General features: G+C 55.7%; 7 protein-coding genes across 7 annotated transcripts; 4 read left to right on the forward strand and 3 right to left on the reverse strand.

The window, feature by feature from the left end:
- Positions 1–5,043: 5,043 nt before the first annotated feature.
- On the forward strand, positions 5,044–8,370 carry VOLCADRAFT_74960 (uncharacterized protein). The gene is made up of 7 exons (XM_002951251.1): positions 5,044–5,309; positions 5,523–5,700; positions 6,105–6,290; positions 6,509–6,598; positions 6,954–7,178; positions 7,427–7,497; positions 7,872–8,370. Exons 1-7 carry the CDS (start codon positions 5,149–5,151, stop codon positions 8,050–8,052), a joined length of 1,092 nt encoding a protein of 363 aa, XP_002951297.1. The 5' UTR covers positions 5,044–5,148; the 3' UTR covers positions 8,053–8,370.
- Positions 8,371–9,307: 937 nt separating this feature from the next.
- VOLCADRAFT_105049 (uncharacterized protein) lies at positions 9,308–13,064 on the reverse strand. Its single transcript, XM_002951345.1, has 6 exons — positions 12,771–13,064; positions 12,631–12,696; positions 12,176–12,257; positions 11,127–11,609; positions 10,570–10,800; positions 9,308–10,174 (listed from the first exon to the last, which is right to left on the reverse strand). The coding sequence occupies exons 1-6, from the start codon at positions 12,803–12,805 to the stop codon at positions 10,025–10,027; spliced, it is 1,047 nt and encodes a 348-aa protein (XP_002951391.1). The 5' UTR covers positions 12,806–13,064; the 3' UTR covers positions 9,308–10,024.
- Positions 13,065–13,297: 233 nt separating this feature from the next.
- On the forward strand, positions 13,298–23,959 carry VOLCADRAFT_105050 (uncharacterized protein; the record flags this gene model as incomplete). The annotated part of the gene is made up of 21 exons (XM_002951252.1): positions 13,298–13,459; positions 13,596–13,913; positions 14,214–14,381; positions 14,737–14,906; positions 15,219–15,376; positions 15,572–15,627; positions 16,142–16,501; positions 16,811–16,877; positions 17,206–17,264; positions 17,407–17,414; positions 17,828–18,045; positions 18,481–18,712; positions 19,231–19,645; positions 20,217–20,333; positions 20,779–20,892; positions 21,017–21,230; positions 21,585–21,808; positions 21,947–22,114; positions 22,567–22,647; positions 23,010–23,215; positions 23,572–23,959. 21 exons carry the CDS (start codon positions 13,298–13,300, stop codon positions 23,957–23,959), a joined length of 3,903 nt encoding a protein of 1,300 aa, XP_002951298.1.
- Positions 23,960–26,766: 2,807 nt separating this feature from the next.
- On the forward strand, positions 26,767–29,003 carry VOLCADRAFT_81431 (uncharacterized protein; the record flags this gene model as incomplete). The annotated part of the gene is made up of 6 exons (XM_002951253.1): positions 26,767–26,980; positions 27,053–27,166; positions 27,396–27,602; positions 28,059–28,101; positions 28,626–28,712; positions 28,943–29,003. Coding segments are annotated over exons 1-6 (657 nt in total), but the record flags the coding sequence as incomplete, so codon positions are not given.
- An 11,127-nt stretch (positions 29,004–40,130) lies between these two features.
- Positions 40,131–41,105, reverse strand: rps29 (component of cytosolic 80S ribosome and 40S small subunit). The gene is made up of 4 exons (XM_002951346.1): positions 41,071–41,105; positions 40,904–40,989; positions 40,704–40,803; positions 40,131–40,543 (listed from the first exon to the last, which is right to left on the reverse strand). Exons 2-4 carry the CDS (start codon positions 40,963–40,965, stop codon positions 40,535–40,537), a joined length of 171 nt encoding a protein of 56 aa, XP_002951392.1. The 5' UTR covers positions 40,966–40,989; positions 41,071–41,105; the 3' UTR covers positions 40,131–40,534.
- Positions 41,106–41,770: 665 nt separating this feature from the next.
- On the reverse strand, positions 41,771–51,426 carry VOLCADRAFT_91828 (uncharacterized protein; the record flags this gene model as incomplete). Its single annotated transcript, XM_002951347.1, has 15 exons — positions 41,771–42,040; positions 43,155–43,199; positions 43,893–43,980; positions 44,526–44,608; positions 44,950–45,047; positions 46,136–46,236; positions 46,334–46,361; positions 46,625–46,626; positions 47,116–47,174; positions 47,460–47,522; positions 47,769–47,829; positions 48,421–48,590; positions 49,727–49,846; positions 49,881–49,943; positions 51,160–51,426. 15 exons carry the CDS (start codon positions 51,424–51,426, stop codon positions 41,771–41,773), a joined length of 1,518 nt encoding a protein of 505 aa, XP_002951393.1.
- A 461-nt stretch (positions 51,427–51,887) lies between these two features.
- VOLCADRAFT_74968 (uncharacterized protein) lies at positions 51,888–53,494 on the forward strand (the record flags this gene model as incomplete). The annotated part of the gene is made up of 4 exons (XM_002951254.1): positions 51,888–52,245; positions 52,373–52,511; positions 52,811–53,032; positions 53,460–53,494. Coding segments are annotated over exons 1-4 (513 nt in total), but the record flags the coding sequence as incomplete, so codon positions are not given.
- Between the last annotated feature and the right edge of the window lie 6,025 nt (positions 53,495–59,519).

Below are 59,519 nucleotides of genomic sequence, written 5' to 3' on the forward strand. Positions count from 1 at the left end.
AAGGAGCTGTGCGTACTGCCGTGATGTGTAAATATGCGTAGTGCCCACCCGGTAGACACTTTGGCCATGCAAATGAATGAATCCTGTTAGTGTGGATCCGAAACCATTCCAAGGTACCATCTGTGCATCCTTGCATTCTTCAATGCATGCGGCAGTTTTCAGGTCGAGGTGTAAGGGCGGCCCGTGGCCTTATGGGTGGTTATAGCCGGATGATTGTGGCAGGCCCGTATGTAGGGTACGCCGGTAGGTAGCTTAGGAATTCATCGGTAGAGCTGTTAGGCGCAGGATTCTGGAACAGAGCGAGTTTGGATTAACGCAGCCCCATATGGGCTCCTTTACTGGTGGATGGCTGGACTCCGGAGAGTGAAAGCCCCGGGTGTTATGGATTGCTGCTTGGCAAGGCAGATGGGTGGTCTGCAAATGGCGTCATGGTCCATCCTTAAGCAGTACTCCTGAGGGTATTACTTTGGAACTTGGCCGTTCCACGCATGATTGTGTGACCCTTTTCTGCAGACGAAGCTCTTCAGCAGGATGAACAGGTGGCGTGTGTTGTATGCGCGTGCGGGATCCATGAACGCAGAGTTTAGAGTTTCGGGTTAGGGCCCAGGCGAGGCGCGTCGCTACCAACTCGGTTAATATATTTTTGGTGGTTTGGGACTTGGACGAAACAGTCAAAAGGTGGTTGGGGGGCTAAGACGTAAGGTATAGCGAGGGAAATGCTCTCCCGCTGCACGCATCCGAATGCACTGCCGTGCTGCCTATTGTACCCATCGCGACTGTCGAAAATTGTTTTGCAGGATTTTCGGTATCGGCTTGGAACCTAGGACTGTCTGGGTCTGTGGCTATACCCGCGTTGGTGTGGTTATAAACGCGTCCGGTTGCTGCTTAACAAGGTCAAACGTGGTCAAACCTTGCCTCAAGAGCATCGACCGCGATGGGAACTCTCACCATGCTATTGCAAAGGAAAGTCAGCATATAAGAGCGAAGCATATCAGAGGCAAGGAACCAGAGTACAAGAAATAGGAGGCAACAAGGAACGCCGAATCTTAAGCGCATCAGCGGAGTTCAGGGCACTGTTGGTAGATCTTTATGTAACCCCACGAAAGTTGGTCAAACAGTTTGTCCCAGAGCCCGCAAGTCGTCGGTAAACACCAGTGAACATTTTGGCTGAGCCGACACAGTGCCTTCCGCTAATGAAATGCTAGACACGCGTCATATTGTCTTCAAGCCGCTTCAAGCTGCAGAAAAAATCCGGAAGTCATTCATCCATTGCTCAAGTGTCGGAAATTGCCGGTAACTCAGCAAAGAGAGGTCACGTGGTGTAAAGACCATGTTTTAAACTCTTTGGTGATATCTTTCTGCAAAGGTAATGAAAGCCCCCTTGCTCAACATGCACCAAACGTCGGACTCGCAACCCTAGTTCACGAAGCATCCAACGGACTCGCCATTGGGTATGCACTGTCCAGATAAGCAATTCAGCAAGAGTGATCCCCAAGAATGTAATAACATCGTATGTGAGCCGAATTGAAGCGTAACTAACGGAAAACGGGCGGACAGGAAATACGGCAATCGCTCCATGCAAAAAGTTGGCCGCCAGCAGGCTTTGTAAGGCACGTGGATCCCTTAAATGTCTGTATATTGCGCCAAGGGAATAGGTGGAAACGCATGTGTGGCATAAGAGGACCTGTTGCGGCGAGCTACGATCCGACACCAGTTGGTCGGCACGGAAGCCTGTAATCCAGCTAGCCTGCCATCACGCACGTATATTTTAAGGAGAGGCGAGGGGGCTAGCCCGAACAGGTGGGGTAAAGGACCTCACGTATCGGCAATTCAAGGCGGCTGAAGCTCCGGATGCGTTTCCTTAAAATGTGCTCTACGTGACTCTTTTTTACTTGCCGTCCCTTTGTCTCCAAGCGGGTTGAGGTTTGCTAGATTATGGGGGTACAGGCTGTTGGTGGACTTCGCCATGTCACCAATTTTGCAGAGGTCACGCTGCTGTTCAGATCAGCGTTGTATGGACAGCGGGCAAGGATGATGCGTAGAATTATGAAATTTTTATGATCTAGGGACGAATCGAGGCTATCATCACCTGTCCAGCGGTCCCCATGCCTTCGCAGGCATCGACGCCCCTCCTCGCCACACGAGCGCACTAACCAAGTGCGCCAGGACGCTGGGCTAAGATGGACAGATCTTTACTCTCAAGGACCTCTCCGCGCATGCAGCTCGGCCGTTCGCAGCAGTTGCCGCAAAGTTGCTTGCCTCCCGCGCAAGTCCGTCCCCTCCCGAGGCGTTGCGCCGGCAGCCGACCCTGCCAACCAGCGGCCGCCGTTCGGCAAGAGCGGCTTTCCAGCGGCCGCGGTGGGCTGCTCGTGGTGGGTGCCGCAATTCGACTCCACGCTTTCAACCGAAACCGCCTGCCATACCATAGTTAGGCATGGCAGCCCGTGACCTTCCCACCTCCGTTTACTACGCAACTTGAGTCGTTCTTAAGTACATGTTGGCACCGCACTTTGCCGCGTTGTCCTTTCATTATTCACCCGCTCATGCCCCTGCCAGGACTTTAGCATTAATTGCCACGGTGACCTGTACAGGCTTCGGCCGTTGACATGTCTACATCGCCCATCTCGTCCATCGATGCGGGAGAAGGCCTCGACATCCTGTTCGACAACAGCAGCGATAGCGAGTGCACGGTTGTGACGGTGGAGGGCAAGGACAAGGCCCACCTGCTGATTAGCCTGACAGGTGGCTTTTCGAGCTGCGGCTTGTCCGTCATCTCCGCTTCCATCACCAGCGACGATGGCCGCGTGCTGGACGTTTTCCGCGTGCAGACTGCAGATGGCAAGAAGGTGAGACGGAAGATGCCGTACCAGGCGGTTTGTGTTTTTACGTGGATTGCGACATAGCCACGAGCGCACGGTGTAGCCATCATGATGCTATAGCCGGTTGCGATTCGGCCATGCCGGTTGCGCTGAAGCTGCTGACTCGCCCATTCCATGTGTAGCCCCGGCTGCCCGCCAGTCTGCTGTGACATGTGCACGCGCCGCAATATACACTACATGTGCCGTCGGGCACGTGCGGGGCTACCAGTCCAGTACCAGTCTCGGCTTTCCAAGAAACATACAGTCGCCATGCTTCCATCATGCCGCGGGACCAGATCTACTTGTACCGTGATGGTTCAAGCCGAATAACAAGAACCCAAATCGAAATTGTCCTGTTCATTATGCTCACCGCACCCACAATTCATCCCACTGCGCGATGGCAGCAATTTTAGAAATGCACGTAATTCGCCGGAAAGCCGGAATCTCGGTCCAGATGAATGTCCAGTTTCCCGATCAGTGCGAAGCCAATGCATTAGCAGCCAGCTGAAGTAACCTAGGAAGTTCACCGCAGCCTAAGCCTTAAGGCTAGCAACCTGCCTACAGCCTTAGGCCAGGATTGCAGCCGCAATTGTTGTTTCATGCTTTATAGAAGTCTGTCAATGCAGGGCGGGGAAGTGAGGTGTTCAGCCAGCACGCATGGTGTTCAAAAATGGAACCGCAACCGAAGCGCCGTCTCCTCAACGTTCAGGTGCCCGAGGACCAGTTTTCCTTGGTCAAGGATCACATCTTGTCCGTCACCTCGTCGACCAGCCGGTCTTCAATGCCTGCCATTTACGGCATTGTGGCGGCGGCGGAGGTGGAGCGACTGAAGCCGCTCAAGGGGCAGGCCGCCCAGAACGAGGTCGACTCCTTGGAGTTGGCGGCTGCAGAGATGGCAGCAGCTGCGGCGGAGCTCGTGGCAACGGAGCGTGAGATTATCGAGCTCCGGTAAGTCCCCGGATTGACGGTGATTGACGGTGATTGACGGCTCCGAAAACCCAGAAGGCATGTTCTAAGGGGTATCCAGGTATCACAAATGTAAGTACGGGATGGAACACCGCCGCGACGCAGCTGACTGCTTTTTAAAAGTCGGAAGTGAGCGATTTGAAAGAGTGACGGAGTCTTCAGCAGCACGAATGGAAGCTGCTGCAGCAATTGGAGCAGCAGCAACGTTGTTGGCAGATCGTCGACAGCATAGCCTGAGAGCAGTTTCGTAGAATTACACATGAGCAGTTTGATTGTGGTTGCAGCCGCACTGTCTGTGGACGGCAAGCCCAATTCCAGCTACAGTATCATACCGCCGTCCGGGGCATGGTCACCTTGTGCTTAAACGCCGCTGAGAAACGCAGCAGCCATTGCGGCGGTGTACGCGAACTCTTCGTGTCGAACATCATGAGAGCTCTGCGTACTAACATTGACCATGAGGACGCTGCCCGACCCTAGGCACTATTTACGCCCTATTGCTTTGCCGTTATATCCTCCATTCCGCAGGGCCTCCAACGCGGAGCTCCGGTTGGTGCAGGCCAAGGAGGCACAGAGGACGGAGGCGGCGGCGGGGCTGGAGCGTAAGATGGCTGCTATGCAGGTGCGAATCGGTGGGAAGGTTAACGGGGGTAGTCAGGGATCGACTGTAGATAGGGTGGCCATCGGTAGGCAGGCTTAACTCGAAACACTCGCATACGAGCGACGAAGGTCCGGAATCGTATTGAATATGGCTCGGTGGCCCTCTTCGCGTAAACACCTCGTCCGCCTCGCCTTCCTCCGCAGGCTGTGCTGGCCGCCCGTCGCAACCTGGCGGCAGTGCCCGAGAAGCAGAAGAGCCAGGCGGAGAAGCTGTTGGATACGCTCAAGCCTCCGGCACCTACACGTGCTGCGGCGGGTGCAGGCAGTGGTTCGGGTTACGAGATCCTCCTGCAGGTAGGCAGGCGGTTTGTTGGTATACTATGGAGTGGAGGCAGAGCGTGCAGGAACGCAGGATGCGCCAATGGAGGTTTAGGGTGGGCAGGAGACTTGCGAGTCGAGGCGTTGGACCTGAGGCGATGGACCGGACCTGAGGCGACGGGTGGGCAAGGGCTCCTCTACTGCAAACTGCAGTGCAGTGCATACTGCGGTGCCAGTTGCCGCAACCTGCAACTACCGCCTGATGCCTTTCGCATGTCCGTAAGATGGCCTTGCGCCTTATGGTTTGTCCCGTCAGGCCTTCAATTGGGAGTCGCACCGCCAGCGACTGTACAGGCAACTCTCGGGTCGGGTGAAGGACATTTCGGACGCAGGCTTCACCGCCGTTTGGATGCCGCCGCCGTCGGATAGCGTCAGCCCACAGGGTTACCTGCCCCGTGACCTTTACAGCCTGGACTCCGCGTACGGCAGCGAAGGGGAGCTGCGCGACCTCATTGCCTCGTTCCACCAGCACAACATCAAGGTTATTGCCGACATTGTCGTTAACCACCGGTGCGTCGGGAGGAGATTAAGTGCCAGGAGAGCAGAAGTTGGCTTTCAAAGATGAGGGGAGAAAAGAGAATGAGTAGCAGATTGACTGCGTCAGTGCAGGGATGCCGATCTGCAATCCACGATGTGTGCGTCAACTGTCATGCACCTCGTTGCTCTCGGCATCGCCTGCTCCATTGTTATCGCCATCCTTTCCCCGAAAATTTACCTTCACAGGTGTGCCAACAGCCAAGGCAGCGACGGGAAGTGGAACAAGTTCGGAGGGCGCCTGGCCTGGGACGCCTCCGCGATTTGCTCCAACAATCCTGCGTTCGGAGGCCGGGGTAACCCTAAGCAAGGCGACGATTATGCTGCCGCACCTAACATTGACCACTCGCAGGAGCGGATCCGCAATGTGAGCCGTGAGCCAAGCAGGAATAACGTTTTATATAAAATAGTAATAGGGGGTCATATTACTGGTCCCGGACGGGACTGAACCGTATCGAGTTTTCGTTGTCTTGTCCAGGGTAGTGGTGGGGGTTACAGGGTAGTGATGGGGGTACAGCACGAAGAGGAAGGCTAGACGTAACCTGGGTACGCATGGATTCACAGGCAATATGGCATCACCTCCTCGGACGGGTGATGACATGCGGCGCGCGTTGGAACAAGCTAACCCTAAGAAGCTAGCTTTCATTCTTGCTGATACTGGGTCGAAGCGCACAGCACTGAATTTATTTTTACCCTATTTTTGTCGATTTTCCTTCAGCTCGTTTAGATCCCACGTAACCCTTGCTAATATTTTCACGCCGCCAAATACAGGACATCATCAACTGGATGAAGTACCTGCGCAACTCCATTGGCTTTGATGGCTGGCGCTTCGACTTCGTGCGTGGCTACCTGGGCTCGTACTGTAAAACATACATTGACGAGACCGTGCCCGCCATGGCGTTTGGCGAGTACTGGGACAGCTGCGAGTATACGGACGGCGTGCTCAACTATAACCAGGTTTGCGCGTCGCAACTGTGCATCTGTGGAAATGTCGTTAAGTGGCATTGCCCGTTGTATACACCTGTTCATGTAGTCAACGGCGGGTGGCTGTGTTTCATGCGCGTGATGAGCAGGATTGGCATTGCTGTTGGAGCTGCCAATGCAGGAAAATAGATGGCACTGTCTAACTTTGACCTGCAATGGGCTGCCCTGATCCTCATTTTCGCCGGCCATAGGACGCCCACCGCCAGCGGACTGTCAACTGGTGTGACTCCACCGGCGGCACTTCGGCCGCGTTCGACTTCACCACAAAGGGTATTCTACAGGTGTGGAGTGCGGCGCAATAATATGTTATAATAACAGGCGAATGTCACTGTCTCCTTTCTTCCACATAACCTGACCATCTCGAGGCGTTGCCTATTGGCCGTATATGGTTCTCTTCATATCCTTCTCTACCCCACAGCTCCTCTGCAGTCTTGTCCTCCGGTACAGTACATTCCTCTTGTCTGACTGGCAACGCGCGTTGTATAGCACCTCTTCCGCCCGAGGCCCAGTATCGGCACTCTCCTCCACCGAACCGCTGCACCATCGGGCTTTGCCAAATGCCCGTGGCTGATCCACACTTGCTAAACCTCACATCGACGAAAAAACTACTGTCCAAAATGTATTCCACTTCTGCAGGAGGCGGTTGGTCGACGAGAGTACTGGCGACTGGTGGACAGTCAAGGTCGTCCTCCGGGTGTGATGGGCATGTGGCCCTCGCGTGCAATCACTTTTATCGACAACCACGACACCGGCTCCACCCTTAACCATTGGCCCTTCCCCTCTCGCAACCTGCCGGAGGGCTATGCCTACATCCTGACTCACCCGGGTACACCCTGCGTTTTCTACGACCATTTTTACCAGGTGTGCAGGCATTTATCCAGCACGCGCACGCGTGTGTATGCGGGTGATTTAGTGTATGATGTGCGGCTTCGCTTTGCTGTACATGGGGTGGCGTCCTTTCTGCTTCGAGGTGCAGCTGAAAATTTGGTCAAGTGAGGTTGCTGTGCCACCTCAAGTTTGTTCCATGGCCGGTTCCATGACCCCACTCGCCCGCACCTAAAACCATGTTAACTTTAATCCCATCTTTCCTCGGGACATCCTTTCACCAGGAGGACGGCGGCCTGCGCAAGTGCATTCTGGAGTTGTTGGGGGTCCGGAAGCGGAACGGTGTTAATGCCAGGTGCGTGGCGCAAGGCGTGGTGTGGGATTGGGGGCGCGCCTGAAGGCCCATGTGCGTGAATTTCGTGGTAAAGCCCTTGGCAAGGGGCCCGATGGAGGAACCGTGAAACCAATTTCCTCCAAACCTCACGGTGGCTCTCATCCTAAGAGTTCGGGCACCTTTCCGGCCTGCCAGCTTGCTATGCTGCTCCATATCATTTGCTGAATGCCTAACATTCTGGTAACAATGACTCTTGCCTCCGATGCCATCGAACCGCTCAACGTTCGTTCCTCATACCTTCGCTTCCATATACATCCCTCCCGCGGGACTGGAGTCCTACCATCGACGCGCTCCATGTCGTTAATTGTGCATCATTACCTTTCGGCACCAAACAGGTCTAAGGTGGTGGTGAAGAAGTCCGCTGCGGACGTGTACGCTGCCGTTATCGACGACAAGGTGGCCGTGAAGATAGGGCCCGGGGACTGGTCCCCCAACCACGCGGGCGTACGGACCAATGGCAAAGATATGAAGATGGCAAGCAGCGGCTACCAGTTTGCGGTGTGGGAAGCGCAATGAGCGTTGTGCAAGGAGACACGGCAGAAACTGCAGGAGGTCAAGTCTGCCTGTAAGGCGCTGTGGGGTGGAATGGGCCCAATGCGATCTGTTGCACGTCGAGCGGTATGCATGTTCGCCGGTTAACTGGATGCTGCATTGGCTGTCCGCTTTCATACGGATTGCTGGAACATGTGCTAGAGGTTGGAGCATGGATCGCTGCGGCAGCAGACTGGAGGTTCGCATGAATTCCGTCTGATGCGACGACAGTTGCAGCACAGGTGCGCTCACTTTCTTGTAATGCGGCATTTTCGTTTGTCGGCATGTGCGAATGTGCAAAGGAGAAGGTATCGGTTCGCGGGGCGGTATCGTATGCAGCATGATGTGTCCTTCACAATAAAGTGATGAAAGGTTAACGATGTGGGATTGATGATGGCTTGCGCTTTATATTCGAGGTATGCCGCGAGGCTTTGCATGCACAGTCCAGGTTGATCGCGACTAGGGCATGGACAGCCTGGACAGGCCCCGAAACGCGGCGTAGAATACGTTTCCTTTGGCGGTGCAGAAGATTTCTGTCTCTCGATGGGGCGTGCGTGTAGTTGGAGTCCAGTTATGCGATGTTGTACGGTGTGCAGTATGGTGCGGGCCAGATGACGAACACGGCGCGGGATGGTTGGTGACGTGCAGCGACCTCCGCCAGTTTTACGCGGTCGCGGCTGCATGGACAGCCTGGCTCATGGCGGTCATTACGCCATGGGTCAAGTTAATCCTATCCCAGTAGCTCGGTCAACCCGGCGATGAGGCGCCAGGGCGTGCAAGGGGACAACTCGAACCGTGTGACGAATCTTTGCTTTCCTCGACTTGTATGGTGCGACGTCCATTTTTTCGCATTGGCGTGCTATTGGCATCCAACGTATTTTGGCTGACCGCCAATGCTCAAGATCGGCAGTGGACTCCCGGCAAGCCGGCTATGGCCCGCAATGCTGCGCCCTGTGCGTGGCTTGGTGGCATGGCCAGTCATTCCATCATACATACAGGCCACGTAACCATGTGCCGAGGAATTCGCATCGGACTAAAATCGACTCCTATTGTGTGTGTGCCCGTGAAACATAGCTGTAAATTCCTTTGCCGGCAATGCGCTTGAGGGAATTTGGTCTTTTTGTTCAATGTTTGACAAACGTTTGGGAACTGTGTCTGGTTGTTGGTTAGATGCTCAAGAAGTGACGACGAGTGCATACGGTCAAGCTGTACCGGTTAGGTTGCGACTGCCAGGGTAAAGAGACAAGGACGAGTTTGCAACTGTGATGGAGCCCAAACGACTCATGGACCCTGTCCAACTCTACCAACTTGAGGCACAGCTGTCGCCAAATGCAACATCTTGCTCATCCTGCAACGGTGATGATGTACATGTTTTTTGAGTAGCAAATGCAAGGAATATCTGCTGGGAATGATCGCGTTGCGACTGCAAAAACACAGCAAATGGGTGCAGGCGCTACACCCCATTTTGCACAGGTGACTGATTGTTGCGAACTACTGCGTCTTCAGGCCAAACCTTTCTGCAATGCAAGCGTTGCAAATGCTAAGGTGCCCTGGCCAGCATCCGCACAACGCGTGGCACCGCTGCAGTACCCGCCCAATACAGAAGTGACGCCTCCAGGCCCACATCACCGCAGCTGGAGGCCCGACATACTCCTACAACTCCTACACCGTCAAGCTCCACTCCCGCAGATCGCCGCTTGCATTCCCACAACAGGGCCTGGATAAAGACGTTCCTCAGATTGCGGCCCCAGCACACAGTGCGCCGCCGCAGCGGGACAAGTCCATACGTACTCCACACAGCAGCCCACCGGCCTCCGCCAACAAGCGGGCCTGCCTTCCCGACTGTTCCAGTGTCCGTCATAGGCAATCGCTGGTCCGTTCCGGTCCCAGACAGCAAGAGGAAGACCGGGCCCCACATAGACCTGCTGCAGCACGTTTACGCCAGCCCAATCGAACCTCAATGTAGCATGCTATGCTCCGCTGCCTGGCGCTTGAGGTCGGTGATGTGAAAGGCCTCCCGTGCCGCCACGTACTGCTCTACAAATGCCTCTATGGGCAAGCTGCCTTCTTGGAAGCGTTCCAGCAGCTCGTCGGCAGCCGCATCGGACTGAGGGAGGAGAACGAGGAGGACGGGGCAAGGTAGGTTCGAGCCGTGGGAAATGAGATATACCTGGTTCCTTACTGCATCAGGGCACGACGGTCACGTTGAACCTGCCATTGGTATTTGCCTCAATCATTTCATTCTCTAGCGGGAATAATTGCTGAGTCCATCCTTTCGCTCAGTGCCTTGCCACTTCATTCCACTTCATTCGCCATATACCACCCGCCCCTGACTCTCCCCACCAGCCTCTCCCAATCCCACACAGACAGCCCAGCACCTCAACCCCTTCCTCCATACAACCACACAACCAACAGAAGAAACAAAGGACCGTCCAACAACAGATTCCGCACGTAAACCAGTACCTTGGTCCCTTGCCTCTCCTGAAAAAGCCACCATCCTACCTTGTCTGCCTCTTCCCGCAGCCGAGCCAGGAGCTTGGCCGTGCCCATCTTGGCCACCACCGCTTCCTGCCTGCTGTAGAGCCCTTCAAAGAGTGCACGCATGGCCGCGTACTCGCCCGACCGCACGATGGCCACATGTCCTCTCGCCTCCTCAATGGAGCGAGCCAGGGCCAGATTATCCTCGGCAGCGGTGCAATTCTGCCGCCGAACGTCCTCGAGTGCTCGTGCCGCCTGACAGAAAACGGGGAGCGATAGGACAAAGACAGAGAGCAAAGCAGTGGATAAGCCCGTTGGGCTATCGCCAATCCTATGCCGTCAGCCTTATCCTGGTAAGATCCTACCTCCCTCTTTCAGAACCCCAACACAGGGATATTTCCACACTGCGTAACCCATATAGTGGCCGTTACGCGCTTGGGCGTAAGGAATGGCTCCCTAATAACAGGTACCCACACATACATATCGATGCACATCCACGCACGTCATTCCGAATTATAAGCCCCATCCTGTTGTCCATGCATTCGGTGTAAGTCAGCTTCGCCCTCACACTCCATACGCACCGGCGTGTCCTTGAGCCAGGAGCCAGCTACCTTCTTCAGCTCCTCCTCATCCTCCAGAAGCTGCAGTAACTTTGCCGCCGGCATCCCCTCCAGTAACGCCGCCGGGTCAGTCGGCCCGCTGCTTCCACCGCCGTACACCACCTGTCCGCCACCCATACCCCCTGCCAATGAAATGACGTGCCCGTCCCGGCCCTTCCTCCCTACACTTCCGTCGGCGCTGTCAACGCCGCCGCTGCCGGTCGCTGCCGACTCTCCTAGGAGCCCCTGCTTGGCAGCGGCCTCTCCGAGCAGGACCTCGAAGGCCTCCCGCACCACGCCGACTAAATCCCTGGGGGTTACGCCTGCAGGGATGCCCCCTCGCTGTGGGAGCAAGTGGTCGGAGCTCCGGGCGCCCCACTGGTCTACTCCCCGCACGTGCAAGCGGCCGGTCGGGTCAACCGCGCGGTGCTGTAGCGGCACTAGTACACACAGCACGGGACGTTCCTAGTGGGGTGGATGGATGGGTGAGAGGGGTGGTGTGTGCGGTGTGAAGGGGGAAAGGGGAAGGGATAATTTGGTCCATAAATTGTGAGGAAGGACTTGTCCAAAAAATATTCACACAAGCCACATTCAAAGGTATTGTATCCATTATCCTTAACAATAGATCATTCGCGAGACGACGCCATTATTTATACAAATTTTTTGTATTTTAGAATTAACAAACTCTTAGTGCAAAATTGCATTTAAAGCCTGGGCTGAGGTTTTCGGTCGGTGGAAAAGACAGTGGGCAGTCCTTGCAACTAGAGGGAAAAACGGGCGACAGCCAAGTCCACTGCTAAGATCTCCAGCCCATTCAATAGGTCGATTTGGTCGTGCAATGCACAGTGCTAAACTTCAAGTGCAGGGAAGGGGAAACCATGTGGCGCGGCGGGGTTGGTGCCAGCGGCGTCGACAGTGTGAAACAGCGAGAGGAATATGGGGAGGTCCTTGAAGGGATTGAGCACGAGCCGGCGGCGGCGCTGTCAGAGGCTTCTGCCAATTGGACTGCGAGCCTGGATGTGCTAACTTACGTGCGGGAAATGTGCTGGAAGGCTGATCCGTAGTGCTGTTACCCGGCCGCTAGGCAGCTGGAACGGAATGTCCACAACCGAGCTGCATGAAGGGGCAGGGCATGCAAAGAGAATGTACATGAAAAGAGAATATAAGCGTTGTAAGGAAAGGAGGCACGTAGAGGGGACTCTACATGGTTCACCGGAGGGTGGGACGTAATGGGGAAGCAATGGTGCAGAGAGGGAGGAAAGCCACTTCGCGGAGGGGCATACAGGCCACGCACCCGTCTTAGGCGGGGCAATAACGCCCAGAGGCTACAGCACAGGAACCCGTTCCTTGCTTCAGCACCAAATGCCCACGGTGACGTGACAGAGAGAGGCGTTCCTACTGGGGTATCCAGCCTTGACGCGGCCTTGCACGTCTGCCCGAGGTTTGACCCAGTCTGTAGGCCCGGTGGTTCAGGGACGGAACTTACCCCTCGGGGTTTACAACCTGCGATCCAGGAAAGGCCTTGAGCAATTCATCTGTGTAGTCTCTTCGCCTGGAACGACCACACGGCAACCAATGTCGCTGATGGCAGGATGGCAGCTGCCCGCAAGTGAGCCTCCTGCATACCTTGGCAACCCTTGCTGCTGTTCAGCGGCCTGCATTGATGATCATGTATCACCGAAAGGAAGCTCGCAGTTTGAGAGGTCGACGGTCTCTCTTCTTTACAATATGTTTCCCGAGTATGTAACTGACGTGTCGCGTTTCAGCTTACAAAGCGCACCATTCCGATCCGTATACACTGCAGCTTGCTATCTTGTTTGGAATACAATGTAGTTCTGCTTGGACCACTTGTTGCTAGGTAGTCGTGCAGTACTAAATCCCAAAGGCTTGGTAGCTTGCGAGCTTGGGCATGTATATTTGTAAAACCACGCAATTCACATACTGACCTGTGCATGCGCATTGGTGTTGTTGCGTGCCGAGCAGGAACGGGCGGATCCTCCTTTCAAACAATAAACCGCTCCCAACAACAGCCTGCTTGCCAACGCTATTCCTTACCGTAGGGCAATAAACAGAACGGCGAACCCTCATAAAATATCAGACGAATTATTTACGCAGCACTCCTTGTAGCCTCTTCATACACAAATAGCGTAGGAATGGCCGCTGCCGCTGTCATCGATTTCTTTGAGCGCCTGTCGGATGGGGGTTTATTTGACGGCTCACATCTGAGGAAGCTTTGGCTAGCTTTACGCAAGGACACAAATGCTTCTGGCGCCCAGTTTGCCAAATGTCTGCTTGTCTACATTGCTGCACCGGAGGTACGAAACTTGACGCCAGCCGCATGCACCCGGTCCCAAGATGCGATAGGCAATTGATAACCGTGGCGTCCCCCTTCCATGGTTTCCTGCTGTGACACGGCGCCTGGGTGTTATTTCCCTCCCCCCCCCCCAACAGAAGCACGAAACCGACAAGGTTATCCCGAGGTGCATAAAAGAGTGGGCAGGGCAAATGCCCGCAGAACCCTGGGCCGAAGAAGTCATCAGCGTTTTGCTTGGGCAGCTGGCTGCGTGGATCCCACATGCCGCCAAGCACAGTCGTGTGCGGGTCCTAGATCTGATTCTGTCCGTCCTCCGCGGCGTGCGGCGAGAGATGTCCTTGGAAGAAGGTGTCCGGACCGCGGTCGTGAAGAGCCTTCGTGAACACCTGCCTGACAAGGATGACAAGGTCAGGCAGCTAGTGGTCATCGCTCTGACCAAGCTGGGTTTCCCTCAGGTAGGTTTCGTCGCGCTGTGACAGCGCATGGCGCCAACCTATGGTCCCGCCACGAACTGAATGCATAGCCAGCAAGTCGTCGAGCTGGTTCCAGACCAACATACCTGTTTTGCAGGGTTCTGTTGCCGCGGTGGAGAGCAAGCCGTTCCAGTGTAGCACCAACTGCCTCACACGCAGCAGGTCCAACACCGCAAACCTCGGCGGACTCGAACCCGTACTCTTGTGCAGGCCCCCCAACTACCCCCGAATCCAAATCCCTGACGGAGGACACCTACGTATATCCGTTTCGTCGCATTCAAGTGTATTTGCATTGCCTGCGCCGCAGCGGAAACTGTCATGCCCGCGTATCTGGTAGAAACAGGGACCAAATGCAGCATCTGTGGCCCGTCACAGGATGGCGAGGGCGATGCTGAGGTTTCGGAGTTGCTCGCGGAGCTCACGGACGCGCTGCACAGCGACCTTAGCCAGGTGCGCGGAGGGCTCTTGGTTCTTGAACTCATGCCGCTCCCTACACGCACGCATACACAATGCCATCGCCAGAGCCACGCAACGTGTCGCTTCGTGTGCGCATCAGCTCCCCTGGGCTTGAGCATTATGGACCGCCCCGAATAACCCACCTTGCCAGCCCCTGCTTGGCAAATCTGCTTATGTCTACCATCGGCACTTTCGCTGGCTGGCAATCATGCTGAGGCGGCCGGGCTAACAAACCTTGCGTGGGCCCTGCTCCGTTTGTGGGCCCTGCTGTTGTGGGCCCTGCTCCGTTTGATTCCATACATGCACATCGGCGTCCTAAGCACGTGCACACGCTTGATGCCTACTGCAGGATGTGCGGTTGGAGCTCGTGAACCGGCTACCGCTAGACAAACCGACCCTGCTGGAAGTGCTTCGGCACCAGTCAGATCGTTCCGCAAAGGTCGCCGCAGCGGTGTACGACAGGGTCGCGCGTGACGTGGCCATGGCGAAGCCAGCAACACCTGGAGGCCTGGCTACTAGGTACGGCAGAAACCAGGCGCTCAAGCGCCCCACTTACTGACCCTTTTGTCAACGCAGATAGTGAGTAGTATGCGAGGTCATTCCCTTGCCGGGTTGTGCTTGAGGTCTCCACGGATTGCTTCGAGGCACTACACCGCTACCGCAAACTGGCACATGCGCGCATCCTTGCCATAATTGACTCTTTAGCTCCTTCGTAGTGTTCTATCATAAAACGCGCTAAAAACCTCGTTCTTACATTGCTCGCATCCTTGTTTTTTTGCCTCGCACGCTGAACCTGCGTTCCGTGGCGTGATTATTCCGGGATGGCGACAGCGTGGAACAGCGCACGTCCCTGATGTGGTATGGCCTGCATGAGCCGCGCACGGCGGCACGCAAAGCCGCGCAGGGCTTGCTGGCCAAGTGGTTCACGGAGGACGCTGCAGGGGATGTGGTCAAGCTGGTCGAGGTTTTCAACCCCCAGGCGAATGCAGGTGGGGCGTCTACGGTGTCGGGTCACGTCTCGCGACGTGGCAACATGTTGACGGGTGGGATCGGCGCCCGCAAGGGCATTAGAGATCAGAGGTTTGTGTGCGCCGGTTGACAAGCGCCGGTTGACAAGAAGACTCGTAGTGTGTGGCTCCTTCTTTGACATGTTGGCACATGCGCCACGGCCCATGTGCTTGTAGAGCTCTGCCAACTTATCATGGAGCAGCTCGTGGAGCATTCTCAGTGGGACCCGCAGGTGAGAGAGTTGGCTGAGGAACCCAAAACATTTTGACTGTGGCTCGCGATGCAGTCACCGGCCTCACCCATGTTGATGAAGGGAACCAGGATCCGCTGAGTAAGCACCAAGTCTGTGACAGGGAGGCCCTTGGCGACCTATCGCTTGGGTCAACGTGTGTGTAGCGATTGTTTCGAGGTGGTGAGGGTCATCTGTGCATGCGCCTCTGCCTGGTTCCTGCTCTGCGCAACCTTGCCCTAGGCCCCGGATTTGGGGCCGAGGGGCTTGCTGCTCGCGTTGCTAGTATGTATGTTGTTACAGGGTGGTTAACTTCGCCAGCGGCCCCTTTCCCGGGCAGTCCCTGCTCTCCCCTGCTAGAGGGGCACCCTAATCCGTCACCCCATCCGACTTCAGAATGTATTCGTTGGGTTCGGCAACTCACCACCAGCATCCAACCAAATATAGCGGATCAACGGCGCCACAACTTAGTATGTTTGACGACACTAACCCGCGAGCAACACTGCTGTGCAACCAGACGGCTCCCATCAAGGACTCCATCCCCCAGTGTTATAAAGGTGCCCTGCACACGTATTCATTGGCCCCCCAGGCCTGGCTTAAGGCCGAAACTGCAGCTGGACGGAGCTTGCCAGACCTCCTGCGCGTCGCTGAACAGTTTAAAGAGCAGCACCAGCAGGCGAGGAGTGGCGCGGCTGGCCGTAGCGGCGGTGCCGTAGGGTCCTGGCTGACCGGCGTGAGCCCCGCGCTGGCTACTGTGTGGGTTTTCGCCAGCCGGAAGGTGACGGACGTAGCCACTGGCAAGGGCCGAGTCGCCGCTGAGAAGGTGGCGGGGGTGGTGGCGCAAGTGGAGGCCAGTGCAGGCGCACAGGCCGAGACGGTGAGGTTACGGTGAGGTTAATGTGCTTGGGCAGGTTGGCCTATTGCTTGCGTGTGCGCGCGTGTTCGTGTGTGTGTGCGGTGCGTGTGTGTGTGCGCGTGTGTGTGCGTGTGTGTGTGCGCGTGTGCGTGTGCGTGTCTGGATGAAAACCAGGTCGCGTGAAGCTGTCGCAGGCTAGGGACTGCGTAGGAGGTCAGCTGCTCTTGGGTTTCAACGCTGTCCTGGGCTTGCTTGTCACAACAGCTGTGAGCCTTCTACACGGGTCCAGTTAAACACTGTTGAGCTGTTCCTGTCGCCTCGGCTGTGCAGGTGCTGGAAGCCTTCCTGCCGGTGGCGCAGCAGATGGCTAAGCTGTGTCTTCTCGCAGCGGAGGCTGGTAAGCTGGTAGGGGTACGTGCGGGATGCAGCCCCTGGGATTAGCAAAATAGAAAAAACTGTGAAGAGCTGTACGACACAACGTAAAACCCACACCCGGGCATGGGTCCATGTCTTAGCTTGACACGCCCTCTACCATGCGGGGACACCGCATGTCTCTCTTACGTAACGAATGCCACGCTTGGCGGCCGCCTCGTCCGCTCAAATTCCTTCAAAACGCGGGAAACTGAACAGACACGAGGATCCAACCTCTACTGTCCTTATGCATCCAACCTTTCGACTTTGTCCCATATGTAAGTTAAGCCCTGCATTTCCTTACCGTTCGCCAGGGCCTTCATACCGCTATATCACGACCCAGCTTCTAGAGTCGGCAACCCTCTCGTACATGGTAAGTGCCCCCTTCAGAGCCTGGGTCGGGCTGGGGGAAATCATCAGAGCATGTTGCGGAGGCCCTTGACCGCACATCGACCAGGCTCATGCAGCCCCATTCCTCACCGCGTTGCTAACTTTTGCTGGTACCTGCTGCCTAGCTTGCCAGGTGAACTGAACCGGCTAGGAGCCGTCCAGCAGGCAAAGGCTCTCTCGAGTTGTCAGTCGCGTGCACGGGGTGTGATCGCTAATTCGGCTTACCTAGTGCTGCGGTTGTCCTGCTGTCACTGCTGTATCGTTGCGCAGAACTGGGTGGATGCATCCAGCCGGAGCGCAGCAGAGGCGGCGCTGCGGATCCTCATCACCCAAATTTCCAGGCAAGCCAAGAGATCTGGACGTCCCTTCCAGCTGCTGCGTGTCGGTCGATCCTCGCCGGAAAGTATCTCGTAGCTGTTGTCCTGTCGCATCCCCTCTGGTGATAAATCGTAGAACTGACAATGTGATAAAGCGGCCCAGGAGCCTCCCACTGTAACATTACATTACATGCATCCCCTCTGACTGCTGACACCCGTCCTGACGCAGGCCCGACGGCGCTGAACCCCCGGAGTGCAAGGCGCGGGATTCCTTTCAGCCGGCTTCCAGCAGCGGCAGGGGTGCTTGGGAGGCCGCCGTGCTGCAGTTTGCGGCAGCAGTTTATGGCAGCGACCGCTCGGGCCTGGTCCACAGCGTGTTGCCCATGGTCCTGGAACTTGCGGATTCGGGGAGACCGTCTGAGCATGGCGGGAGGATTCATGATGATGGTGGGTTGACCGGTAGCGAGGGGCGACGGGGCCCAGTTCGGAAGACGTGGAGGGTTCCTGCATGGTGCCTGCATGGAAACCTTTGCCTTCATCTCGTGGGTGAACGTCTGACGCGGCGGCATGGCGTCAAGGGGCGACTGGGTTTACTGAACTAGTTGAACAACAGAGTGAAATCACGTCCTGCGTGAATGACGTTACTTACATATGGATGACTCAACAAAGCAAGTCGTAATACCAAGGCCCAATAATGGGTCCGTCGCCAGGGTAGAGTCCCATGTCGCCATTGTCATGCGCCACAGCAAACAAGACCTCTTATCGGTATCTTTCCCTGGACATGGATCTACAGCCGCACGCTTTCCTGGTGATCTTGTGAGGAAGCCACGTTGTCCAACCCTTGAGCTAAGCTTTCGGCCAACCCGCACCTCCCACGCGCAGCAGCTGCAACTGCTGCTGAAGGGCCTCTCCTCCAGGCGCTCACGTTCCTGCACCTGCTCATGGCAGCAGCGGGACCAAGCGTGCCGCCATCCGCCAGCGCGCCAGCACCGCTTCCGGCTGCTGCTGGTGCTGCATGCAGCAGCAGTGACGGCAGTGAGCCCAGTTGGACGCTAGCTCAGGCGGTGGATAGGTTGGCGTGGACTGCGAGCGGGAACCCATCGCCAGCCGTGCGGTGAGCGGTTTGACAGCCGCTGCAAGGGCCTTGTGGGTTCCCTCTTGGGCTGCTGCTCTGGGCCTTTCCTCCATGTACTCACAACTGCGCGCGAGGACGTGTTGTCTCCGAGTCGCGTCCGGCCCAGTCGCTGGTCCATGGCCTTGCATGTTTACGTGCTGTGATTTGGTTTGTTGATATTGGTGCTGCATGGTGTCACGCGAACCTCGAGCATGCAGACCGAAGGCGTTCCCTGCAGGCGGACACGCAATTTCCCATTCCGGCTGGCTCACCGCTTGTGGCTTAAAGGGGCCATGTTCCTTTTAGAATGCTATCTGACGGTAGAGCTGCAAAATCCAGCTCTCGAGCGGTGAAATACCCTGGCTAAAGACCTAAAGAGGTTGTTTGCGACTTTTCGTCGGCATAGTCACGTCCTGTGGCGACCTCCTGCCCTCACCCATCGCCCGGCAGCTACTGTTCCTCCTCCTCCTCCACCAGCGCACCCTCCACCATTTCCCTCCTGTTCCCACGGCCTTCAGTGCCGCTGCCATTCGCTGCTATGTGGAGCTGTGCCTGCGGGACGGGGGAGCGGCACATCTACCACGCGCCGGGGCAGTCCTGGCCCCATTGCTGCCCGCCGTGGCTGCGAGCAGCGCAGCTGCGGCCACTGCAACGGTCGCCTATGATGGCGACGACGACCGTGACTTTGTGGCCCAACAGCAGCTACCCCGACGAGTGGCCCTGCAGGGCCTTTTGGACTTGTCGCTGACGTGGGGAGAGCCGACACTAACAACGGAGCTGCGGAAGGCTACCGCGGCGGCAGAAGGGCAACGCCATGTGGATGACGTTACGGCGCAGCTGGCGACGTTGGGCATGAATGGGAGTGGAAGCGGCCAGCAGCCGACTGCGGCTGCTGCGGCGGCGGCGGCGGCAGGGTCGGAGCGGCATGGCGTCGTACCGATACTGCTGCGTTTGACGGAGGGCATCATGAGGAAGCCCCAGGCGCGTCTTGGGTGCCCATTGCTGCCGTTTATCCAAAGCACCTGAACACAACATGTTTGGTCTAACGTACGTAGTGCCTAGTAACGGGACGATGTCTGTTCGTGGCACGGCGACCGCATGAAAGTGGAGGTCAGGATTAATGGCACACGCTCCACATGAGCACCGCAAGGACACTTCTAGCACAGGCTTTGCATCAGCGCCTTATAAAAGAGCTCCCAGCGTAACTCATAAAGCCTTGTGCTTCAACCGCCAACTCTTTCGCCTTTCTGGCCCCAGGGGCCAACCCCGGGGGCAACTTTTAATCCCAGTTCTCCAGGCATGGCCATCTCTATCCTTCGCGGCCTGCTGCGTCCGGACAACTGTGCATGGTATTACCACCATCGCATTGAAGACTGAACAATGTCTTTTTCCCTTGTGCATCGCCAGTTGTCTCTTTGTTTCTTGCACACGATCCAAACACCTTTTCGGCATTATTTCTTCCTTATGCCCGTCGGGCTCTGCGGCCCCTTCGGGTGCTGCACAGGGTTCCGAGGTCCATATGGCGGCACGTGGCGCAGTGGCGGACGCTCTGCTGGGGTCCGCGCGTCTAGTCCACGGCTGGCCTTTCCAGCTCCGGCTGAAAGCGCGGCTGCGGCACCAGGTCGTCACAGCCATGCAGGCAAGTTATGGAGGCCACCGGCTATGGAGCAGCACGCACAGCACCCGGGAAGAGTGTCACTGGCGCCGTATAGCGCCGTACCTAGCCCCTTAGCAAGGGGTGCTCTGTATCTTCCTGTGGGGCAAGCAACGAACGAAGCAGGATGGCCCGGGTCCTTGGAGTCTCTCATGCGGCAACACATGCGGCACTCCCAGTGTATTGCAGTTCAAGAAGAGGAACAGGATGAGTATGACGGCTCTCTTCCTCCTCCTCCGCTTCTGTCTCCCCTAATGTCCTAGAGTGTCGGCGGGCAGCAGAGCCAATTCGCGCCCTCCTCGGCCTGGGATGGATTCCTTATTTGCCTGTATTGCTCTCAGCTTCTCACAGCCATCCCGAGCCAGTCCTTTTCCCGCGCACATTCACCGTTCCACCTCCTCGCTCTCTGCAGCCTCGCCAGGCAGAGCAGCTGCTTACCCGACTGCTGCTTGCCAGGTTCAGTCCCTCCCTGGAGTCGGAGCCCTGGCTGCGGTCACAGCTGTCCGCCTTCTTTAAGTCCTTTCAGGTGGGTCAACTGGGTCACGTTTACCAACCAGTTATAACGGGATGCCGCTGCGAGGGACAACCCTGACCCCATACTGCGCCGTAACGCCACCCACACGCCCCTACACGCATGCCCCTCCACACAGGAAGCGGCATCAGCGGCCGGCGACGATGGGGCTGTGCACCGCCGCATGCTGGCCGGCTCCTTCCTACACGCTGCACGCTACGCCATGGCGTTGCCGGCGCCGGTGGGGGCCCCCGCCACTGCACGCGGCTGTGCGGCCCCCGCGCTGATGGAGTTTACAGGCGAGCTGTTGGCCTCTGCAGCGGCTGCAGTGATTCCAACAGCGGTAGCTACGGGTAAGGCTACCGTCGGCTACGGTGGTGGTGGGATTGCGTTGAATGGCGACAGGTGCATGCAGCTACTGCTACGGGAACCTTAAACGGGGGCTATCATCGCCATGCGCCACCAAGGGTCATGTCCACACTTCCAGACCACCACCATTTCCATGGCTTAGGTACACTATGGAGCGCTGAAGAGTTGGCATGCATCTGTCCACTCTTTCACCGTCTTGTCTTGTTGTCCATATCATTCACCTTCCCTTCCCACCTAACATCACCATTCTCGCACTGGAGCTGCTTAAAGACACTGCAGCCCGAGAACTCGCCTCTCAGCCGTTCACACACCTCCCTACGTCTTCACTCCTCCAAAAGGTGACGTCATGGTCTCCCGTGAGGACGCCCAAGACCAGGCCGCCGCTGGCGCGGCTGCTGCTGCTGCTGCAGCCGCATCAGCCGTTATCCAGCAGCCTGTCGATGCAGTGGTTGAGTTGTGTGAGCTGGTTCTGGAGGAGGTTGTCCGGCTGGGCTCCCCAGGCAGCGCCTCCCTGGACACCAGCGAGGGCCGGGTGCGAGCCTACGCAGCGGAGCTGTGCAAGGTACATTCAGTCGGGGCCCGGGGACCAGCAGCCAGCACCAGATTCCTTGAAGGACACAGAGTATAGGTTCACGGACGGGTGACATCCACTCGCTGTTGGGCGCCTATGTTCAACTGTCTGCTGACTGTCTGCGTGCAGACACCCATGCGGCTCTTGCCTGGCCTGCCCTTCACCGGCGTGGAAGCCAACGCCGCCGGCCTTACCAGCATCCGGCGATTGGCGTACCTGGGACGCCGTGCGGTGCTGGCGGTCGGCGAGAGCCTGGTTAAGACAGTGGTACCTGATACCGCTTACAAGAAGCTGCAGGTGGGTGAGCCATTAGGTGGCTATGCACAGCGTAGTGTGGTGTGGCGTTGGCCAGGGTGTGGCATGGCCTAGGGTGGTAATGGGGGGGGGGAACAGGGTAGTGGTTGGATGGCGGTTGCCTGGGTGCTCCTCATCGGGAGGGGATCTGCTCACACGACCCCGAGAAGTCATGACGAAAAAGGAATGGTTAAGTTGTGCCGCCACAAGGAAGAGATTTGTGCTTTCATGGCCATTACCGACCGCTGTGTAATCAGCCCCTGCATCTCGCCCATGCATGTCAGGACATCAACTCATCATCCCAACACTGCCATGAACCCATACGCATGTGCACGACCAGTTCTGACTCAATCTTAGCCTGTTGCTCGTCTGTGGAAATCCTGCCGTACTTCTGGCACAGCTCAGAGCTGAGCAGCCGCAGCAGCAACTGGCGTGATACGTGATTCCGTGCACAGGAATTCGTTCGCGAGCTGGAGGAGCTTCAGAAGGCCAAGACGGCGCCGCTGAGCAAGGAAGACGCCCAAGTCTTCCTGCAGGTAAACTGGGGGCCCTGTGCAAGTTCCTGCTGAAGGCCAGGAGCCTTAATTTACGTACAAAGGCACGAAGACGGTGTATGCAATTTTGTGCTGAAACAGGGAGGAGGTTGGCCAATGTGTCTATGTGTGTTTGGAACTGCACAGCACGAGATGCTTTTCTGCGTCATGACTGATGAACTTCCCTGCACCGGGCTGTCTGCTCCTGCTGGATGGCCTCCTGATTTCCATATGCCCATGCCTTCCGTACCGTATTGCCCTCATCCACACTGTGCCTCTTAACTCCAGCTCAATCCAAACCCAACCAAATCGACACAATTTAACTAAGGTAAGGGCCTGACACACACTCTCTCACACGCACACAGACGCTGAAGGAGCAGCTCAAGGACCGCCTAGAGGAATTACCCTCCCTGGAGGATGTCACCGCGGAGCTGGCACCGGATGATGATTGCGACGCGTTGCGCGTGGACGCGTCCCGGGCAGGAGCGACAGCGGACCAAGCGCGTGCCAGGAAGCGGGGCACTGCAGCAAGGGGCAGCAGGGGCAAGGCTAGCGCCGGCACGAACACACGGTGCGCAGCAGGGCGGCAAGGGGGGTGTCGCCTGGGTTGCAGTGTGCAGAGTGAGAGGAAATCTCCCCACGTTCCGTTTTTGAAACAAAGCCCTCGTTCGTGCTCAGGGAAAAAGGCGGTTGTTGTCAAGAAAGGGTTGCTGTCACCACGCATCGAGTGGGCTTCGAGATTGCCTTGTTCGCGAGGCTTTACGAGCAGAGGGCAGCCTGTGCAGAACTGTCTGGCCTTGAGACTTAAGTTACACGGCTCTTGTTTGGACTGGCCCCGCATTCGTCATCTTGGACTTGAGCACTCCATAGGGCATACGACATGTGCGCGAAAAGAGATGCCTGCCCTGGCAACTAAACTACCCACAGGACCACCCGGCAGGCCGGCAAAGCCGCCTCGAGTCGCGGGCCGTCCGCAGGCGTCAGTCGGCGAAATGACACACGCAACACAGCGGACGCAGATTCCGACACCGACTCTGACGGCGGCGATTTCGACTCCCAAGATGACGGCGGCGGCGAGGACGGATCCACCGCCAAAGCACTCACCGCCGCTGTCGACGCCAGCAAAGCGGCGAAGGGCAGGTCGCGGGGTGCCGGCCCCGCCAGCCACCGACAGGCGGCGTCACAGGGCACAACAGAGGCCTCGGATTCATGTAGCCAGCCGGGCCGACGGTCGGTCCGGGCCGCTGCAGCTAAGGCATCAGAGAAGCTGGAGGCATTGAGAATCAGAGGCAGTGCAGAGAACAAGCTAATCTAACGCTGAGCAGCGCAAAGCCTTGGCAACGTAGGGAGGCTGGTAGGGTGGAACGTGGACGACGGGTTGGGAAGCTGCTACTTAACAGGCCAGATCACGCCAGCGTACCCACAGCCGTGTTTTGGAGAGCAAGGCTAAGGAGGACATCGCGGCTAATGGCGGACGGCGGTTACTGCTGCTCTGATGTGGACGCGTTGAAGTGGCGTGCCTGTGCTACGAGGACTAGGTTGGTTTAAAAGTTGACAAGCCTAAGCCCAACTTGGTCGAACTTGGAAGTCCATTAGTGTAACGACGGCAGCTTGGCTGCTTGGTAGGTACCTACTAGGCAGGATTGTATTTTAAACAACCAAATATTTATACTGTAGTAGGTGTCATCGTCGAGGCACCGTCGGGTCATGGGCTCATTGTGCGCGATACCCTATAAAGAGGACAGGCATGGCCAGGAAAAGGCATTTAATGGGCCTTGGGTGTGCGCATGGCTCATGGTGTATAGTACATCCACTTGCCAAGCCGTGTAAGCTTTGGAACGAGCTATGGATGCATCCCCAGTCATGGATGGGCTAGCGAATTGGGGAGACAACGTTTGCTTGGTCTCGGGGTCCAACTGCTCCCCCCAATGAAAGGTGCTCTGGGACCGACCACAAAACGGAGCCTAAACTGTCCCTAGAAGCACTGCTGTAAGAAATTTCGCCCCTTAAAGACGCCTGCACATTAAGTTCAAATCCCAATTGTTCAGATCTACATGCCGTACCATGGCTACTGCGCGGTTAAGCTTGTAAACCAAACAACAACAGCACGCTTATATCCTTTTATCTTTAACGGGTGCTGATGTAACAATAAATTCATCCTGCTTCTAATTTATCAGATGCAGACCTGACCTTTTCGTGCAAGCTGATAATAACGCATGGCATGTTCAAAATAACGTAGTAAAACAACTGTTTGATCAACAAAATACAATGATACCCTGATGCCTGTCTAGCGATGCCAAAATTCAGGACTTTCGCAGAAATGTGTGTGTGGTGGTTACAGTGGGCTCCAGACTCCCGAAGAGTAGAGCCATCGGGCCAGCTGGCCGTGCACTGCAGTAGAGACTAATATACAAATTAGACAACCACCCAGATAACTGACCGTCCATCGGTGACCGCTCCCGTGAGCATAGCAATTTGCCTGATATAATTCTCAAGAAGGGGTGATGTGCGCCAACAGAATCCCAACCTTTCCGTGGAATTCCCAGAGCTGCGAAACCCTGAAGGCGGCCCAAAAAGTCAACAATAACTCGACAAATGGCTCCTTCCGTAAGGGAAGGGCCAGGTAACAGTGCCGGGTTGGTTTTCATGTTTGCAACCATATATCGTCTCCCATGCTCCATGGTTGACACCGCAGCAAGAGCCACAGCAGAAATATCACGATACTGGAAGGATCATGAACGTCGCAAACGATGTAGGCTTGCTGAGAAAGAGGAAAAGGAAGGCCGAAGAAAGCCGGCCCCCGTAACCACGTAGCGAGGGAGTATTTGCCACTCCACTGCATGGACCAAATGGCCGTTTCCAGTCCGCTCAGAAAAACCAGATCACCCTGGAAGCCTATGCGAATGATGAAGAGTGGCTTCAAGCGGGCTCAAGGCCCGAGGTAGCGGACAACAGTGACAGTGGATCATCATTGTCAGACAGCGAAGAAGGCCGTGAAGCTCCTGAAGCGCGTCCGCTGCCGTACAGCGAGAATTTAACCTCTGCATACTTTCGGGACTTGGTCTCAGCAGACTTTGACAATGCTCACAAGGCGCTGCTTGCAGCGCAACGCACGGCTACCACGGAGGCAGTCTTGGCAGCAGGCAGGAAATGCCCCCAATGCAGCTCACTTGGGCAGCATGGGTTTTGCCCGATCACTATACATTTCTCTGGGAGCAGCCTGTCAGCGTTGTGGTGCAAACCATGTGGCGCCAGCAGTGCCGCATTCACTTCAGTGTCGCTCCAACGGAAGAGGACTGCCTTCTAGACACCAAAGTGGCCATTTCAATGAGGCGCGACGGAAACCACCTTATCTGATGGCATCAAACCTTCTCGCGGCAAATGAGCGCAGAGATGGCGCTGCAATGGTGGCAGTATGGGAGAAGAACCGTGTGTCCGCCAGAGGGATTTGTCACTTCAACGTTGCGCAAGCGGGTGCGGCCGACAGGTGTTACGGCTTACTACTACCTTCGGTGGCTCGTTGATGATTTCCCAGAGTCCTTACATGGCTGACCATGCGGGTATTTACATGGACGCCCCTGCTGCGGTGATGGTCTGCCGGCGCCATAGGGCCAGCAGCACCAGCAACCGCCACAGCAGGAGCAGGGCAGGAGGGTGCAGACGAGGATGGGCAGTCACCACTAGCTGGACATCCGGGCTCTGGGGGCCCATCGCAACAGTGACAGCATCACATGGCCAGAATCGCTGGGGTAGAGAAGCTGGGCCAGGGCCACAGTTTAGGCTCAGTTTTGTGGTCGGTCCCAGAGCACCTTTCATTGGACCTTCCCACGAACAGGCGAGACCAGGCGAACGCTGTCTCCCCAATTGTCTAGGCCATCCATCCTCGGGGATGCACCCATAGCTCTTTGGAACCGCGCTCGAGCAATCTCATCCCAGGAAGACCGTTCTTTTCCGAGCAAAGGCTGCATATATGATTAGCAAAGTAATGAATTATGTACTTAGCGTTGTCACCTGTTAGGCAAAGATAAAAATACGCAACCGTTCCAGTGGTACTGCAACGCACAATCGTGTGGCTGATGCATAATACTCCTGATTGAATCAACGGAAACCACTGCTGTATGACTGTGATTATCGCCTATTAACTGCGACGACTAAATATCCTAGCGCTAGTACTTTCAAGGCACGCGAACCATGCGCGTCGCGATGCAGCGGACGAACACATGCAGCTGCAATGCCATGCAACAACGGCAAGCGCTTAGACAGGTTGCTTTGCCTTCTCTGCGGGCCTCTTCTGGTCGGCGTGTTGTGGTGGTGCGGGCCGGTCCGGCCGTGGATGGTAAATGCTTGTGTACCTGTCCATCGTTTTTCGCTCCAAGTCGCGGCTTGACGCAATATTCGTACCACGCAGATGATGAAGAGCTGGAGAGGCGTCTTGCGAAGCTAAAGCAGGCTAAGGGCGAGACCCCATATGGCCAGACATCGAAAGCTCCTGTGAAAGCACCAGAGGAAACTCCTAAGAAGAGTAAGCCCAGCAATGAAGTACTCCCTGTGTCTGTATTCTTGGAATCTTCCCGGGCATGTTTCTGCATGTTTGTTCGCTAAGGACTGTGAACCACTGGTCACTGCTTCTCCTCTGGCCTGAGTCGTATTGCTGCCGTTACAACGGTTCAGAGTGCCCTTGCTAAATCTACATGATCCCCTCATACTCCCCTGGCACTCCATGTCACTTGCATCTTGTGGACGTACTGCAGAGAAGGAGAAGGTGGTGTACGACTTTTCGGGCGAGACGGTGTACTACGAGGGACCGCCACACCGTGGCGATCTGGCCATCAATGTGCTGCTGGGCACCACCTTGTTCTGGCTGCCCCTCACCATCGCCGCCCTCGGCCGCGGGCTCTTCGTGAACTACAAGTTCACCGACAAGCGCATCTCCGTTTCCACGAACGCACCTTGGAAAAGTGAGCAATGTGTGTTCATTCCCAAGAGGAAGAGTCCGGAGAACAGGGAACTATAAATGTACAACCGTAAGATATGAATTTTATTATTTTGAACACAGGAAAAAAATACGTGAATGCAAGTAGCTCATGAGTGCTGCAGAAATTCTGTCGAGCAGGATTCGCTGCGCGGTTTCGTTTGCCCCGGGGCTGAGTGGTCATTTGGTCTCCGTCATAGGCGCCATTCCCGCCCGCTCTTACAAAAATGCCACATCAGGTAGTCTCGGTCAAGGACGGTATCTTGTAGTTCCTTAATCTTGCCATCCTGCCTTCCTAGTCTGATGTGTGTCACCATTGATCCATGTATTGTCCCTGTTGCGATTTCGCCTCCTTGGGCCGTCCCCCCAACCGAACATTCTCGTACACCACCATCGCCACTACCACTACCACCACACGCCACCGCCATACCACATACCCCAGCTGAGCAGCTGGATGCGGCGTACCAAGAGGTGAAGGAAGTCAGGTGGGCACAAATCAAGGGGGCTGATGATGTGCTGATCGGTGGTGAGGGAGGAGGGAATGGGGCATTAGAACGCAGTGGGAGGGAAGGTGCTCGCACCAGGAGTGATGGGAGGTCGGTCTGTAAGGTACGGAAATATGAACGAGTGTACGACTGTACGACTGTGCCCTTGTGGTGCGCGTATCGCGGCGAATAGGGTCGGTAACTGGTCGGTTTGTTGGAAGCCCGAGCGTGAGAGAGGGGAAGTAGAGGTTTCCTGATCTGGACATCCAATACCGAAGAGAGAGAACTTACAAAGGAGAGGGAGAGGAGGCGTTGTCCGCAACACCTAGGTAAACCTGAGCCCGCCAGGAAATTCCACCTCGCCCTACAGCCACATGCCCTTGCTTACACGCCCTGCCTTTGTGCCAGTCTACCCTTTCCCACCGCGTTCAGGACGAGTATGCTTCCTGGATGAAGCTGCTTGCTGGCCCTTGCAGTGCTTTTGTCTTAATCATGACGCGTGAAAACGTTTTTTCGCCGTGCAGGAGCATTCCCCGTGGCGTGGGTGTGTGGGGTGACATGGTTGTGGTGCTCCGGGACGGCAGCAAGATTGAGATGCGCGCACTGGACAGGTGGGGTGATAGGGCTTTAGAACCATAGAAACTACTCACCATCACACACCATGGATAACCGAATCCTAACCGCTATTCCTAGCCACCACCACAGCAACAGTCCTTGCCACCCACTCCATGTATATGCGTGTACGCAACTCAAGGTGTACATGCATGCACATGCATGCACATACATGCAACGCACGAATGGTGCATAGATTTACATATGAGCCATCTTTTCGCTGCCGCAGGTTTCGAGAGCTGCAGTCGTACATTCTAAAGCGCCGTGACGAGCTGGTTCCTCGTAGTGCCAACGAGCTGAGCCAGGAGGAGCTCCTGGGGGAGACCTCGCCATCCCGGGGGGGCAAGGGAGGAAAGGGCTTTGCGTGAGGGGGGGGGCGCTTTGTGCTGGGCGGGGTGATAGCGGGATGGTAATTTGGTCTGAATTGGTTTGAGGCTTTTTTTGTCGCGCCTAACGACGGCGCGACCGTCGGCCGGTGAGGTCCGACGACGCAGGCTCAGGTCCGCTAGGGTCACATGCCCCGCTTTGCATGGGGCGGAAGTCCATGATTTACATAAGATGAGAACCACGCCGCCTTTGGAATTTGTTGTCTCCTCCTCAGCACTTCCCAGCACCAGACAGCACCAGACGAAGTGGTGGTGATGTGGAGGGGAAGGAGGGCGTGCGGTAAGATGGGTTGATTGGACTTGCTTCTGCTTGGAATCGTAGCCTGTCTTCGGTGATCGACCGTAGGCCTGACGGAGAAGGGTGCTATGTTGTGGACGATTAAGGCCAGCCCTTGGCCGTGCGGATGTGGCAATATCGTCTCGATGGATGAGGGATGTGAATGATGGCAAAGGTGTAGTGCGGTTCGCTTTCAGTTTGAGTTTTGACGCAGCGGTTACAATTCAAGTTGGTCGAGCCGGGTGGTTTGGATACATGATCCATTTTTGGTTACAGGTTGGAGCTGCGACCGTTCAAGGCGATTCATCACCCAATTTTGGACGATTGTATGGGTGAGGGGAGTCTGTCTGAAAATGTGTTGCTGACTGAATTGTGTGGTGATAGCTTGACTTGGAAGAAGCTCTTTGATTTGTTCATTCGCTAATTTTGCTGACCTCACAATGAAAAACAAGGTTCAGCGTCCTTGATGGTTTGAAGGGCGTTTGTCTAATCAGCCTGTTTTCCATGCAAGGAGGTCTATGTGCGACTCTTCTGAGGGAGAGGCGGGGGGAGGTCCCCTGAAAGCAAGCAGGGTATAGTTATCATGCTGCTATGTAGGAAAAGGTCCCTCTCCCGCACAGAGAGCATGTAATGGAAAGTATACCCACCAGATTCCCACTGTCCGGAATGCCGCTAATTGCACTCATGACATATATTTAACTCGTCGTATGGACACATATAAAGCAGCGCACGCTAAACAACAACCTCAGCTAAGACATAAACACCTGGCCACGAGGTATGCAAGGTATTCCATCCGCAGGTCACTGGCACCACATCCCACCACCTCTCAGCCATTTCTCACCATCCCCAAGAAAAGCACGGACCTCACCCTTTCACCATCGCCTACTTGCTTAATAGTAAAGTACCTTACCATTCCATGTTCACCGCGAAGTAAACACCCACGAGAAGCCAAAACGTTCATTCCCCTTTTTATATATATGATAAGATATAAAACTGGCTAGGTTTGACACCCTCCTCCGAGGGGCTATGCATATGTGCTGAACGGCCACTGTTTTATCCACCAACGCGGCACGCTTTTAACACGGGTGCAGGTTCCACAGTAGTGCTATTAAGGGACCCGCCGTCACCACTCTGCCGTCAGATACCGCCTTATCCCCCAAACTATAAGAGGCTTGGACGGCAACTGCAATTCAAAACATTCGCTGCCACTATGTGCTCCCCCCGTGATCACTTCAAACGATGCAGCAATGGAATCACCCGGGTCATCCCGAAACCGCTGGCTCATGTCGCGCGCAATAGCACCACCCGCGATAGCAATCCTTAGCGCAAGTGGTATCCCAAGTGATGAGGAATAATTTCATTGCTCAACTCGTCTTCCGGGGGTCATCTACACAAAGATAAATATGCTTCCCGCGTGCCGTGTCGCTGTCGCTCATGGGAGGGCCTGTTCAAATAGCTGTTCCATGCACAGCCCCACAAGGTCAGGAAAACTGGGTGGGGCCTTTCAAGGTTTGCACCCCTTAATATCGCGGGCCATCTGCATTTGTTGCGGTGGCAAATGGCGCAATATTACGCACGCAGAAAGCTGTCACGGGTTTCTATAGCCACGGATTCTTCCCAAATATAATTCCAGAAATATTGCTGCGGCAGATTGAGGATGGCCAGCAGCGCATCTTCGCTCAAATCTAAGCAAGCATCCATCGTTAAGCTGCTGTCGTCGTGGCACGTCCGCTATGGCATGTAGGCATGTACGTCGCTGATCAGTTGGACCGGAATTGCCGTGCGTGTTGTGTCCATTAATGCAGCAACGCCACCAGTTTGGACAGCTGCTTGAAGGCCCCGGACATGCCGAGGGCCAAGGCGCCCACCAGGAAGAGGACAACAAGCGACATCTCCGTCGTGTTCCAGACGGGACCGCCAAGCACGCTGCGACGAAGGGTTGGAAGGACGCGGCATACTTGCAGTAAGCGCTGATGGCCCAGTCTAGTCCTATAATACCGCCATTCCCGTGAAATTATGTCCCTACACTGTAAGTTCTTCCGGCCAACAGTATGGGGAGTGGCATCCTCACACCCGCCCACACAAAGCTTACCACCAGACGTTGATTAATTTATTCCTCAGCAAGTCAGTAAGGCCCTTGGACGCCTGAGTTTTACATTGCAGAGAGCTCCTTAATCTCATCGAGTCAACGGCTGGGCTGGATGGCGCGAAGGCATGGTCTGGAGCATTTCTTCCACGACCCTTTGCTGCTGTTGGTCGCTTTGCTGCCGCCATATTTTGGTGTTTGCCTTCCCTTTCAATACTCGCACTTGGTGCAATCGGCAATCGGGTTTTAAATTTTTGTGTCTGACCCGCGCGCTGACTAGTGTTAGTCTGTTATGCGTGTAAACTACTGTCAGCCTTCTATGTTTTTTTGTCAGGTGCCTACAAACAAACCCAAAAGACGTCGAGAGTCTATTTCATCGGCAGCATGAGTTCAACAAGTGTTGAGGGATTTGCAGGAACCGCTGGCGTCTTAGTAGAGGTAAGTTTGTAAATCCTTAATTTTAGCCAAGCCATTTCTGGAGCCCTCCTGGAAACAGGCGGGACGCTGCCGTACACCTTCCTCCAGCGAAGCATGAGGGACGGATCGCCTGAATTACACCGGGTTAACATTACTTTCAGGCCATGTAATTAATTATTTAGCAATCAGCGGCCCGAATGTAGAGATGATGGCCGCCAGATGGCGGTCCAGCGGGGTTCCGGACAGCGGGCTCAATGGCTCAGGGGAAGGCCAGCTAATAGTTCGTATTGTATTACATGGGGTAAGGGGGAGATCATCAGTACCTCATATGTATGGCAGGTAATGCCAGGGCCACTTCGCGGGTGCTATCGTCACCGCGGGTGCTATCGGGAGCCCTCACCTCATCTCTACAAGGGGTGAAACGAGCGGTGAAACTTGCGAATTGTATGACAACAACATGTATGCAATCCAATGCCGCATTAGGGGGCTCATGCCAATTCGGGCACCGTGGAACCAAGCGGCAGGAAAAGTCAAGCGGAACAAGGAGTATCGGAACAAGCGCCGAAGGAACACTACAACAACACCAAGCAAGGAGTAATTGCCGGTCACAACCTGGCTAAAATGCAAAAAATTTACGACAAATGCAAGACAGCGCATCAAAAGCTGCTGCTAGGTGTTTACGTCCGTGCGCCGAACGCCAACAACCCCGAACCATTCCACCAAAATGTACAGCCGATAAATCCGAAACCAGGACATTATCTAATTCGTCGAAAAGGAGCCTCGCGCATACAAACTTTCAGAGGCAACTGCCAAAAGAACAACATTGCCACATTCTCTTCCATGCCTAAACACGCCCAACAGACTTCATTGAACCATGGGTCATGTGACCCACCTGAAGAATGCCCAAACAGACATCCCCTGCCAAGGAACCTGCCCAAACTTGAGACCTGCCTATCAACCAGCACCTTCAAACAAGGTAATGGACAATCAATAAGCAATTGTTCGTATGCGGACCTTCGCCAAGGGAAGGCAGCTAAGCGTTAGGCTGTTGTTCGCTTCACGTCACGGAACAGAGGCAACATGCATCCCGTGTAAGACAACAAATCCACCACACCAATCTAGCCACTACGCTGAATGCAAACATAGGCTCTCGAACGCTCTAAACTATCGATATTTGTTGCTTGCAAATCAAGAAGTAACCAAATACGCGCATGGCACCCGCACACCTGCCATTGAGAAGAAGACCTGTGCGGGCTCCCGGCTGGCCGATGGCGGGTTGAAAGTTTCCCGAGGAAATGGCCCCTGCCGATGAGAAGGCAGCAAAAGTGCTGCCAGGCGGGGCAAATGTACAAGGTTGTTGTTGCAGGGCGCCATCAGATTGTTTGGACGCTATGCCCAGGCCGTGCTGAACCCCTTGTGCGGGGCTACACATGCATCGTTTTCAAATGGATCCGAGTAGTCGGCTGCGCCGGCGTAAACCAAACCAAACAACATTAAACCAGGCAAAATCAAACCGTAGCGAGTCATCCACCCCCACCCATCCAGGCATACAGTTCCACGACCTGGCCAGTTGTGCGCATGGATGCAAACGATGCATTGCAATTCCGGATACGAACATAAACAAAGGGGACCAGCATCTAAAGGTTTCGGATCAATTCCTGGGTGAAAAAACGGCAGTTCATAAACCGCTGCCACACGGCGCAGGGGACGCAGCGGGAAGACGAAGTGAGCGTTAATCGCCTACGCAAGCAGTCCGTCCGCTAGCTTCGACAACTGCTTTACGGCGCCGGCGGTTGCGAGGGCCAGCATTCCGAGGATAATGGCGCAGAGGATGACCAGCTCTTGCTCGTTCAGGATAGGACCGCCTAGTAGGCTAATGACGCCCACAACAAGGAAAACGGAAAGGGAGGGAGACGTGAGCCTAAGCTATGCATGGTCCCTGTAACAGCTTTGCATAGCGGTGTTTACAAAAGGCGGACACGAAGGGCGGAAGGACGCGATGCCCGACTTAGAGAGCACTCCGGGGTGCAACGCCCCCTCAGGTTACCAGCTGGCCGTGGCTTATGACTAAACACCACGCTGACAACCAAGCTCCAGGCTGCCTAGCGTTGACATGCAACATACACGGATCTGCTGCACGCAGACGGTCCTACCAATGAAGGCGAAACGGCAGCTTGGACAGCTCGCTGCACCGCGGCCTGGCCTTGGCAATCAGTGAGAGACGGAGCTCCCTATCCATAGAAGCACTGTCATTCCGCTTGCTGGCGGAACTGCTATCGGTCGGGACTGAGCGACGCTTGCTTGCTTGCGCATTGGCCATTCTTCCGGTTACAGGCGAATTCCAAAAACCCTTGGGATTCGACGTTGCCCCTTAGGTGGCTCTAGGTATAGTAGGCCACAAACAAACGAGCTCGTCCAAGCATATCCTCACCTTGAAGTGCGACAGCCAGTCAACTAGCAACAATTAGATTGACAAAAAAGCTATATGCAGCTCAATCTGACCTGTTGCAATGATAAAGTCTATAGCGTAGCTATCTGATGACTCGTCCAACAAGTTGATTCGTATTTCCGTACTACCTGTGGTCACTGGATACTCAGGCTGCGATGGAGCCAGGAAAACGCTGAAGCCCGTTTGTGAACTATCCAATTTTGGGTAATTGCAGGAAAATACCCCAAATTAATGCTGGATACTGTTACGTACTTTTCGGAGGATTCGATTCCATGCTCTTCGACTAAGACCTCTTAATTGCGCAACCCATTCGTATTTAGAATGAGCTTTGGCATTGGACTGGTGTTGTCGCATTTGCGAATTTAAGCGCACGGCACCTTCTTGATGATCAGCAGCTGAGACAATGCGAGCTAAAATCCTAGTCATTCCTGTATATCAAAAGCACTGGCTCTACCATGTCTGGACTGAATCCTCAGCTGCGGAAACGGCAGCGGAGCGTCCTGTTGATTGGACGCAGGGTGCCTCCTTGCAAGACAAGATTGTCCTCTTTGGAAAAGAACTAAGCTATACGGTAATCTTCCATGTTCATTTCTTGACATATGGGAAACAGTTTACATGGGCCAATTTTACGCCTGTTGGAGCTGAATCGTCGCGCGAGTGCAGGTCAACGCTACAGCAGCGAAGCAATGGAAGTCTATCCGAGCGGCCGAAGAAGGAACATTTAAACATAAGTTGTACAGGTGCGGTCACCTTCAGGGACCTAAATCAATGTTGTGTGTCCACACCTTGCGTGCCGTCCAGTCTCAAGCACGTACCTCTTCCCACGGCGCATTCCTGCGGCATTACCCACCGACCCGTGCCACCACGAATTTCCTTCCCCTCTTTACCATGCCTAAAGCTCCTGAGTGTAGTACTTCCACCCTTCCGAAGCCTTCACACCGCATGCTCAGCACCCAAACCCACCTGGCCCCGCAGCCGCACCCAGCTCCTTTCTCCTTTCATAATCTGCATCGCTTGTAAGTTTCATCTTGGCTTTTGCTCCGGTATCAAGGTCTGGTGACCGATTCCTGATGCCACTGGCGTCGCGGTGGCTTTGGGGCCCCCTTAGACGCCCCTAATCAGCGATGTGTTAATGCATTTCCTCCCCATTTTACCCCCCATACCCCTTGCTGAATGTATTGATGCAACATACCCCGGTCCCTGTCACGCCTGGATGCCGGCCTGTTCATGGTTATGTCCCACATGTCTAAATCGGAGCATTTCCTTCCTTTCCTTTCTTCTCCTCTGTGCCTGCTCCCACACCGTCATCCCGTCACGCCCCTGTTCAACAGTTGACAACTTTGGACGCCGGCAGTTGCTGTTCGTGACTATCCTTGTCTTCGCATATATTTCCCCTCCCTGATGCTATTTTGACGTCACATATGTACGACTATCCTGGGCTTTGGATGTACTTACCCCCCGGGCCCCCCCTTGGGTAGGTTGGCCCAGTGGGTGCTGTCTAAAGAAGACCCCCGGGAGACGTTCCTCAAGGCGCTGCCCCGCCAGGCAGCATCCCTAGATATTATATACCCGGTACGAGCACACGATACACAATAATACGTGTCTGTGGGGTTGGGGGTGTGTGGGGCTGGGGGAGGGGGTGTTGTCGACGTGTTCCTGCGCTTGCAGCTCTACCTGTTGCTGTGTCTGTCCGTCGGTCTGTTTAGCCAATTGTCTCGACGTGTTTGTATGTCGGCGTGTCTGTCTGTCTGCCAATGTGGCCGTGTGCGTACGGTTGGGCGGCGTCTGTTGCGCACTGTTCTGGTGGTGGTGGTGGTAAGGTCTGGGGAAGCAGAAGTAGGGGCGACGATGGGGGGGGCAGCGTTAGGGTCTCCCTCTAGGATCTGTTAGGGTCGTATGCATCGTATGTAAAACATTACACAAGTGCTGCACGCTAAGAGTAGGGCCAGGGGCAAGGCGCGGCACCGCCTGGACTTCCTTTTCAAACCGTGCGTCGCCGCACTGTTTCCCCCCCCCCCCGCGCGCAATGCCTTAGTGCTGTCGTATGGCTCTGCATTGCGGCCCCTTGTGTGGTTGGTCGGCCCGCCTGACTCGTTCTTGCCCCCGGCTCTACGGCTGTACTTCTCTCGCTGGCTGGCTGGTCTGGTTGGACCGCTCTTGCCCTGGTTGGATGGCTCGAATGCGCCTCTCTACCCACTGCGCCATTGCTCTGGTTCTGGATTGGTGTGTGTATGCGTGTGTGTGTGTTACATATCTGCCTGGCCGACGCTGACCGGGGCACCTAACCGTACCCAGCGGGGAGACCACCGAAGCACTCTGCTGTTTTGATTGCAGAGGGACGTATTGTCCAGCCCGCGTGTGTGTGTGTATTCGCTCCCGCTGCAGTGTACGCTGAAGGAGCGGTTAGTGCGGCGGCGGCTCCGGCGTATGGCCCTGGCGCAGGAGCACTTCCACAACCGACGCATTGTGAGGGGGGGAAAGAGGGCGGCCGGTTCGGTGCGGAGTGAAGGCAGGATGAGGAGTGGGAATGGCGGGGAGGGAAGGGCTCGCTCGTTCTTGGAGTCGGTGCGTGCGGCGTCCGGAAGCGGAAAGATCGCCCCTGTCCCTCAGTAGCACCCCTCGTCCTACACCGTTCCGGCGGCTTTTCTTCCCTGGAAGACTGGTGTCAGCGCCCGCCCCTGCTGCCCATCTGCTCCTAACACGTTATCATCTCTGGAGACCGCCGGCCACATGTCGCATCGATGTCGCCAAAGGACTCCCGCGTGATGCCGGCACGGCTGCCCTTCACTGCCTATCGTGTTCCTCTGCTTGCCCACTTGCCTTCGCCCCCTTTTCGCATGTTCAACATACCTGCCCGTTGCGCTTCGCGCCGCTTGTGTGCCCGCTGGTTGCTCGGTCCGTGCCATTGTGGGGCTGCCGGTGGCCGGTGGGCGCTGCCCGGACCTGCGCGCCGCCTGCTGCTGCTATGGCCACTGCTGCAGTTGGGCTGGGCGCTGGCGACCTTGCCGCAGTTGCCGCTTGTGGTGGGTAAGAGAGGGGGAGAGGGTAAGAGAGGGAGGGGACATTGTGAAAATTCGCGCAACGGGGGAGGCCGAGTGGCATCTGGAGGAGGGCGGGGGAGGGAGGGAGGGAGGGCACTACCAGGGCAAGAGTGCGCACTTCTGCTTACAGGCGGGTGGGGCATGGAACGGAAAGAAGGTGCGGGGAACGCAATGAGTGATAGAGAGGGTGTGAGTCGGTGTGAGTCAGAGTGAGTCAGAGTGTGTGTGTGTGAGAGAGAGAATAAAAGGACTTCGAATGCGTGTGCGGGGTGCGCCTGCGGCAAAGCTGCTAGCTTGTCTGCTGCTAGCTGGGGTAGCGCGTAAAACAGTGCGTCATTCAGCAGGGGCGTTCCCCCCCGCGTTGGAGACGGGCCGTGATGCGCGCGCGCCTGGGGGAAACAGGCTCCTCGCTGTTCTGCTGCAATGCCCTGCAGCGCATGTCATGCATCACATGGAGCAAAGAGTTGGTTGCCGCAAGCCAGTTATGCCTGTTGCGACTTTTCTGACACCTCTAATTTGGAATCGAAGGATTACCGGGACTCAAGGGCTCCTTCCCTTCCCCCCTCTCACCAGGGCTGTCCAGGAGCCACAGTTTCGCCCACAAGTCTGTTTGCGCGATTTCTCCGCTTTTTTTACTCTCTTCCCTTCGAAATCTCAGAGCCCGTCCTTCTGCGTCTCGTCCTCCTCCTTGATCGCTGCATTTTTCCGCCGCATCTCACCCTTCCCCCCCTCAACCAATCGCCAATGGTTTGCCTTATCCCCGTCCCTCCCCGTTTCAACCCCCCAACCCCACGACACCCCGCCTTAGATAACTCCCTTTCCCAACGTGACACTCTATTTCACGGCTTACAAGATGGTATCCCACTACCAGGCGCTGCAGGTGAGTGAGAGTTTGACTCGGGGCCAGAATGACCAGGTCGGGTCAGGGGATCGGGCAGCTCTGTGTTTATGACCGACGGGAGGGACTAGCGGATGCGAGCTGTGGGTCAGGCGCACATACAGGGGCATATTGCACTTCATCGTTGTCTCCATTCGATGCCATGCTGTGCCGTGTATCCATCAGTGGTAAGGCTCCGCCCTGCCCAGCGATTTTTTTCACATTCACATGTGGGAGAGCGGTACGGTATGACCGCAGGGATGCCGTACGCTGCGGTCCGCCTTCGAGCGATACGACCAAGAAGAGCGGGAGGCGCTGCAACGGCGTCACGCAGTGGAGCAAACCCGCAGCAATGGGTGCTCCGGGGGTCTCATAGGCGGTCTGGCCAGGCTGCTGCCGTTGCCACTTCGGCGCGGATCTGCAGAAGGCTGTGGCGGCAGTGGCAAGGACAAGGGCCAGGGCGGCAGCTTGAGCAGCGGCGGTGACAGTACCAGCAGTACCAGCAGCGTTACCTCGCCTGCAGGGCCACCCCTTCCACAATTTCGCTGCAGCAAGGCGTTGGACCAAGCGACGCGGCCGCTGGAAAGGTGCGGCAAGGTGTACGTATGACTTCGCTTTGCTGTTGTGCGGGTTATGCGGCAAGGCCTTGAGATGAGCAGTTCATCTCTGGGCGAATGTGCCTTTTATGGGGTTCCGGGTCATGAACCTGGAGCATATCAGCGTCCTTCGCTGTGACGCCGCGCGAAATGAACACTATGTAATGCCTTTTTTCCCATTTTCGCTTCTCCTCCCCTGGACTTGGAAGGGCCACAAACTCTGCCTCTATTCCAGAGTGTTCCCGGCCGCCGTTCTTCCTCCTCCTCGCACGTGGCTTCCAGGTGGCATGCCCCTCTGCCGGACGAGATCGCCGCCCAGATCGAGGAGCTTTTCCACCCCAAACCCAAGACGACTGCAAACGGCCACGACGGCGCGGCAAAGAAGACGACAAAGAAGGATGGCGGTGGCGCAGGTAGCAGGGGTGCAGATATTGGGGTGGATGGAACTGAACAGGAGACAGACACGGGGTCGGGACAGCTCCAGGAGCTTGTGACGCGGTTGCGGACGCAGGTCCTGCAGCGGGAGCAGAAGCAGGGCCCGCCGCAGAAGCCGCCGCAGCAGAAACACGCGGCGGCAGCAGCAGGGGCCAAATAAGACTTTGGATTACACGAAGCATAGCGGGGCGGCGAAGAGTGCGTGCCGAAGCGGCTGGTAGAGCATCCTCTGCACTTCACATTGTGGGCAGCGACAGGATGTCCAGCGGGTTGGGAGCCTCACAGGCACACGACTGAGTGGCGTGTCATAGCGAGAGTTGGCGTACAGAGAAATCTGTAGGTAGTAATGTATACGTGCGGAGGAGGTTCGGGCAATTGCGGTTTCTGGACGTTCAGGCCGTTGCTGGTTGCCATCGAGAGGTATATGGAGAAGTCTTAAGGGTGATATTGTGTCGTTTGTGTAGAGAGGAGTGTGCAGAAGAATATAGGCACTGTTGCGCTTCTAAGCGTTGCGCTACGTATTGTGAGAGATTTGTGGAGTTATGCCTGGCGCATTGACAGAGAGGGCGTTTCGAGAGAGGTCCGAGAGGTTACATCTTTTGCACGTCTAAGGTGTGCGTTGTATCCTACTTATTTGCCCACAAGTGTATGTATAGCCGGAGGCAGATATTCCTCCCGTGTATTCTCTAGCTTCTATGTCGTGGTTCGGGATGTTTGTACATGGGTTTGCTGGCTCGCACATTGGACATTTCCGATTGGCATGCAAGCAATCTCTGGTACACGCCCGCGTTTGTTTTTTTTCAGTTCTGTGGCACGTGCCGGACCATGAAATTCTGGCGCGTAAACGGTGTGAGACAGGGACAACTTCACAAGCCGCTGTACTGCATATACCTAGCACACGCTTGAAATTAGATAGTGTTTTTAACACACTGTAGTCTTCCTAACGGATACGATGTGCAGAAGTTCCGGACAAGATCGTTATCGTTACAGGCTAACAAATGCAGTCGCACAAGGCTAGCCAGCCGCGCAATCTATGCATTCACGTTGCCTGGCGCTCACGTGATGCAACCCAACAACCCATTGCTCAGCAGCCATGCCAAAGCAATATGCTGTACGCCGTATTGTGTGCGCTGCCTCTACTGCTGTGCTCCAAAATGTGCGAGTGTAAAGCGTGGGCATTTGGGACTGTGTAGACTGCTTACGCCTCAGGACCTTACAAGCACCAAACTCGGACTAAACCCGAGGGACCCAGAGCCCTTACTTGTACTGCAACGAGGAAGGAAAAGGGCAAGGGGTAGAAAGGGGGATACCGACCGTTGGGCAAGGCGGGAAACGTCTGTGAGGAGCTAACGTGTCTGTGAATTCAAGCAGAGGCCAACACCAGCATAGCCGCTGTTATAGTTTCCAGAAAGTCTATTTCACATACCTTGACAAAGCCAATGTCAGCGGCCTTCTCGCGGAAGCACTGACGGCAGATGTTCAGGCCATACTTGCGAATGATGGCATGGTTGTTCCCGCAAACACGGCTGCAATCGTCCAAACAACAACAGAATTTTTTGAACATCGGCCAGCTCAAGACGGTTAAATCCCTTCCAGCAGCTGGCAGCGCCGGCGCAGCAACCTTACCAGAAGCGCGAGCCCTGGCCGTATTCCTTAGGGTGGCTGTTCCAGACGTCGTTGTGGCCCATCTTTAAGGATTACTGCTGCCTGACCTGCACATATTACTTCGCTTGTAAGTTTCCAGGTCTAAAATCTGCCACAAATTGTTTCACCTAAGCCAGCAACGTACGCACCAGACACGGTAAGCAAGATGGGCACAAGGCGCAGCGAGAGGGCTCAGTCAGGGTTGCGGCAAAGCTTTAGGCATTGCGGCCGGCGACCGTCGTACACGTTGGACATGGCGGCTCTTAAACACAGTTTGGTAGAGCAAGTACTCAATGTACCTTGCGCTAGTAGACCGTTGCATTCTTTAGAGTTTCGGGCCTGTGATTTTGGTAGCGTGTTGCGTGTCTCGTCTGAGACTCTGGTGAAAATACCAGTCGTCGTTTTCTAATTCAAAGGAAGACATAGTTCAAACTTTTTATTTCAAGTCATATTCTTGTCCGGAAGCATTAGTATTTGACGGTGTCCCCTGACAAATCCCCAAACTTCACATGGCACTACCCTGATTAAGGTAGTGCGTTTCCAGGCTTAAGGGGAGAGGAAACGCGTCTGGGAGTGCACGAGCCGCTTCGGGGAAAAGGTGCTTCAACTCGTGTGGAACCCGCTGGTGATGGTTTCGACGGCGTTCAGGGGAGGGCTTCGGAAGACACGTTGTGGGCCGTTGCCAAAGTCCCCTACTAAGGCTTCCGCTGGTTCTGCTAGGCCACGCATACAATGCAGCAGAGTAAAGGACACGGGGTTGCCGCGCATAAAAGACGTCCCATTTAGTGTCATACCTCCTCACACGCGTGCTCTGGCACGCGTGTAGGGCCCCAATCTATTCAATTCAATTTAATAAACAAGCAAATCTCTGTATACGCAGAACGATAACTCGGCCTTGCCTATCATTTGCAGATGGTGAACGCCGGTCTTGCCTAGGACTCGCAGATGCGGGTTACCAATGACAAGTTTCGCTGTAGTACCAAGGCCTATCACCGTCCCATCACCATCCATCCCCTCTGCGCCTCTGGTGGCCCAACAACCCCAACAGTGAGGAGGACGCCGTAGAAGGGCCTCCCAGAACACTCCCCCACCGAGCGGCGAGTGCACCAGCACGTGCACCTGCAGCACAGTTCTCGTGGTTCTTGTTTCTATAGGAATTGGACGTCACTGCTCTTGGCAGAGGTTCAGAGGGTGCTCCGGAAAACCAACGGTTCCACCCCTAATCCAGCCCAAGCCGGTAATGCTCCTGATGACCCACATCTGACTGACACCTGCTCTGGCAAGCTGAGCTACGATCTCGCTCTCTCCGCCCTCGCACCTCCCAAGTGCCATGCGAAACACTCTAGACCACAGGTTAAATCACTACCTTTGTACGGCAAAGAACATCCTGATCACGTCCCGCGCTGCACGGCGGTCTGCAGACCGCGATCAGGTATTAAAGGATAGCGATTATCGAAAGCAACGCATTAGCAAGGAAACCAGGCTGTCCCAAAAGCTGAACTCCAGAACCCCTCCTCCTCCACTTAGGGGCTGGCTTAGCGGCGCTGAGGTGCAAATGCCTGCTGCCCCGCCCTTGTTCCTCCACCTTACAGTGAGAGTCTCCTTCACGGCGCGCGGAAATCCTACACCTTCCTCTTGTCTTCTGTACCTCTCACCCTCACCCTCACCCTCACTACGTCAACAATATCCTTCACGCTCCCACACCTCTTCCCTGCAACCCCCACATGCGCCTCTCGTCGGCCCTCGTATCATACTAACGCGCGCGAGGCCTCAAACCCCACAACCCTCTCAACCCCACAGACAAACGGCACATCAATCTTCTGAGCCGCGACAGTGCCGCCTTTCCCTCGCCATTAACGTCCTCAACACTGTGAGAGATCATTCACTGTCCGGTCCGATCCCCTGTAACCTCATTCATGAATTCATTCCACCAAACTGATAAGGACTTGAAAAAGGAAGGAGTAGGGGATGGGGGCTACGAGTGCTCATCCTCATCCTCAAGACCGGCCCCCCACATTCCCCCGCCACACTGTGGGTATATTCCTGTGAATATTCCTACGCATAGCTACTCCTACCGCTGCTGCTGTTATTGCTACTGCTGCTGCTGCTGCTGCTGCTGTTGCCGATATTACTGTTGCTGTTATTGCTGCTGCTGCTGCTGCTGCTGGCGCGCTCTCGTCCATGCCGCCAGCCTGTACGCTGCCGTGCGGTACACGTCCGTGTGGCAGCTCACCGAGGCGTCCATGGGCCGCGTGTAGCCGCCGCCCATCGTGATCACCTGGGGGGGTGGGGGGGTGGGGAAGCACATACAGACACACAGATACACACACACGTAGCCAGTCACATGACCGTGTCCGGAATATGGCGCTATGGAGCAATCACGAAGAAGGCCCAGGGGCTCGGAACGGCACCGGATCGGCGTCGGTTAGGGCAAAAGTCGCACATTCATAGACAGCGCGGCAGCCTCAACAAGGACTAAGATGTTGCTTGGATTGAAATTGATGGAAGTGGATCAGCGGTGATAGGTGGATGGAGAGAGAGGCACAGAGAGAGAGAGAAGGCGGGGAGAAAGTGTGAGAGAGAGAGGCCAACTCGCTGACATGTGTTGGCGGTATCTATTATCGCATTCCGTGAAGCATGACTCGGGTTGTGGGTTGTCAGATGAAGGGGGGAGACGGGCGACCTGATACGCCTTTGCGGACAAGCTGTGATGATGCGCTGTGAGGCTGAGTGGTGGACGATGACCCATGGGTCGCGGCGCGCCTAACGGGCTTTCCAGTGACTTGTACCCCACCGATGTTGACCCCACCATCTCTCTCTCCTCCACCGCCATCACCAGCACCAGAAAAAAATACACGCCAACAGACACACCACATGCACAAAAACACAAACACGCGTAGCAGGGAGGTTCTCGCGCCCCGTGTGTGGGTTGGACTGCCACGTCCCCGAGCCCCAGTACGGCGGCACTTACCAGAGGTACTCCCGCCTCCAACGCAGTGCCGTACACGAGGTTGTTCCTAGCTAGCAGACCCGACCGGGTCATGCCCAGCCGGCCGAAGCTGCGTGTGTGTGTGTGTGTGTGTTTGTATGTATGTATGTATGTATTTACACATGTGCGCGAGACAAAAACACACAGGGCCGGTTTAGGTGAGGCTGTTGAAGGGGAAAAAAGCGATCTGCAGATTAAGACAAGGGGATGTCCCAGAACGAACGAACGAACGAACGAACGTCGAATTGCTTTTAATGTCTAAACTATGACATGCATGCGGGTGCAGCGCCACTAGGCAATGGAGGGTTCAGGACCACCAGTCGCTGCAGGCTGCCACCACAGCCCCCAACGCAGACCGGGCCCGACTGGCGGCGGCCGGGGCGGGGTTGGAGTTGGAGTTGGAGTTGGGGTTGCAGCGCAAAGTCATAAAACGTCAACAGCACGCACATACATGCACACGGGTACACGCACTTCCACAGCGCCACTGCCCTTCTCACGGTCTCAATCCATATCAAAACACACACACACACACACACACGCACGCATAACCACACACGCATAACCACACACTCATAAACACACACACGCACAAACACACCTGCCATCCGCGCGCACCTGTCTCCTCTGAGCGCATCCACCCCTGCCTGGAACATGATGAGCTGGGGCCGGTGCTCCCGCATGAGCTTGGGGAGCCACGACTACAGGGGAGGAGGCGGCCCAGGGACTTAGGATGGAGAAACCCGGGGCCCTGCCGCGGTGGTGGGAAGCCCGGCTAAAACACACACACACACACACACACACACGCCTCCTCCCTGGAGTTCCTCTTCGCCCTCCCGGGACTTCCTCCGCTGGGGTTCCCCCATCGTACAATGGTACAATCCCTGTGGTTCTTGGCCGTACATGCACTACAAAACACACACTCAGAAGCCCCCCATTTCCCCGCCCCTTTCCCCTCCTTACAAACATGGACGCACACCACCGTTACAAAACACACACAGACACGCACAGAGGTCGTCTCAAGCAGACGTACAAGCCTCACCCGCAACAGCGCCACGTACTGCTCGTCCCCCGTGTCGTCAAGCAGGGGTATGTCGTACGTGTTTTTCCGGCGGGTTTTCCAGGGGTAGTTCTTGTCGCCTGTCGTACGAAGGAAGGCGGGGGTGTGAGTGGGTGACATCGGGTTGGCATGGGGGAGCCAACAGGGGGCAATGTGGTGTTTGCGCGCTGATGACTGCTGGTTAGGGCGTTGGTGACGGTGATGTGGTGATGTGTGTGGTGGTGACGGTGATGGTGAGGTTGGATGGTGGCGGTGATGACGGTGATGGTGGTGATGGTGTGGTGGTGGTGATGTGGTGATGACGGTGATGGTGTGGTGGTGGTGATGTGGTGATGACGGTGATGGTGGTGATGGTGTGGTGGTGGTGATGTGGTGATGGTGTGGTGGTGGTGGTGATGGTGAGGTGGTGATGGTGGTGATGGTGTGGTGGTGTGGTGTGGTGGTGGTGATGTGGTGATGACGGTGATGGTGTGGTGGTGGTGATGTGGTGATGACGGTGATGGTGGTGATGGTGTGGTGGTGGTGATGTGGTGATGGTGTGGTGGTGGTGGTGATGGTGAGGTGGTGATGGTGGTGATGGTGTGGTGGTGTGGTGGTGGTGATGTGGTGATGGTGGTGATGGTGGTGATGGTGTGGTGGTGTGGTGGTGGTGATGTGGTGATGGTGGTGATGGTGTGGTGGTGGTGATGTGGTGATGGTGGTGGTGGTGTGGTGGTGGTGTGGTGGTGATGTGGTGATGGTGGTGATGGTGTGGTGGTGGTGGTGATGGTGGTGATGTGTGGTGGTGAGTGTGGTGGTGTGGTGGTGGTGATGTGGTGATGGTGGTGATGGTGTGGTGGTGGTGGTGATGGTGGTGATGGTGTGGTGGTGGTGATGTGGTGATGGTGGTGACGGCACATTATAAGAGGCCCCGTACAACAGGCTGGGGCAGAGGCAATGCTTCGCGAGCAAGACGCAAGAGCAAAAGCAGTTACATGACAGCCGGGTACGCGGGCAACATGGGTGCGAGCGGGCGGGGTTTCATCAGGCGCAATACGACTACACCAGCCCGTAGCAGCCTTGTTGGCCCGCTTGGCTATTTGCCAGGTAGGCGTGTGTGTGTGTGTGTGTGTGCGGAGGGGGGTGATGGCAAACAGATGGCTGGCCCACATCAGGGCGGTGTCCGTACCAAATATGTCAAAGGTGGTGACCCGTGGGTCATCTTGGAAAATGTCAGCTGTGCCGTTACCCTGATGTACATCCAGATCCACAACTAATATGGAGTCCAGACTGCGGAGGAGCGAGAGAGGCGGCGCGGAAGCAGGACGCAAAGGGCGGCTGGGTTGGGGGTGGGGTGGTGGGGGTGGGGTGGTGGGGGTGAACTCACGTGAGGATGCAAAGAAACAAAGACTCAACTGCCGACGGGAGGGTAGGGGGTTAGGGGAGTTAGGGGGGGAACAAGAAGGGCGGGGAAGCAGGTATACACCGTGCCAACCGTGTTTCCCTACACTGCAACGACCCGTACTGCGAACCCCACTCGCAAACCGCCATTGTCACCCGTGACCCACATCCCCCCACATCCCCCCACATCCCCCCACATCCCCCCACCCTCACCCGTAGTCCCTCATGGCCACTCGGGCCGCGACCGCGATGTCGTTGAAGATGCAAAACCCCTCACCCCTGCCCGGACGGGACATCCGCGGAGCCCATAGGGCCCATACACACACACACACACACACACGCAGCAAGGGGGCGGGGGAACGGGGGAAGTGGGATCAGCGGGAAGCGGACCGGCGGGCGGTCGGGCCGGTGACGTGGAGGTGAGGACGGGCGGGGCGGGGAGCGGGGAAAGGGTTTCGAACAAAAGGAAGAGACTAGCAACGATGAAGCAGCGAGGGGAGCAAGCGAGCAGAGAAAGAGAGAGCAGAGAGGTCTCGGAGCGCGGGCGCCAGGAAATGCAACTGGTGGTTGTTTCGTACGGTGTTGGCCCCCCCAACCCCCTTCCCTATGCCAGGCGCATCCGATCCATGGGCACTACGTACCTACCGCCCCCTCGATATCCCCCCCCCCCGCGTACGGCTCGGGTGAGGTCACCAATACACCCCAGCGCACACAGGGCAACCACACACACACACATACACACACATCCTAGTACGGAGACACACGCACCGGTCCCGAAAGGCGTGGTGTGTGCCGCCCGCTATGTTGCCCGCGATGATACTCCCTCCCTGGAGCAGAACAGTGGGAAGAGCAGCAGCAGCAGGAGGAGGAGGAGGAGGATCGTGAGGAGGAGCAGGAGTGGACAGTCTGAAAACCTAAATATCCTTGACTAAATAATGGGTGTATAATGGGTGGAGGAATAAAAGTCCTTGCCAAAGGTTGACTGGGTCGGACTAGGTCAGCATCCCCACCAGCTCATATCCCCCCCCTCCCTGGAGAGTCGGTCAATGCTGTCAATGCCCTACTTCGGCAGATTCTTCAGCTAACCTCTTGTTGTACGGCATGTACCGTACCTGCTGCATCACCACATGCATAGCCGCCACCGTACCTCCGCAAGAGGCGAATGTACGACCCACCTGTCGTACGGGTTTGGGCCCGGGGAGCAGGGGATATAAAAACACAACACTGGGGCGGGGAACTGCTGTTGGATTCAGAATCCAGTACCGGATCCGCGGGCGAGCAGACGGGGATGCCAGTCCCAGCTTCAATCTCCCCTCGCCCCCCAAACCAACCAACCCACACACACATACTTACAAACACGTTCCCCTGCTGCTTTTACTTCATCCTCCACCCCCCCAAGCCCCGCCTGCCGCCCAACCCACCAGTTGTTCACTCCAGGGGAACCCCACGTTGCGCATCTCCGGATCCGTCATTCGGTTGTACCTGGGGGGTTGGGTTGGGGTTGGGGTGGTTGGGTGGTTGGGGTGGTTGGGGTGGTTGGGGGGAAGACGAACCACGAAGGAGGAAGGGAAGCTGATGCCAAGGATAGACTGATACGCCAGAAGTAAGCAAGGGTTGGCGGGGGGTTGGGGGGTGTAAGGGAGTGGCGGCGGAGAGGACGGGGGAGATCACAACTTTTTGGGCACGAGCCGCTTCTCGCCTGGTCGATGTCATACGTCATGTCGTACGTCATGTCGTACGTCATGTCGTACGTCATGACACTGCCGCTCCCCCCCCGGTCCTACTCCCCATAGTCCATGATCGTGTCCGAACACTTCACGCAGTAGAAGGCACAGCACCGCCACATGCCGCCCACACCAGCATAAGCGCCAGCAACGACTTCAACATCTTCACATCCCCGTAAAGACCCCTCATCGCAAACCCATGGGAGCCACGATCTCCCAGACAGTAACCCCTCCCTTGTCGTACCCTCCCCCCCGTCGTACCCTTTTTGGCCCTTGTCGTACAATCACACCCGTGCCTTAAGACCTTTCTCCCCCCCCAGGAAGAGATCCGGAGCCCCACAACAACCACCTGAACCGTTCCACATACGCCACGTCATGCGCCAGCGTCACATCCTCCATGGACACGGCCGGAGCGGCCCTCAGCTGTATAAGGCCCTCCAGGGAGTGATCCGCCTTGAGAGACCCGTGGGTCGCTGCGTACTTTTCCATGGGGAAACGGTGGCCGGGGGGGAGGGGCACCTGGAAGCGGGGCCACGGGGTGGAAAAGGGGTAAGAAGACGAACCACAGACAAGTGATGTTGATACCAGGGAGGGATAGACGGACGGATACTCCGCAGTATTAATAGACGGATAAGGGGGGAGACGGAGGGGGAAGTGTATGTATATATGTATGTGTGGGGGTGGGGGTGTAAAGGAGACGAGAGGGGAGGGGACGAGGGGGGAAGAGTATGAGTATGCAGAAGTGCAGAAGATACTAAATGTCGGTGGCCAAACTAAGCAATAGATGGATACTGCACAATTTTGTAAGAAGTTACCAACCAGTAGTGGGGGATATGATGAAAATGCCAAAGAGGCATCTATCTACATCCCGAGCACTGACTACCGGGAGGTGGAGGTGGAGGGCGGGGGGGGGGCTGATGTGGCAGTTGGTGTGACACCGGGCGAAAGGGAAAGGGGAACTTTGAAAGGGATAGCACCACCAATCGCGTTGGCGCAGATGACAAGGGCGCGGGCGCACAAACGTGGGCTCATACAAAAGGGGCCAGGCTAGCGATGGCAGATCAAGGGTCGTACAGTGACAGGCATATGCTGCTGCTGCTGCTGTTGCTGTTGGTAACCGCCCTCTGGTCGAGTCGAGTCAAGCCGTTTTGTATCGAGTCGTGTGCAATCCGGAGAATGATGGTTGTGTTTTTTCCGCGTGTGTGTTCTTATTGACGGTGGTGAGCTAAGAAAATGGAAAGTACTTCAAGTCGTCAAAAGGCGCAGCAGAAGGCGCCGCTAGCGGAGCGGAACGCCGCATTGCAGTTGTGTTGGGAGGAAAGGGGGAGAAAGCTCGAGAAGAGGGAGAGGATGCCGCCCCTCTCATCGGGGGGGTCGTAAGACGACCACTGGCGAACGAAGCAGCTACCAGAGATAGACGGATAGCTCAGGCCACGGGGGGGGGGGAAAGGGGGGTGGAGACAGAGTAACGGAGAGCGACCAGGGGAGACTGAAGGGAAGCATCAATCCACAGCGCTGCCCATCAGCCTGCCGGATCATACTCATGCACCTGCATCATCTAAATTCTCAGCGTCATAAGCTGATTTGGTCTAGCCCATCGAATCCCCAAGTTCACACGTTACCGCGTGCCGTGCGTGCCGTACTCATCTACCCACCCGCCAATGGTCCGCGTAATATGCCACCAGGACTCCAGGGGGCCCCAACGGCGGCAGCGGGGCATCGGGTTCAGAGGCGGCGGCCAGTGCTGCTGTCGCTGCAGTCGCCTCGTTTGTGACCTGTACGACATACGTACGGAGACAGGTGCCGTACCTGTGTGGTTGGCCTGCGGCTCGGGATCATCAGGCCGCGGACAGTAGGTGGGGTGGTGTCCGGCTGCGCGCGCGGGCGGGTGGGATCTGGCAAGGCGGGACTTTTGTCCAGTTGGCCAGGGTGCTCGTGTAGGTGGTCTTACAGATGCATGTCTAGGGCCACTAGTTGTTGCTGACTGACTGGGCAACCGCGGCTTGGTTTCAGCTCACGGGGGCGGGGAGGACAACTCTTAAGTATCGTGCTGTCAGATGAAGGTGCCAAGAGCAGGCTTTTAGTGGGCAAAGTTCAGGGAAGTTGAATGACAGGTGGAATCCTCGCGGGTGTTCAAGTCCGCCGTAAAAGCTCCCCCTCGACCCTAGCCCCAAGCTTTGGATGCCAGGAAGCCTCCCTGACGCAATCAAAACGAGGGTTTCGCTTCTTTTATCTGTGGAATGCTGTTAGTGCAGGCTGGGTGGCTGGCTCTCCTTGATGGCTTTCATAACACATTTCGGGGAAATCGAAGTGCCGACCATGTCCTAAGCGTGGGACATCAGGAGTTTTTGCATAACAATAAAACCATACCACGCCGAAAAGCCGAAAGGCGACGTCGCGCCGCATGCATTTCCAAACGATGTCCAACGCGGTTCCGCAACGCGTACGCCGTTTGCATAGTTCAACCGAAAACGATTGATAATGAAAGCCTTATAATTGTTGCTGTCTACTTGCAACCATTTCCATAATAGAGAACTGGATCAACGGTCAGTGGTGTTCGCCATCGAGTTTCGCTTACAGAACTTGATAGCGGGGATCAACGACGAAACCAAGTGATTCCCAAGGTTTACACCTAACAAGGGAACGCTCGGCAATTGGAGCCCGGTACCTATAGAAGAATGTGCAGTTGTGCACCGCCAGTGCTCGTCCTGCGTCCGTTGTCGTCGTTGTGGCCTTCATGGAGAGAAGGGTGCAAAATGCTCTTATTAGTCATTTAAACAACGACATGTGCAAGTGTGCTGGTACGGAAGAACTCCTGGCTTCGACGATCCACTCTGTTGTCGTGGAAGACCGCGTCTCAAAAGGGAAGCTCCGAGCCGGCCAGCTTGCGAAACTGTGGAGCGAGGTCAACCCACGTGCTGGAGGCATGGTACAGTTCGAGATGCCCACAGCATCTGCAGCGGCAACACTTACGGGTATAGTAGGTATGCCGGCAGACGCGTGAGACTTGATTTGGTCCACATTGTTCGTCAGCTGTCAATCAAAGGGTCTTTCTTACCAGAACGTCCAAGCCCAGGAGCCCACTCACCTCCCGAACTTTGCACGCTGTCTTAGTGCAACTGCTGGAAATCGGTAGTTCACCCAAACTAATATGGTCACACTGCCGGTACCGTCCCTTCAACCAACGCACTCCGAGGTGCACGCCATTGACCCATAGTGACCCACGGGTCTTTATGCCAAAGGCTGCTTTACGTTTGCTGGCGCTGCACTCGTAAGGTAATTCTTTTAGCGCTTCTGCCTCCGAGAGCTGCCGCCGGTTACGAAATTTCCTGTCCTGTTGCTTTTCGTATTTCATTCATTTTCTACTGCTTCGCAGGGGTTTTAGCGGGGTATCGCATTTGCACTTGCTTTCCACAGGAGTCGGACCGATTTGTGGTGAGGTGGTAATGATTTCTCCATCTCTGCTCGTCATTTTATAGATTCCTCAAGTTCCCCAAACAGTTGCTGCTCCCGGTAAGTAGCCCTGCATGTTTGACAGGATTACACTGGAAGGGAGATGGAGGATTACACTGGGAACTCTCATCCGGTCAAATCACCTCAGCAAATGCTTGCACTTTGTTAATTTTATGGAAAACACATCAGTAACATAGCCTTTATCTGTTTTTTTAGCGCTGATGCGAGCTGTAAGATTGGGTCACAGACGTAATGTACGAACAACTGACGGCTGATGCAGGACCAGTGCTTCGGAAGAAGCTGTTTAGCTTTGAGATAAGTGCAGCGATTACGTTTGGCATATACACTGATAGGCTAGCTTGGGGGAAAACACGGTTCCAGGATAACTAACCAGCCTTACGTTGACACGCAAGCTTCCATGACAATTACCGTATCCTTATCTGGGGCACCAACTGTAATTGTAATCGTGCTTTATCGTGCATAATATTATGATGATGAAGTTGCAGAGCGAATAAATTTTCTGCCTGTTCCCCTCGGTCTGCACGATATCAAGCATAAGGAGCCAGACCTGCTTCAGCAGTGGCGGCTGTTTTTATTGAGAAACATGTTTGCTTTTGACACCAAGGTCGCCATTGTGAGGCCTTATCTGCGGTTAGGCGCTGCGCAACATGAGAATGACTACGCGATGTTGAGGGAAACTGGCGTGACGCACATTTTGCAGGTCAGGATGTCGGGTTAAAGTACTCCATTTGTAAAGGCTCTCTGATGTGCGTAGCTGCACTTCCTCATTGCGATGTCGAAAGGTCGAAAGGAAGTCGTTGCATTACCACACTCACCGTTGCCTGTAGGTTGGATCAGAGCTACGTCCCAGTTTTCCAGATAGGTTCAGTTACCTTCGAATCTCTATCGACGACCGCGAGCAGGAGGACATCATTCGACAGCTGCGCCGTTGCTTCAACTTCATCGACAACGCGCGTCATGGTGCTGGTGCGCAGATATAACATTCGTAACGTGAATAAAGCTGCACAGCCTTCATACTAACCATGCAAAATCTGGCGCTCTGGCCCAATGGCCCCATGGCCGATGCTGCCCGCTTCCCTGCCCTGCGCAAACCTTCGTTGACCGAACTGCGCTTATGCGTCCCTCCGCTATTATTACTACACGTGACCTGCATTCTGCCCCGATGCTGACATCAACGCAGCATACGCTCAAGAGCGCATCCGTCCTTCATCCCCTCACAAAGCCTAACCTTTTGGGGAACACCCTTGGAACTTTTGGACCGCTAGGCGAACGTGGCGTCGGCGCCCCTAAACATGCCTACGCACCCGATGAAGCGACGGCGGTGGCGGAGCCGCTGTCTCCTGGAGTTGTTCTCGTGCACTGCATGGCTGGCGTATCCCGCTCTGCCAGCGTGGCGGTTGCATACTTGATGTGGAGCGAGCATCTTTCGTATGTCGAAGCGTTTAAGCACGTCAAGGCTGCCCGGCCCTGCATCTATCCCAACCTAGGTGCGGTTGGTGCGTTGCGTCGGGGGGGGGGGGAGGGGGGCAAAGGCTGCTGCCGTCTGCGTGAACCTCAAAAGGAGTCCTTATCATAACTGACCCAGATGCGCTTTTTGGATGATGTGACTCACATCAGCAAAAATAATAAAGATTAGCCGATTACCAGCCTCTAAAGGAGTAGGAATACGTCATAAGGCCCAGGCCGTGAAGGAGAGTACGTCATAATTCCCAGCCCATGAAGGACAGTACGTCATAATTCCCAGGCCGTGAAGGAGAGTACGTCATAGTCCTGCCCTCCCCTGCTCTCCCTTGCCCTGCCCTGCCCTGCTCTGTCCCTCTTTTTTGGACGGGTGTGTGTGCGGTTCATCCTTTGCTGACTGATTGAACAAATGATGCCGATCTACTTTCCCCCACCCCCTTCGGACGCCCTCAGGGTTTCTGCTTCAGCTTTGGGAGTGGGAGTCGTCCGGATGTGATTTGGACGCGTGGCTGGGCTGGAGTGGGGGGCGGTACGCTGATCGGCTGGCGGAGTACAGGTGGGGGGGAGGGAGGTGCGTAAACATGCATGCAGGGACAGCCCTATCCGTGCATATGTGTGTGTGTGTGTGTGCAGCAAACGTTTAGATAAGGGGCCGTGCATGGTCTTCATGGGTGAGGTAAAGCAGAGGAATATGGTAAGACGGTTGGGCCGTATATATATGATGTGTGGAACAGGGGGGCATATCTTCACCCGTGGCAGCTACCCGGCGAAACCCTGCCTTCCCCGGTGTATCGGGGCACCCACATCTTGTCACCCTAGTCAACTTCTCAGTGGATCGCTCAGGTTCCGCACCCACCACCGGCATCCAACGGAATCTGCCGGATCGACGGCGGCTCAACTCCATTCCTGGTCAGCTCGCAAGATCACTTTATCCCAGGTCACCACCGTCCATCGACTAGGGGCACTTTACCTTCCGGTATCGGAAGGATTTTCGACCCTGACAGGTCTCGATCCCGTAACACGTACGTGCGTACATACATGCATGCATACATACGTACATACATACGTACATACATATACACACACACGCGTGCATGCATGCTTGTAAGGTCCACGACACGAACCCAGGGAGGAGACGGCGACGGGCGGGAGGTTGTCTGTCTGTATGAACGTATGGGTGCTAGGTGGCTGGTGACCGTGCGGTATCTGCTGCTGTGGCCCTCCTGGTTGCGCACTCGTACTTCCCCCTGTTGGTGCTGCCGTACCAACCGCCATGCCGTACCAACTGTCCGGCCCCAAGACGAAAGGAGCTGAGGGAGTTGCTTGCTTACCACCGGCAATATAATGCGCGTCATAGCTAGCATAAGTGTACGGCTGACTTCCCGCCGCCCGCCCACTCGCTGTACCTGAGGGAAACCCCTGCCGTACACATCCTGTGGTGATTGTGTCGTACAGGCGAGCCCAGGACGCGGCCGGACTGCATCGCTCGGTGCGGGTGAGGCTGCCCATGTCTCGAGCTGCCCAAAAAACTGACGCCGCTGCGACTGCGGATGCTGTGGCTGCTGCGACTGCTGCATCAGCTGCCCGTGCTGCTGATAGTCCTGGTGCTATGGCTGAGGCCGGTGCGGCTGATGACGGTTGCCCTGGCCCTGTCGGCGTCGATGGAGTCGATGGCGACCCAAACAAGGCCCAGATATCCGCCGGAACTGGTGGGCAGCTGTGTGGCGCGGAGGCGGGTAGCGGCAAGGACGGCGGAGTGATCCACATCGACGCGGACAGCAGCAGGGGTAGCGGTAATGGCGACAGCGGCAGCGGTAGTGGCAATCGCAGCGACAACTGCAAGGGCTCCCACGCCAACGGTCTTTGTGCGTGCTGCAAGGACGGCGGAGGCAGCGTTCAAGGCGACGACTGCGGGGACGGTGACGGCGGCGACGGCAAGCAGGATACTGCTGGAAGCGGCGGTGGGGTGGGGTGTGTGTAGCATCGGCTGTGTACGGGGCTATCGACCGCGAGGTGCAAGTGCTGCCAAGTGTTGCTGCTGACGATGACGTAGCACGGGCGCTGAGGTGAAGGTGAATTTGGGCAGTCTGGTTGAAACCGCGAATGCAGCAGTGCAGTCGCTTTTTTATATCTAAGTACACCATCCTGGATGTGCGTCCTGATCTACATAGGAGGTCTACAGAATGCTTCAGGAAGGTCTGGAGTTGGCCACATTAGTGCGGAAGGAGATACGTGAAGCAGTTGTGGCGAGGTGGAGGTGGTGGTTGTCTTTTGATGTAGATAAATCTATCCCCTCCGTGCACATTTTTGGAGATCATTGGCTCACATAGTGCATGAAGCTGTCCTATCGCGTAATGGGGGGAAGAAGAAATTCCCCGTTGTGAGCCGACTGGTGGCAGCGGTAGCGGACCTCTTAGCTGTGGTGCTAACATTGGCAGCTCTCCCGGTAATGCTTAGCGGAAGAGAAGCTGCATGCCGCTTGGTGAGGTCGTGGTTATAGCGGGGATGGGACTCCTCTTTAAAATGTCTCATTTAGGTGGCGCGGGCGGTGAATGGGCTGCTACTACAATACGCCACGCGCCTACGCCACGTTTCGACCCATGGGTCACAACTCACAAGGAACCCAAGGCCCATGTGCATGATAACCGCCGCGAGCGGATAGTCTGTCCTCACTCACCTATATAGCACATGGATGCATGCCGAGTCCATGCCATGCATACAAGCATGCGACGACCCTCGCATCCTGAATGCGTTGGGAGATTGCTCTATTTGCGTGCAGCGGCAGTAGGAGAAGAAAAGAAGATAGATTTCTTGACCACCACGGCCGTTGAAACAAAGACGCACACACGCACATCTGCAGGCTGGCTGTGGCGACGAGTAGTGGGAGTCTGGCCGTAGCGTCCAAGCGGCGGTCTGCGGTACGGGCGGCTGGCTTTTCAGCAGGGCACGTGTTACGCCGGGGCCGTACAGGTTCGGTTTGTGTAGGCGCCTCAGCAGCAGGCAATACAGGGCCAACGCCCGCCGTGGTGTGTTGTGTGTTGCGCGTGCTCCGCCGGCACACTCCATTTTTGTGCACATGGCAAGGGTTGTGTTCGGCGGCTTTTGGGGGGCCTAATCAGGCCTAATCGTTTTTTTCTCAAGTCCTTTACCTTTTTCATCGATAAGTAAAGCGTAGGGTATAATGTAGGATGAAGAAATGTTGGGGTTTAGCTCGAGGCTGAAGAACTTTTTCGCTGTCCCAGCGCTTTTTTGAGATTAGACAAGGCGCTCTGCGGCAGTGCGTGATTGCTTCGGTTGATGGTTTTGGGGTTGTGATGCGAGGCTTGGTGGTGCTCTTTTGTCTGTCCGCGCTTTCCAGTCACTTACAATGTCTTCGGGGTTACTGACCCAATCAGTGCCTTAGGGCCTACATGGTACTTTCAAAGCCCCTAACCATTCTGTATGGTCATCAAGACACACCCCCACCATTAGCAAGCTGTGTGTTATTTTACTGGCCACAATTATTTGGGCATTATCAACACAATCCTACTGTTGAGTTATAAATGACCTGTATCTTGCAATACCATCCTTGCTTTTCTTTTTGATTCTAAGCCACCTGATGGCCTTGGTGGCTGAATGCCCTTCATTCCAACTTTATGCATGCCAAACTGCCACATCCGCAGCTTTTTATGCAGCAGTTCCGGATGAGGATGTGACATGCTTCTTTGCTGCACTGCTTACCATGGTAGTGCTGGATGCTGGCAATCTGCTCACTCTGGGCAGTGGTGATGTGTCTTTCCCACTGCATGAGGAAAGCAGGCAGCTGTATGTGCGCTAGTGCTATCCAGACCTCTTCAAAGCCATCTACAAGTCGACAAACAAGAAGCATGTTGGTGAGGCTTGCCTCTTTCCCTGCTGTTGCCTGCCAGGTTACCTATGTATGCAGTCAGGACCCAATGCCCTCGGTCTTGTACTATGTTCCTAACCTAGCTTGTGGCTTTTAAGCACTTGGGCCTCTGCCTTGTTTGAGCTCATTTACACCTCTCTGGGTGACACGTGTGGATGGGTGATGACATTTTGTGTTTCTTACATGTAAATTGGTAAATGACAATTGGCTGGTACTGGCCTGTTGTGCTGCCTGGCCCTGTCCATTGGATGAAGCTTCCTCATGAAGCACCCTCACTGACACACCGGCCAGTCAGGGGTTACGAAGGACTATGTTATGAAGGACTACTGGACTGCTCCCAACCTGCCAGTTCTGCAGGCAGGTCTCTAACAGTAAAGGCTCAAGTAGCAATGCAGTGGGGTTTTGGCCTCCACCACACCTGCCACATCGTCATACATGCATACATGTGCCATGACAGGGGACTGATGATGTTCTTACAGGCCATGGTCTGCTCTTTGTCCATTCTATCCTTGACATCTAGTTACCTTGTCCTGTCAGGTACTTTGCCGAGGGAGTGCAGCCAATAACCACCACTGCGGTCCACACAGTGCTGATAACCCCACCCGTGTATAAGACGTCCAAGGTAGGCATCTGGGGCCCAGATGGGACTGGAAGGCATACCATACACTGATCTTGCTTGTGCATCTGGCATGCAGCATCCAGGACTACTTGTCCATTAGTTGCCACCTAAATGGACTAGGCAATCCAGAATGAAGACCTGTCATCCCAACCTTCCTCGGGCTGCAGGAGATGGAGAAGGAAGGCGCCAGTGTGTGGTACATGCCTGTCTGGGAGTATGACTGCCGCAGGTGCCGCAGGTGCCCGGTGTGGGGTGGATTGTGTGGGAGCCAGCCTGGAGAGCTAGCTCACATGTTGCATGCTGCACCTAGTATGTTCAAATTTTCTTAGGCTAGGGCTCATAATTTAATTTTCATAAGAAATCATCAAACATTACAAAGGGTACCTGCAAGTAATTAAAAACAGTCTTCCTTCGATAGGTAGGCCAGGTGGAGGCCAGGTACATAGCTGTATTCATAGCGACTCCGCGTGTGCTTCAGCAGTACGCCACCTTTCTGAGGGTAGGGAACCTGATCGAGTTGGATGGATGGGAGCCCACCGACCACCGTCCTTTGACGCTTGTTCTTAATGTTACAGTGGATGACGAAAGCAGGTGTAGGGACGGTAAAGGCCGGAAAGCCCGGGTGGAGTTTGATATTGCACGATACCAGGATTATGCGGAATATTTTGAGGGGGGGTCCCCTACTATGAATGCCTTAAGCCAAGTGGCCGAGGACCTGCAGAGGGGAGTTTGCAATACCACACAAGCTGTCGAACGCATTGGAGGTGCCCTGTACAAAGTCCTGGTGAGGGCCTTCGATACCCACCGACCTACCGGCATGACGGCAGGTGGGAATACGGTTTGGTGGAACCGGGAATGTCAACAAACACGGCAACGCATGTTGGAGAGCAGAGCACATCTGGGTCCAGGCCGGGTGAGTAATAAATCGGGTCCGGAATGGGAGGCTTTCCGCCATGCGCGGACGGATTATAACCGGGCAAAAAGACACGCAAGGGCGGCATATGAGGAGGATAGGATGAGAGAGTTTGTGGCCAAATGTCGGCAAGACCAACGAGCTTTGTGGCGGGCTTTAGGAGGGAAGTTGAGAGAGCGATGTGCGATAGATGATATTGAGGTCTTCAGGGAACACTTTGCTGGGCTCTTAAACGCAGGTGTAGGGGAGACAGGGCCTGATGGTGCGAACCGGCTTTTGAACTTCATTAACTTTGGGCAGTTCCTAGAGGGGCAGGAATGGCGGTCATCCCACTCGGTTTTGGGCAGGACTGCGAAAGCAGCAGAAATCCTAGAACCCCCTCTCACGCTGGAGGAAGTCGCACGTGCTGTTGACCGGCTGCCTAACAGTAAGGCACCAGGTTTGGAAGTAGCGCCGTCGGAATGTTACCGCTATGCGCGTTTGCCCCGAGAGGAAGAAGACTCCGCGTCGGGTAATGGTGGGGGCAGGCGACGGGGGGAAGTGAATCAGCTTGTTCCGGTACTGCACGTGCTTCTGGAGCATATCAGGGCGACTGGGGACTTCCCACGGCAGTTTACAACTACCGTCCTCACCCCTATTTACAAGAAGGGGGACCCCAGCATGCCGAGTAACTACCGGGGCATAGCAGTAGGGGGCGCTTTGGCGAAATGTTATGCACTGGTCCTCCTGGATAGGCTCGTTCGCACAGGGGAGACGCTCTCACTTAGGCATCGAGGCCAAGCGGGTTTCAGAAGAGGTTTCGGTACTACACACCATCTCTTTGCCAAGCAGTACCTTACTACTAGGCACAGCCAACCGGGACAGCGGCCGTTAATCATCGTGCAAATTGACTTTGAGAAGGCGTTTGACAAGGTGCCGCGGGAGATAATGTGGCTTCGCTTGCAAGAGAGAGGGGTTGAAGGGTCCATGCTGCAGTCGCTGATGCGGGCGTATGATAAGGTTACGATGGTCATCAAGACGAATGGCAAAGCTGGAGGTGAATTTGAGTCAAAACCAGGGTGTGAAACCAAGGCTGTCCACTATCAACTGAGCTGT

This window comes from Volvox carteri, assembly GCF_000143455.1.
Source record: "Volvox carteri f. nagariensis unplaced genomic scaffold VOLCAscaffold_23, whole genome shotgun sequence".
In the NCBI taxonomy this organism is placed as follows: Eukaryota; Viridiplantae; Chlorophyta; class Chlorophyceae; order Chlamydomonadales; family Volvocaceae; genus Volvox; species Volvox carteri.

Excerpts from the sequence above, each read along its gene's own strand:
- rps29 (XM_002951346.1), bottom strand. The coding sequence starts at position 40,965 with ATGGGCCACAACGACGTCTGGAACAGCCACCCTAAGGAATACGGCCAG. Across the intron at positions 40,804-40,903 it reads GGCCAGGGCTCGCGCTTCTG|CCGTGTTTGCGGGAACAACC; the intron begins GTAAGGTTGCTG and ends GGACGATTGCAG.
- VOLCADRAFT_74960 (XM_002951251.1), top strand. The coding sequence starts at position 5,149 with ATGCCGCCGCCGTCGGATAGCGTCAGCCCACAGGGTTACCTGCCCCGT. Across the intron at positions 5,701-6,104 it reads CGCAGGAGCGGATCCGCAAT|GACATCATCAACTGGATGAA; the intron begins GTGAGCCGTGAG and ends CGCCAAATACAG. Across the intron at positions 6,599-6,953 it reads CCACAAAGGGTATTCTACAG|GAGGCGGTTGGTCGACGAGA; the intron begins GTGTGGAGTGCG and ends CCACTTCTGCAG.
- VOLCADRAFT_105049 (XM_002951345.1), bottom strand. The coding sequence starts at position 12,805 with ATGCAGGCCGCTGAACAGCAGCAAGGGTTGCCAAG. Across the intron at positions 12,258-12,630 it reads CAGGTTGTAAACCCCGAGGG|CTCGGTTGTGGACATTCCGT; the intron begins GTAAGTTCCGTC and ends CCCTTCATGCAG. Across the intron at positions 10,801-11,126 it reads CCTGGCTCAAGGACACGCCG|GCGGCACGAGCACTCGAGGA; the intron begins GTGCGTATGGAG and ends GTTTTCTGTCAG.